At 36.2% G+C, this 72,089-nt stretch overlaps 3 protein-coding genes across 7 annotated transcripts in view; 1 reads left to right on the top strand and 2 right to left on the bottom strand.

The window, feature by feature from the left end:
- Positions 1 to 504, bottom strand: part of LOC140794523 (putative multidrug resistance protein) — a 12,483-nt gene extending 11,979 nt beyond the window's left edge. Inside the window, exon 1 of the mRNA XM_073146621.1 lies at positions 67 to 504. Within this exon, the coding sequence (XP_073002722.1) occupies positions 67 to 358 (292 nt within the window). The 5' untranslated portion in view covers positions 359 to 504. The remainder of the gene's footprint in view (positions 1 to 66) is intronic.
- A 13,298-nt stretch (positions 505 to 13,802) lies between these two features.
- Positions 13,803 to 18,636, top strand: LOC140794322 (uncharacterized). Of its 4 annotated transcripts, none has more exons than XM_073146319.1 (4): positions 13,803 to 14,109; positions 15,512 to 15,709; positions 17,148 to 17,239; positions 17,467 to 18,636. In XM_073146319.1, exons 2-4 carry the CDS (start codon positions 15,703 to 15,705, stop codon positions 18,205 to 18,207), a joined length of 840 nt encoding a protein of 279 aa, XP_073002420.1. In that variant the 5' UTR covers positions 13,803 to 14,109; positions 15,512 to 15,702; the 3' UTR covers positions 18,208 to 18,636. The 4 variants fall into 4 exon arrangements, with proteins under 4 accessions (XP_073002420.1, XP_073002423.1, XP_073002422.1 ...); XM_073146320.1 differs by having other exon boundaries at positions 13,812 to 13,894; XM_073146322.1 differs by lacking the exon at positions 15,512 to 15,709 and having other exon boundaries at positions 13,810 to 13,894.
- Positions 18,637 to 19,460: 824 nt separating this feature from the next.
- LOC140794188 (potassium transporter 8-like) lies at positions 19,461 to 33,690 on the bottom strand. 2 transcript variants are annotated; one of them, XM_073146103.1, is made up of 9 exons: positions 33,289 to 33,690; positions 32,683 to 33,208; positions 32,538 to 32,591; positions 28,688 to 28,948; positions 28,550 to 28,602; positions 23,267 to 23,390; positions 22,886 to 23,140; positions 20,337 to 20,743; positions 19,461 to 20,194 (listed from the first exon to the last, which is right to left on the bottom strand). In XM_073146103.1, exons 1-9 carry the CDS (start codon positions 33,340 to 33,342, stop codon positions 19,568 to 19,570), a joined length of 2,361 nt encoding a protein of 786 aa, XP_073002204.1. In that variant the 5' UTR covers positions 33,343 to 33,690; the 3' UTR covers positions 19,461 to 19,567. The 2 variants fall into 2 exon arrangements, with proteins under 2 accessions (XP_073002204.1, XP_073002203.1); XM_073146102.1 differs by having other exon boundaries at positions 32,683 to 33,205; positions 33,289 to 33,493.
- Between the last annotated feature and the right edge of the window lie 38,399 nt (positions 33,691 to 72,089).

The raw sequence follows: 72,089 nt of genomic DNA, 5'->3' as shown, positions 1-72,089 counted from the left end.
ATATTCTATAACAAGATTTAGAAGAACAAGCTAGCTCCGGATCGGAGTATTTAGTCAGTTAACTACCTAAGAAAGCCATCACCCACGACCCGCATGCCAAAAATACAAGATTCCTCGCGTTCTCATTAATTTTTCGAGTGAATTCGGAGAAGGCATCCGGGCCATCCCCGAGATCGTTCATGATCTTGCTGGTAATAAGAAGCATGACCGGCGTTGACAGGCCATCGCCCGCGGCGCCGATGAGACCGAGGACCATCAGTACATCATCGACGGCGTCGGCATGCATAAATATAGAGAAGAAAGATCTAGTTGCGGAGGAAGAAGAGGATGGACTCCGATTCTTCCTGCTGTTTTCCATCTCTTCTAGCTCTGAAAGGATCCAACTGCACCCTTTTAAGGACTTTATTTTTCAGTGCTAGCTTTTCCCTTCAGTTCCAAGCTTCGAAGGCAAGAAGGGGAGGGGCATGTGGGCCAAATGTATGCACGCAAAGAAAGGAGATTGGCAACCTGGCTAGGCTTCGTTAGGTAGTTAAGTAAGGCGTTATCATAAAGTATAATATTTAGCTCCGGGGAGAACGGGTACTGAGCTAGCAGTAGGATGGATGAAAAGCGATGGTGGAATGAACATGGGTTGGGCTTCCAGGTTGACTTTAAGTCAGTATGTGAAGCGTCATTAATGATGATTGTTGCTAGTCCTCGAGCCGTGAACAGATGTTTATGACGAGAGAAACTGTGGAGGGGCTATGATAGATATTATTAGTTGGGTAACTTCCGATTTGGTACTTTGGAATAGAGGTTTATCCCAGATAAATTTTCTTCTATCCTACAAATTTTTTGCCAAATAGGAGATAAAGAAATAAGATAAGAAAATGGGATAAATCTCATTTATCCAAATATCTTTATCTGAGCTTTTAATTTTTTTCTTTACTTTTTAGGAACGTCCTAAGATAGAATTCATGAAGGGTAAATTCAGATTACAAGCGAAGTTGAGAGAAGGGTTGGACCACTTCTTACAACACGATGTTCGTAAGCGAAAGAGGCGAACTTGTGGGCTGTGGTGTTGTTGCCCCTTCCCATAAAGTAAACTCTAACCAAGTGGTGGGAGGAGAGCTTTAGGGTGCATTCTTTGATCAAGCAGCAGCATTCCAATCAATACTATCGGAGAGCTCATTGACTACCAATACTAATTTCTGACAATTATTGAAAATCCAGCATCTATTAGCAATGAAGCAAGCTTTAACCTCATCAAGGGCCATCGGAAGATCCTAAGCTTCTCCATGGAGGGTGTTTAAACAGTGCTTTAGGAAGACTGCTTTCCCAAAGATTAAGTGGGAGGCATGTTCCCCAAAAACCTAAATCATCCGTCAAAGTAAAATTCTATGAGGTATCAACCCATCCAACCGAGTCACGTGGAGAAAGCATGACCTCGTAAGTTATAAATTCATGCAATTATGCAAACCATGAACTCAATTACCAGCTCCCCAGGGATCGAACGGCTCTGATTCGATTTCAGAGCTATTCGCTTCGTCAATGGATAGTTAGCTCTGAGGAGGGGATAAGCATCTAGCCTTCTCTAAAGCGTCGTGAGGCGCAGGGTCGACATTCCTAAAGGCTTAATCATTTTTGCACAGCCAAATGCCCTATCCAATGTTGAACCACAGGGAAAGCAGATCAGGGGAGAGGAAACTAGTAAGGGAATACATCCAATCCCCAAAGCTAGAACTGACTTGAAACTTTAGGCCAAGGTTGCAGTGGAAACAAGACACTCTAGCAAAGGGACAAAGCGTCATGATATGGTCCACTAACTCTAGGTCTTTCAGCAAAAAGGGCAAACAGGATCGGCTGTCGACGACGAAGCAGCTCCCTAACCGGGATAGCACCTGCCAGACATCTCCAAATGAACAGTCTGACCATCGACTGCGAGGTTTTATAGCCCCAGATTGCCTTCTATAACTGGACAGACTCGAAGAAAAGGGGCTTGTCCAAACGCCCTTATTGAGCGAGCAATATGCCTATATGGTAGGAAATATACTCGAACGCGACGGCATCCAGATTAAACGGTGATCTCTAGCGATAGAAGCACGACCGTTGTGTAAGTTGAAGATGTGATTTGTTGCCGCTTCTACGAACAAACTTTTGATTAGCTTGCGGTTCCAATAGTGACCAAGGAATAAGTCCTTCACTTTACATACTTCAGGATTTTCAAGATGGAAAGATGATCGGTGAGAGGCAACCAAGGGTCATTTAGCAAGCTAATAGAGGAACCATTCGGTTCAGCTAGTAGTCTCCATGTCAACTTAAGAACCTAAGCTTTTGCTAACAAACTCTGGCTTTCTAATGCGAAGACAACCGGTGGACAAACAAAGAAGTTCCCATTTTTTGAGATGTGGAGGACTTTGAGTTTCTTCTTCACCAAAAGTCTCTCGAAGATCTTGTTTTAGTAAGGGCTCATTTATTTTGAGTTCAGGGGTCCTGAACTTGGTAATTTGGTTCAACAACCAAACGCCAAATAAAGTTTCCTCTCCAATAAATAAATAATAAGTATAAATAATAAATATAAATTATAATTTTTTTTTAGATTGATTTCAATTTTATTGTTAACTTAAATCTAATGATTTCATGTCTATCTTCTCTTCTCTCTCCTCTCTTTCCTCTCTTTCCAAATATTTATATTTTATATTATAAAATATGTCATCGTGTAATGAAACACCTAGAAATTAAAAAAAAAACTATGGAAAAAAGTTAAATATTCATGGTTGGAAAAAATATCATGATTAAATATAAATTACTAATATGTTTAATGTTGGTTAGAAAAATAATTATATAAAATAGAATAACCAGTCGACTCAGGGTGTTTAAAAATTTTTTCTGTTCATAATTATTAATTTACTAGTGTAATATTATAATTATAAAATATTTTAGAGAAATTTGTATATAACACCTTACATTTTAACGAAATTATGGTATACACAATATATTCTCATTATTTATAAATTGAGCTATATAATTTAGCGAATATGTGCAAAAAAAATTACTCTCAATTAAATTTGAACTAACACCGTGAGAATATTCCATTAATTAGAGATAATTTTATTTTTACATGACTAAAATGCTCTCAATATAGGTTGGGTTTAGTTGAAATTGGTTGAGTTGAGTTGGGTTGGGTTGAGTTAGTATATGATGGGTAAATATAACTTGGCTGATGGTATTTTTATAATCTTCTTAATATAGTTAACTTAACTTAGAGGTTTAATTAAGTCTATCTAATAGATCTAATAGTAAGATATTTTTAGCACATATTCGCTAATTATAGGGCTCGATTTGTAAATAGTAAAAATACAGGTCCCATATGTAAATTTCTCAAAATTTTAATAAGGTGAACAAAGTTGGTTGGTTTGCGAGCTTAGAATCCAGCATAGGATAGGATGGTTTGTTGGCTTACAACAAGCCAACAAAGGTTGTTTTGCAGGCTCACGGAGGGAAGAGTCAAAATAAATTTACCATACACATCAACAGTTATGAATAAATATCATGTGAGTCTCTACTAGAAGTACTCTAACATTTGAGGGCTTATATGTCATAAGTTTCATGTTGTCTCCGATGAAGCAATGGCATTCCAAGATATCTCATGTCCAATAAGTAGCATCTTCTTGATCAACCATATCCTGTTGGAGAACTCGGTCGATCCCAAGTAAAAATTACAATCCTTTTATAGATCTAAAATTTTTGTCCCATTTATTATATGCGTTGATCATTTTTATGATTTCCCCATGCATTTATTTCTCAATTAAGATTTTGACATTTTATGATCTAAGATAGACGTGATCACCGGGCTGGCTGAGCCTACTCTGGGCCAATCGGGCTGGCCATTGTGTTCGCTAGCCCACCCGCAAGTGGATCGAGCTGGGCTAGAATAGTCTAGCCAGTTATCGCTCGTTGTCCCGTGAGAGATCGGGCTGGCCAGGGCGAGCTCTGCCTTAATATGGGGAGGGGATTTGGGGTCTCTATCCTCTAGGGCATTCGTATGGGCGCGAAGGTGTTCTAAAAGCAGTGACGAAGGTGCTCAGCGAGCCTCCAAGATCTAGAGGTCAAGGTCGTCGTGAATCAGCACCTCCTTGACCGACGACCTAGAGGAGAATGAAGCCATTGTTGCTGCTTGGTGGGCTAGTGGGCTAGTGGCTGGTGAGCGGTGGGCAGCACCTCCTTCATCAAGGGGCCTCCAGCGGCAAGCAAAGTCGTCTCCTTCTATAAGGTATGAGGGTCATGCAGACGTTCCTCATGGAGATGATGAGACCGGGAGAGATCGAGTTGGCAAATGACAAAATGAAGGGGCTTTAGGTGACGGTTCTTGATGAATTTGGTCGGAAATTCGAGATGGTGTTCAAGTACCTCAATTGCAATAGCAGCTACCACCTCATCGGTGAATGTGACATATTCATCGGATGAAATTGCATGAGGGCCGGTTGTTGTGATAGATTAAGTAACACTCGCAAGTGCACGAATCTATGGAGTAGATCGGCAAGCAAGGTATCGATCCCACGAGGACTTGTTTAAAAACTTGAAGTGTTTGAAAATCTTAAAAATAATTTTAACCTAGTTGGAAAATGGGTTTAAGAGATTTATGGAGAAAGAAAACCTTCTTATAAATTTCTTTTAATTAAGTGTGAGAAATAAAGTCTTGGAATCCACTTATAGATAACACATTTTTATTATAAATCTCTTCTTTTTCTGCGATTCACCAAGAAATCAATAACTAGTGGAGCGGAAGATTATCTTTGAATGAACAATTTAATTTTTATAAAAATTACGTATTTCCTTTATTTTTAGAAAATATGGAGTAATAATTTTAAATCATTAGATATATCTTTTTTAAGAAAAACAACTAATATCTAAATTCTAAACAACAAATTTAAAGTAGAAGAAAGAAGAACCTATTTAGTAATTAAGAACATATAAAAGATTTAGAATGTTAGGTTTTTAATTATTAGCAATTGTGTACAAAATATTCTAAGTGTATTTTTACATGTATATGAGCTTTATACAAGTCTAGAATATCTCTGGTTTGAAGAATTGCAAAATTATTGGAGAAAAGCTGTTGAGTTCACACCGCGTTCACAAACGCATTCGAACGCGGTGCGTTCACAAACGTGTTCGAACGCAGGTACTGCGTTCACATAGACCGAGAGCTGTGTTCACAAATGCGTTCGAACGTAACCTGAAGAATTCAAGCTGTCGTGTTCAAACGCACTCGGGCCCATTCGAACGCACCTGAGATTAAGTCATGCCGTTCGAACGCATCCGGGCCGCGTTCGAACGCACTGACAAAGTTTAAAAATCTTGGACTTTCGTGAGTACATATAAGACTTGAATTTGGCTCTATCTTGGAGATGATATATAAGGATTGTGATGCCCTATCTCTAGGGTGCTTGAAGAAATATTTTTGAAGGAGACTTCTTGAGGCTAGATCTGTTCTTCAACTAACAAGATTCTACTCATCTAAAAAAGTTAATCTTTCGTCTTAAGGGCTATCTAGACGAAAGATCAATCTCGAGGGTTATTGAGGTTGGACTTCAATCACGAGAAGCAGTGAATCGTGGGTTCTAGCGAGCAAGACTGAGAGAAACAAAGTCGTTTGGATCGACGAATTGTTTTGTGAGTCAGTCTTGTAACTGCTACTATTCTAGTGATTGGTTTTGATCCGAGTTTGGATCCATGGTTTTTTTCTATTTGGGTTTTTCCACGTTAAATCTTGGCGTTCATCTTTGCTTTCATTCTTAATATTTCTACGGACTTTTACTTAAGCGAACGAGTGATATCATTGCCTAGTATTTAGATACATACTTGTGTCTAGGAGTTTTTCAATTAGTATCAGAGCAGATTCTCTCACCCTTCGAGAGAGATTAGATAGGCATAGATTTTCATAGAGATGGACCATCATCTATTAGACCTCCTATCCTAGATGGATCAAATTATGGATATTGGAAAGCTAGGATGAGAGCTTACTTGAAATCTATAGATGAACGAGTATGGTTTGCCGTTGTGAACGGTTGGAATCCACCGATGTACATGGTGGATGATAAACTTGCTGATAAACCGATAGAGTCATGGGATAGGTCAGATTATAAAAAAGTCGGATGGAATAGCAAGTCAATAAGTGTAATTTTTAGTTGTGTTTTCTCGAAAGAATTTAGAAGAATTTCTATTTGTGAGATAGCAAAAGAAGCTTGGACGATCTTAGAAACTACTCAGGAAGGAACTATGGCTATAAAACTTTCTAAACTTCAGAGGTTGACTACTAGTTTTGAAACTCTATGTATGGAGAAAAATGAGATATTTGATGAGTTCTATGCAAAGCTGAGTGATATAGTCAACTCCAGTTTCAACCTAGGAGAGAAAATTCCTGAAAACAGAATTATCTGTAAGATCTTTAGGTCTTTTCCAAAAAGGTTTCAAGCGAAAGTTACAGCTATTGAGGAAAGTAAGGACATCGATTCTATGAAAGTTGAACAATTGATAGAAAATCTACAAACATTTGAGTCCAGTCTTTCAAAACTGAGGAAGTCCAAAGTGATTGCCCTATCCACAGTTGAATAAAATATAGAGGAGCCCGATGATGAAGGTGATTTAGATGTTGAGATGTTGGCTATGTTCGTCAAAAAGTTTAATACATTCTTTCAGAAGCCAAACAAGTTGAATGCTGAAAAACTTGAGAAAAGCAAAGCCTTTGTAAAAAAGAAGAATACTGTGAGTTCGAATACAGGTGTGAGCAACAACAGTGTCAAACAGAAAAATAAGAATTCTGAGAATAAAGTTCGATGTTTTGAATGTTCTAGTTTTGGACACATAGCATAAGAATGCCCTAATCGCCTTAAGAAGAAGGGTAAATGTAACAACCCAATCCCAAAAAAAAAAAATATTCATGGGCACGACGCGACCGGCCACACTGTGGCCGGCCTCGTGCCCATGCTCATACGGCTTGGTGGGGCGCCACGCGCCTGCGGCCGCTGCCGCAGCCAACCGGTTGCGACCAGCTAGTCGCGGTGGGCCCCGGCGCCGCCACTACTCCTCCTCCACCGCCTTCTCTCTCTCTCTCTGTCTCTCTCTCGGCCACCCTCTCTCTCTCTCTCTCTCGGCCACCCTCTCACTCTACTCTCTCTATCTATACCGGCACCTTCCCTGGAGCCGCCGCTGCCGCCAGTGAGATCTCTCACTCCCCCTTTCTTTCCTTCTCTCTCTCCCTCTCTCTCTCTCTCTTGCCCGAGGTTGGGATTGTCGGAGCCGAGCTGCCGGCGCCGGCCGCTGGCTGGCCAATAGCGGCCGGTGCCCTCCCCGCCGGCCCGGGTCCGCAACCTCCTCCCTCACTTCCTCTCTTTCTTCTCTTCCTCTTCTCTTCTTCTTCTTCTTCTTCTTCTTCTTCTTCTTCTTCTTCTTCTTCTTCTTCTTCTTCTTCTTTCTTTCTTTCTTTCTTTCTTTCTTTCTTTCTTTCTTTTTCTCCTTCTTCCTCAGCTCCTCCTCTTTCTTTCTGCACAGTGTTGGGCTCGGCCCAGACGATGGCGATGTAATTAATTTATTAATTAATTAGTTTATTTATGTTATTTATTTAGGTATTTTTCTTCTTAATTAATGCAAATAGATTATTTAGACATTAACTATTTTAATAATATTATATATCCTTCAATATAATTTTATTAATGATTAATTAGGTATAAATATAGGTAATACTTATATTTATTTATTTATTTACATATCTATTAGATTAATAGATAAATTTGTAAATTATAATTATTAGATTTATATTCTAATACCCTCATCATATATATTTTAAGTATTTCTATTAATTTTATGATTATTCTGCAACAAATAAAATACTAAGTTTATTTAGTTATTTATTTATTATTTTATTGAGTAAAGACTGCGTTGTCCCTAATTAATCAAGATAGTGTATGAATTATAAAATTAATTAAAATTAGACCACCTTTATACTTATTTAGCCTTTTATTTTATTTTATAATTATATATTTAGAAATACTCTTATATAAAAGGAAACATGCCTCTTCTCCTTATATTATAATTAACTTTTTATAATAATAAAGAATTATAATATTTGAATCGTATCTATATTATAGACCTAGTTATGTAATCAAAAATAAAGAAAAGTGATTCTAAATCTAATAAACCTTTATATTTTAACTGAATTAATTCTAATTAGATAAACGGCTAACATCATACTACTTAAATATTTCTGATCCTGAACCCCCTTATTTGAGACCCTGTGGACCTTGCTAACGCTGAGTGTCACTTGGTTACCTGACGGACGTGAAATGTGATTGATAGGATAGTTGATAGAAAGCGTGAGGATACCCGAGTGGGCGCGAGGGTTAGGGTGTGCTTGGAGATAATTGATCGCTCGACATAGTCGCGATCCTGTTGGCCTTATGTCTGAGGTCGTTAGTCTGTGTGCGCAGCAGACATTCGGACACATGCCGTTCGCCAGGGCATATGTGGCAAGTTATCCTCACGAGGTTTCTATCAACTATGTGGGTGCCCGGTCCGAATGGATGTTGATACCCTAGCGGGTGGCGGGGTATAGTTATATTAGAGATACTCTTGCGGGTGGCGGAGTATGCTCTAAGCCTTTGGATATGATGTTGAGACCGGGTACCGGGTATTGACTGTGCACAGTGGTATAGTATGATGATATTATACCGAGATATCGGTGATGATCGTGATGTTGAGAAACACATATGATTTCATTATCATTTGATTACCTGATTATCGAGTGGTCAATATTCATCATATATGATTGCATTTGATATCATAGCATTGTCATGGCCGGCATGCGTTATATATCATATTTGAGGGAGAGTTATGGTGATCATACGACGTGATGACCTCTTTATTCATGGTCGAGGATTATGTATTCTTATGAGTTATGACATGTTATCTACTTTTCATTTATGTAGTATTGAGGACACATTCATTTACTCATTCATGACATAATACTCTTTCTGATTCATATTATCCAGTATATGATTTACTCTCTATTTGGCATCACTGATTCGGGGTAAGGTCTATTCACTGAGTCTTTTGCTCATGACTCTCTTTATTTTTTTCTAATCCCCTCAGATATGTGGTACGTGATAACGACTTGAGAAGATAATCTAGAGCAATGATGAGGTAAGCTATAGATGCGAGATGGTATAGATGATAGTTTATATAGAAATTGAGTTGTACCAGTATCTGATACTTGTACTCTTTTGTATTAGCCGATGATTTGTATGATATAGGTCGAATCATAGTGTACTCTTGTATTAGTTATTTTAGTTGTATCTTGATGGTTTGTTGTGGCCTGTGTGGGTCCTGCCAGATTATGTAGCGGTCTAGTGTATATTATTGTGGACTTTGATATTTATATGTTAACACGTTTATTTGGTTAAGAGTATGATTTATTTGGTCATGAATTATGTGATCATGGATAGGTTAGCATGTTTTATTTGATGATGTCATAATTATATGTGCACGGGAGAGTATCTGGGTGTGACGGGCCCCGCCGAACCTGTCGCGTGCGCCGCGCGTGCCGTGTGGGCGCGTGGGCGTGCACGTGCCCGTGCCGGGCGGGGGTGTTACCGTAAAGCTATGAAAGTTACTTGGGATGACTCAAATGAATCTGATGATGATTCTGGAAAAGACGAAGAAAACTTTGTAGCTTTTGCCTCTTCTCTACTTAATATTGATTATGTTATTGATACTGATAGTACAGATGATCATGATATGTTACCAGCTGAGGAAGATGAATCTGAAATTCAAAAGGCATATAATGACCTATACTTGGAGTCGTTTAAACTCATGAAAAGCAATCTTAGACTACTTCAACGACTCAAGGTAATTGAACTAGAAAAATTCAATTTGAGGAGAAGTACAAATTGGAACCTAAACGTGTTGAAGACCTTTCTGAACGACAATGCAAAAAATAAAATGAAGGCTGATGAAATTGAACTAGAGCGACTGAATAAAGAAGTGACATTTCTAAAAGGGAAGAACAAACTTGACGAGATTCTAAAGGCTCAGATCTCTGAAAAAGACAAGTATGATGTTGGATACACTAGTAATTCAAATAATAATAAAACTGTCTTCGTTTCTGCAGGTATACAAAATGAAGAATATCTGAAATCATCAACCGCATTTACAAAGCAATCCTAGATGAATGCTTCTAAACTGAAGTTGAATCTACAAACTGGTGAATCTTCAACGGCACCAAAGGTAAATTTTAGTCACACTCATCGACAAAAGGTGAGTAGAAAAGGATTTGTTCCGACATGCTATCATTGCGGCATTCTAGGGCATATTCGATCTCATTACAAATTTTTGCAAAAACCTAGAGGTGCTTTCATTTATGGGATGAAAACAAAGGCCATATGGGTTAAGAAAAGTGATTTGAAATGTTATGTTGTGCATACAACCTTGAAAGCTTTAAATTCTAATTTGTAGTATTTACAGTGGCTGTTCAAGACATATATCGGGTGACAAGTCGTTATTTTCCAATCTTGAAAAACATGAAGGGGAAGTTGTGACATTCGGAGATGGTAATTCATCCAAGGTAATAGGTAAAGGAAAGGTAAGTTCTCCGGGGGTTCCTATTCTTGAAAATGTTATTTATGTTAAGGGCTTAAAAGCAAATCTTCTGAGCATCAGTTAATTTTGTGATGAAGATTATGAGGTAAAATTCTCCAAAAATGATTGTACTATTCTAGATTATGGTGGTAATGTTATATGTTATAGATCTAGAACATGTGATAATTGCTATGTTGTTAGAACGTCACATAAACTGAAATATAACAGTGCCTCTTTCGACATTGCAGATCTTAGGCATCAATGTCTTGGACATGTGAATCACAAAGATAATTGCAACGTACTAGAACCAGGACGAAGAAATAGGAAAGGAGCTTGATCTGGAAATTGAGAATCAGGATGATGACAGAGTTGAAATGAACAAAGATGACTACAATGTATCGGAACCATCTGCCAGAGTAAAATCAAATCATCCACTGTCACAAGTGATCGGAGACGTGAATGAATTAATTAAGACAAGATAACAAATCCAAAGTGAGGTATCATTTACTTGTTATACATCTTCTTTTGAACCTAAAAATGTGAAGGAAGCATTGTTAGACGATTCTTGGGCTAATGCTATGCATGAGGAATTAGAGCAATTTTCTAGGAATGATGTTTGGTATTTAGTTCGTAGACCTAAGAATGTGAACTTCATAAGAACAAAATAGATTTACAAAAATAAAAGTGATGAACATAGCAATATAGTTTGAAATAAAGCTAGACTCGTAGCACAGGGATATACTTAGGTTGAGGGTATAGATTTTGATGAGATATTTGCTCCTGTTGCTAGATTAGAGTCTATTCGTATACTGCTTGCTATTGCTTGTCACTTAAAATTTAAATTGTTTCAAATGGATGTTAAAAGTGCCTTCTTGAATGGTACTCTGAATGAAGATATTTATGTGGAACAACCTAAAGGGTTCGAAGATCAAAAATTTCCTTCTCATGTGTTTAAACTGAAAAAAGCATTCTACGGGCTAAAACAAGCTCCAAGAGCTTGGTATGAGAAGTTGACCACTTTTTTAGTGGATGTGGGGTTCATTCGAAGGGGAGTGGACAAGACATTGTTCATTAGACGATCGAACAAGAGTTTAGTTATGGTACAAATATATGTGGATGACATTGTCTTCGGGGCAACGAGTCAATCGTTAGCTAAGGAGTTTACAGATCTCATGCATAGTCATTTTGAGATGAGCATGATGGGTGAGTTGAAGTTCTTTTTGGGACTTCAAATTACTCAATTGGAAAGAATGATATTTATCGCTCAAACCAAGTATGCTAAGGATCTTGTGACTAAATTCGGTTTAGAAAATGCAAAACATGCTAGAACTCCTATGAGTACAACTATCAAACTAGGTAAGGATATTTCAGGAAAAAGTGTCGATCAGATACTATATAGGAGCATTATTGGTAGTCTTTTGTACTTAACTGCTAGTAGACCTGACATTGTATTTAGCGTCGGTGTGTGTGGTAGGTTTCAGTCTGAACCTAAGGAGACACATTTGTTTGCTGTGAAACGTTTCATAAAATATGTCGATGGTACAATTGACTTAGGTATCTGGTTTACTTATGACTCGGGAGCTATCATATCTGGATACACGGATTCTAATTGGGCAGGTTCATGTGATGATAGAAAAAGTACCTCACGTGGATGTTTTTATATTGGAAACAATCTAGTTGCTTGGCACAGTAAGAAACAAAACTCGATATCTTTATCTACTACGGAGGCTGAGTATATTGCAGCGGAAAGTTGTTGTTCTCAATTACTATGGATGAAATAGATAGTCAAAGATTATGGCATTGAATAAGATACTATGGTGCTTTATTGTGACAACATGAGTGCTATTAATATATCGAAAAATCCTGTTCAACACTCGCGTATAAAATATATTGATATCCGACATTATTTTATAGGCGAGTTAGTTGAAGACAAAACAATAACATTAGAACATGTTGAGACGGAGAAACAGTTGGGTGATCTATTTACAAAACCTTTGTATTTATAGAAATTTGAGTATCTTCGTACTTCTTTAGGGATTTGTGCTTTGGATTAATTTTTTTTATTTTGGTTTGCATGTTTTGGTTTGTGTGTTTCTTTTTTATTATTTCTTTTCGTTTTTTTTAGGTTTATTTACTCTGAACTTTTCTTTGGTTTTAGTTTCAGATTTGTCAAGAGTTTTTGTCATAAAAAAAATTTGATGCACTCCTAGATTCAATAATATACTCTTGACATATAAAGATGATTTTTCTCTTAATTATGAGTTATTATAGTCAATTTTGTCATCTTGTAGTATATTGTATCATTTCTGATTTATTCATTCTCTCGACTTCTATGATAATTAAACTAAATTTAATGCACTCATAACGTGTGTATATTATTGAGTGAGCATGATATTATGTTTTTTTTAAATAGCTCACTATTGACTTTGATTTGCACAGTTTGACCTCATGCTTAGTCATCACAAATGTGTTCATAAAAGATCAATGAAAATGGCTATGTGAAAGCCATCTTGTTTAGAGTCCAGTTTGACTCAGTACATTGCTTGCAAATTAAATAATTTTTTTTTTTGATATTTGTGAATATCTTCTTGCACATTGGTTGATATATACTTAAAGAAAATGACTACCTACTTATGTGTGAAAGCCATCATTGCATTTATATGGTTTATGTATAAAAAAAATACAGGAAAAAATCCTGTTTAGTTATGGAGAATAAGTCGAAAAGTGAAAATTTAAATACTAAGTCGATTTGACTACTGTGTTGTATCATTGATTAAATAGAAAAGTTTATTTAAGAAGAATGTTTCATGTTATATATGCTCACCTTGCATATGTATATTGTTATGATCAATCAAGATTAATTTAATTTTGAGTGATGCATTAGAATTGATTATAATATGCTTTTAATGATTTGATTCGATTGTCATATTCTATGTCTTGAATATATTTTGAATTTCTAGAAGTGCATCTCCAAAATTTTTTTTTGATTTTTTCTTAGATTTTTTAGTTTAAAAAATAAAATTCTGCTGAAATGTAAAATGCGAAAGTATATAGCATTCTAAGTAAAGCTACAATACTCCACTCTCTGATTGAGTGAGAGGTGTTCTATTTTAGTAAATAAATTTTGAAACAGGGCTAGATTGGTCAAAAACTCGGTTTTAACAAAAAAAAAAAAAACCCTTTCCAACTTTGTTTTCCCAATCGAGCCCTAATCACTGTTGAGCCCTCTCTTATCTTTCTCGAGCTCTTTCCTCTCTCCGGTGGCGAGCGGCGGACTGTGGATGTACGCCCCCTCTCTCAATCTCACTCACTCTTTCACTCTCTCTTTCTCACTCCCATTCTCACTCTCACGCTCTCTCGCGCCACCCACACAGGCTGCCACCGCCCCCTCTAGCTACACCCGCTCTTCCATCTCTCTATCTATCTATCTGCGCATACCACACCTGCAGTTCTCCTTGGGGTTTTTTACTGTTTGCCACCATTAGATTACTGCTATTGGTAATTTACTTTTTTGTAGTGTGTCAACTGTGATATGTGAAATTTTGAAGGTGGAGTAGAGTGTGGGCTGATTTTAACATTTTGTATCACGTGTTATGTGTTTCTGATTGTGAATCGCATATGCTTGTGAATATGTGCAATCTGCCAATATGCTTATTTGTTATTTGCTAATATTAGTAAAATATTATACATTATATGTAATTATTAATTGTTTATATATTGATAATGTTAGACCACGTATGCTTCTGAATGCCTGTATACCATGAGCCAGCACCTTTTAGAATATTGGAAGAATCTTCTCCTACTGAGCCTATTTCTCTTGGAAATTCTAAATTTGGGTTGCTGGAGGAGGAGGACAAGCTAATTGAAGTCAGAAGTTGAAACTTGTAATAAAAACTATTCCATAATTGAAGTTCTGCTTGAATCAAGGAATGATGATGATGTGTTGAGAAAGTTTGGAAGTTTGGAACTATATCTGATTGATAATGTTAGACCACGTATAGTATAGTCAGCATTTCTCTTACTCAGTACTTAATGCATATAGAAAAAAAAAATATCTTTGACAGTTTGGAAGTTTCAGAAGAACAATTATTGCCAAGTGATCTTTATTCTCTTAATCAAACTATGAAAGTAACGAGAAAGACTCAAACATTTATGATACCTTCAACTGACTACAATTTTGACTACCAATGCTTCACAATTATATTAGTATCAAGGTATCATTTTGTAGGAATACATCATCGGTTGTGGGCTTGTGAAGGGCATGACTGTGATGGCATCTTCTTTAGATTGCAGAAACTTGAGACAAGTTACCACAGATCAGAAGCGTTTGATGCAGGAGCATATAGACGCGTATTCTAAACTAGAAAGTTGTAACTTTGCCCTTTTGATGTCTTTATTGAGTCAAGTCTAGTTAGGATTGAGATTATTTGGGCTAATTTTCTATTTCCGTCGTTTATTTGGCCTATTTTTATCTATTTTATGTAGTTTCTATATTTGGGTCTATTATGGGCTCAATTTGAGGCCCTTTGGCTCAATAAGTTAGTATTGGTTAAGTTTTACTCATACCTATACGAGTAAGGTCTATCTTGACCTAATCAAATTAGGAATTTGAGTTTGTTTAGGGGCTTCTTATCTATCCTTAATTAAAAGATGGGATGGAGGTCTTTTCTAAGGATGATTACGGTTTTGAAATAAAGAAATAAAGAAAAGAGATGTTCTATGCATATAGTGTAGATTGGTGTGATGCCAAACCCTTCGGGTTGATTCCAACAACCCACAATGTGTTTAGCAGTTATCTTTTTCATCTAATTTATTGTTTTTTCAATTTTTTTTTCTTCTCTTTATCATTTCTGTAGTTATTCTCTTTCTCTCAATATTGTTTAATTTCTATGTTTCTTAGGTTCTTCACTGCTGAAGGAGTTTTTTTTGGGGGCTACTACAACAGCTTACCATCAGTACAAAGCACTGTACCATAATGTACTGTAGCAGTTCGTACTTCACACAAATATTTTTCCCCTCATGTTGGATCTTCTTGAATCCTTTGTTCTCCTATACCGTCCTACATTGGAAACCTCCTATATCTGATAAGAAATGAAAGGTAATAGTTGCCTTCAATTTGACTTATATTAATAGGAATCTCAGAATTATCTAAGAAGCAATGAAGAAGTGTCTGCGAAGTATCCAAAAAATTAATTTTATTTTTAAAAAAATGGATATTTTAAGAAAGTATCTGATACGTATTCTGAATAATTGGGTGAGTATTGTGGAAATATTTGTGTTTCCTAGACAGGAGGATAAAATTTCAGTGGAATTTTGGTCACAACTTAGAGTCTCCCTTCTTCACGTGCTTCTCCCTTTCTCTGTTTCAATTTCTCCTTTCTTCTCCCTCCTTTTTATTTTCTTTATATCACAGCGATCTTGGCCACATATGGCAGCTTAAAGGTGTCTCGAGCACCTCTACCACCTCTGGCAGAACAGAGATGTGGCAAATTTGCCAATTTCTGAAGCTTTTAGGATTTTCTGGTATTTAATAGAATTTTTCAGATCCTTTAAAATTTTTTTTAAAAAAATGACCAAAACCAAAAATACTGGAAATCCAATCTAAAGATCTAAAACTGACCGGAACTTCAAAATGTTGTTTTTCTAGGGACTGAAATGGAAACTTCAAACCATAACACTAACGTTTCACTGAATTTGATAGTTTTCTCGGTAAGCTTGCCCAATTGTTTCAGATTGGAAATGGTTGGATTTTCCTTCATTACTCAATTCACAAACCCACCTGTGTTTGCAGAATAATACCAGTTTTTGTTGCCTATTATTCCAAATTCTGCAGTTATGTGATTGCATTTATACCTAACACTGGAAGCAACATGAGTTTGACTAATTGTCATATGATGCCTGTCTACCTGATCTAATTTTTCTTCATTTAAGTCAAGTGACTTTAGTTAAGTCATTGCATAAGTCCATAATTGGTTTTTGTTTGTTCAAGTAGTGAAGTATAATCGTCAATCACAAGACTATCAGAATTTGTTCATTGGCTTTCATTTATTGATTTAAACTTTCATGTTTCAATGTGAATTTTGTATGCACTTATTCTATTGTTGTTTGTTGTCTATGTACTTTCACAGAAAGAATTGTTTCCATCATCTTAGCTTGTCATTAAGTCCCATGCAACATATTATCCCTTGTTAGTTAATTTGATTCAAAAAGGCATTTGCCTTCATGAGGCTCCAGCCACTATAGGATCTAGGAAGGTCTAGATGGTCGCACCTTACCATTATTCCCAGAAAAGGCTGTTTTTATGACTCAAGCTGAGGCCACTAAGATATATGGGACAAACCTTACCATTATGCTAAGTGAAGCCCCCTCTTAGCTCATCTGTTTCAATTTGAGAAGATTTTCTCTCTCGTCTTTGATTTAATTGATCTTTTGCATATCTTCAAGTGAATTAAGGAATAATTCTTACATTAGCTTTTATGTAATCACACAGTTTAAATAGTATCTGCTAAGGCTTATGAGAACTTGTTACTGGCCAGGTTTCTTGCTCTGGAACGCTGCTATGGATTACAGTGTTGATGTAGGATCCTTAAATTCTTCTGCAGAGCACAATGATTCTGGCAAGAGATCAGTATGCCACAAACAACTCTTTATTTTGCATCATCCTTACTGCCGATTATCAGATTTTTGCTAGTATATTGTTTTAGAGTCAGGGTTCTGATGAAGCTCTTTTGCCTTGCTGAATCACTGATATGTGAAAAAGGAACAACAGAAAATAATTGGTTATGGATACTTGGTTATCCATGTTTTTTTTTCTCAATTAACTAGTTTCTGAAATCAGTGCTGATATCTTGGTAGGTTACCTCCAAGATGTTATCTAAAATTGCACAGATCCGACTTGTCACCCTCCATCCAGACGTATATGAACCATGTGATGATTCATTTGCCCTGGTTGATGCACTCTTAGCTGATCGAGCAAATCTATTGCAGCAGCAGCCTAGGTTGTGCATGGAAGTTGGCTGTGGGAGCGGTTATGTTATCACATCTTTAGCAATCATGCTAAATCAGTTGGGCTCTGGAGTCCAGTACTTTGCAACTGACATTAACATGCATGCAGTGGAATCTACTCGTGCAACACTGGAAGCTCATGGTGTGCACTCGGAGATAGTCTCCACTGATATTGCATCAGCACTTGAGAAACGCCTCTCTAGTATGATTGATGTGGTGGTTGTAAATCCTCCTTATGTGCCAACCCCTGCGGAAGAGGTTGGTTGTGAAGGAATCACAGCTTCTTGGGCTGGAGGGGAGAATGGTCGTCAGGTGATTGACAGGATTCTTCCCATTGCGGATAAGCTGTTGTCAGAGAAAGGTTGGCTCTATATGGTCACCCTCATGGCCAATAATCCTTCACAGATTTGCCATCTGATGAGAGGAAAAGGATACGCATCACGTATAGTTTTGCAGAGGTCCACTGATGAAGAGAGCCTCCATGTTATTAAGTTCTGGCGAGATGGCGTTTCAGGGGTGGATAGGCCTCGAACTGGTACCTCAGGTTCGCAGTCTTGGTTCCCTCAGTTCCCTCTTGGATCTCGTTGGTGAAGCAACCTAAGTAAATGAGTTTGGGAATTGGGAAAACAACATAACTTGGTTTCATGACCTTGACATTGACAGTTACAACCCTTTGGTGACTGGTTCTTCTCTGATAAATTACAGAGGCCATTCACCTCTTCTATTTACCAGTCTGATTTGACATTTTATTTCTTCCTTTATTATATATCAAGTATTTAAGAGCTGGTATAATTACAGCTTTTTGATGCTTATAGTGTCTTGTAAGGCAATAATGCATGTGTACAAAGCATTCCTTACATGGTTGCCCAATGTATACAGGGAGCTCATTTCAGGATGCTCTTTAACTATCAGATGTCTCTAATGTGGTGTAATGTAGATGCTGTCTCAATATGAACAGAATCTTTCTCTGGATTGTCCACACTAAATCTTGAATTGAAGCTTACTACATTAAGTTGGTCATAGATTTTTGAGGAGAAAATATTGGTTGTGATGGGTTTGGTCTTGCTCTCAAGCTTGGTAATCTTGTAAGTTTTGATTTTTTTTTTTATCGTGAATTTTGGTTGGACTTGTAATTGGGATCCCATGGGCTAGTGCAATTTGTGGAATGTGCTATTGTGTTGTTTCCATAAGCTGAACCGAAAATAGTTGGTATGTGCTAGTAATTAACCCCGCACTTATGCTTTGGATTTTAGTTGTATGTGAGTTCCATTATTTAGTTTACTGTATTATTGCTAATGCAGCATTTTGACTTACCCTTGAAATAACTTTGTTCCAAAAATACACCAGTTAAAGATGATTTTAGATGTGACTAAAAACACAATTAGCCTAACCAGCCACCAAAGCTTATGAGCAACTTGAAAGGACAAGCTAACACTTATAAATTGCTCTCTCTCTCTCTCTCTCTCTCTCAACTGTTAGAAACAGCTTCACGTCATAATCAATCAAACAGAAAGTTTTGATTTCTAGATGCAACTGGTTCGTTTGGTTAACAGCAACATACTGTTAAAAACAGCTTCAGGTCATAATTAATCAAACAGAAAGTTTTGATTTCTAGATGCAACTGGTTCGTTTGGTTAACAGCAACATCTGCATATGGATAGCTTTCACCCGCAGCTGCATCCATGGTTAACACTCACTTCCAGCTTCATAAAAGGAACCACTTCCCAATTAAGAAGAGTGCTCAGAAGTCTCACTTTTCGTAACCAATCCCTAATAACTTAAATTTATATGAGTTCCAGACAATTGATCCTTCCTCCATGCTTGGATTTCTACACGGCCGCAACTGGATGAGAAAAATCATTTAGAAGTAAAACATAGATACACAACACAAATGTATATTAAACTGATTTACATAAGAACACAGAAATAATACAACGGGAAATTGTACAACTCAAACATGGTACACCATCCCGACCTCCAACGTAGATGCATGAGGGATGCTCACAGCATAAGCTGGACCTCTACTGTTCCTCCTCAAGAAATCATATCCAAAATCAATCACCAGCCTTCTCAGAAAACTTGATCCACTCTTTGCCCGCACATACGAGTGGCCGAGTATGAAGGCCATGCCGGCTTCTCTTGCCTCCATCAACTCTTGCAGTTCTTCCCTAACTCCGGCATTCAACTGGGGCCTCTCGGGCAATACAAACCTAACCTTCTTCCTTGGTGCAATAACAGGCGACAAGATCTCCCTAGAATCAGAAGGACCAGCTGCATCATCATTGTTGCCGTCATGCAAACGGATACCAGCTCCGATGACAGACATTCTTTCTTCATCCTTCTCAGATACTTCTAGTGCGCTATTGGTCTCAGAGACTCCAGAGCGAATGTACTCCGCTATGCTGCAAACAAGGTCTTTCTCAAACTCCAAGTCATCCTTATGAACATCATGGTACCCGTAGCGTACAATACACCTGTAGAGTCTGTACTCTTTAGGGCCAATTCTTCCTACAAGGAATCTTTCTTCAGGCCGCACAAATGGTACAGGAACTGACTTGATGCAGAGGAAGACAAGGACCTGATGCATCACAGCAGAAGGATTAAAATTGTTAAAATTATGAATAAACTCCATGGGGGGAGAAAATTGAAGTTCCAGGTGAAGTGCAATGACCAAGGAAAAGGAGAAAGAGATGTATTACACATGAAATTTTATAGCAGACCTGATGGAAAGCAGGAAGGTTGGTGACAAAGTGGGAGAAGATTGCTGGGATTCCAGATACCAGTTCAGTTTGTATGAGACCAATGCCTCGCACACGAACAATCCCAAGGTTAGGGCCAAGACTTAGGAGCCAATTGATGGAGACCTTATTTTGGACATCAAATTCATATTTCTTGATGGTACCGTAGTGCCAGACATACATGACGATCATGAAAAAGAAGGAAAGGACAATGGGGACCCAAGCTCCTTCTAAGAACTTTATGAGGGCAGCCGAGAAATAAAGTGCCTCAATTGTGCCAAAGAAGATGATGAAGCATACAGCTACAAGGATGCTCTTATGCCAGCACAAGACTATCACTAGGGACATCAAGCATGTTGTGACCAGCATGACAGTTATAACTGCCAAACCTGTGCCAAGGAAGAAGAAAAGCATTAAAACCTTTTATCATCAAGGACATTAGGGTTATCAAAATAAGGCTCGAGCTTGGCTTGAGAGTGAGCCAAGACGATTTTGATTTCTAAAATAGGCTTAAAATTAATTTCAAGCCAAGCTTGATCACGAGCCGACTTAGTCTAGTTCAGCTCAATAAGACTCAAAATAATAATTTAATATATAATAAGGATAATTTCACTTAGGCCCTTTTGAATTATCACTGTTTTTCACACACTCTTTGAACTTTTCATTATATACCCTTAAATTAAAAAATATATTCATATATACCCCCTTGAACTAAGAAAAGAAAATTATACGGACTTCTAAACTAAAAACATTTTAGATCAAAGGGTGTATGTGATAAGAAAAAGTTCATGGAGTGTATCTAAAAATTGGTGATAGTTCAGGAGATCTAAGTAAAATTATCCCTACATAATAATACATAATATATATATAACATGAACCATTAGATCAAAATCTAACCATTAATGTTTATGTTTCTTTAGTGTTATATTTTTATTACTTTACATTTCTGTAATGTTACATAATATATATGAGTAATATGAACCATCAACGATTAGATCAAAGATCTAATGATTTCTATTAGTTTATTTTCTGTAATGTTTATATTTTTATAGTTGAATTAGGCCTTATTTTAATTCAAGCTTAATTCAATTCAAACTTGATCAAGCTTGAAATTAGGTTTAAATTAATTCAGGCTTAAAATTGTTTATCGATCGGCTCGTTTAGGCTCGAGTTCTGCTCAAGCTCAAAATTGGCTTAATTGAAATAATTTCAATTCAAGCTTGATCCAATATGTAGGCTCAAAATTGAGCAAAGCTCGGCTTGATCAAGCTATAACGATTACACCCCTACAGGTAGTAAAGCATGCAGAGGAGGAAAAAGAAAAACAATGATTTCTCATTTTTCCACAATTAGAAATTGTGTTTATCTTTGTTTTAGAGATTAAAAAAGGGACTTTCCTAGCTTCCTCTAGAAGGTTAGTCTGTCATCTTAAGCAAATTCAACAGAAATTTGTAATTTTGCACTGTAGATTCCATTCAAGATTCCTACAGAAAGTACGTAATGGTAAAATGCAATAGTAAAATAGGCATGTAAATCATGTTCTTTCCTCTCATTGTACAACCAATGCATAGGCAGGCAGACAGCTGCTAAATTAACGGTCATTTTATCTGACTAGTGCTCACACCTATGCAAGAATCTGCCTAACAACCAAGGATTCCCTATTGATTGGAACACAGCAAGTATAGAACATGACAGATAAATTAATGCTTCAGAGGCACACTTAGAAATATTTCAAAATTTAAGAAAAATGTTCTAAGTTCTAACAGGTAAGAAATATGTGAAAGCACATAAAACTGGTATGCAGACAATTGACCAGTAATATGCATCTTCAATCATGGACAAACAACTTAATCAAAATGTAATGCCTCGAAAATCGACATATGATCTTAATATTGCACCAAACTGCAAGAACATATCAACTTCTTTCACTTGAATCACAACAAGTTAATAAGTAGATCTTCAAGCCAATGGATTTGTCAACAAATATAGTAAATAACTTTGTTCAAAGATTTACTGCATAAAATCAATCATTGACAAAGAAAAGCATCCTAGACACACGACTCCCTGACAAATGCTGGGTCTTGGGAGAGCAAAGATAGATGCAGCCTTACCCCATTGTAGAGAAGCTATTTCCATGACTGGAACCAACAAGCACGTGGTACATGGTGGCAACCCTCAATGTCATACAAGTGATGCCCTCTAAAAGATATGGCAAAGGCATCACTAAGAAGTTCGATAATATTCAATGCCATTAGTGACAATAATAGCAGATATCTTCTTTTTCATCATAAAAGATCGAGAATCTATTTGTCAAAAAGACTAGTTAAATTATGTTATTCTCAAGATTCATGTTAAGACTGCACAACTAAGAGCAGCATTTAGAAAATAGGTCCAAAAAGATTTTGAGATAACTTTCTTGTCAGAAACTTAGCATGATGGACTAGACAATTGCTGCAAAACGTGATGTGCATATAGATAACTGATAAGGAGGGATCACATATGTACAGAAGATCATATTTATTCTTTTATACCTGAAGCATTACCCAGACGCTTTGTGTCTCTGAAACCAATGGTTACAGCCAAGCACAATATCATTAAGATCCAATTGATCTCTGGGATGTAAATCTGCCCATGTACTTTAGAGGATGTGTGAACTATCTTCACCCTAGGAAAGCAGCCCAAAGCAGAGCATTGCTTGATGATTGAGAAGGTACCCGTGATGATAGCTTGGCTTCCCACAACAGCTGCAAGAATAGCTATTGCCAGAATAGGCCATCTGATTTGCGCTGACAGTGTTGAAATTGTAAATGTCAATATGATTCCATGGAAGCATTATGCATATCCAATGATATAATATCCAATAGAATTAGCATATAAGATTGGAAGAAGTAGCATTGTAACTAGTTAACTACCTGGTACGGATACATAGAATCCAATCCGGTAGTCACTTTCAATAACATGATGTCTAGATAGATACGCAGCTTGTCCCATGTATGCTAGGATCAACGAAGGATAAACCACAAAAGTAAAAGCAATCTGCATAGAGTAAAGGTTCATTAGAGAAAGCATCTTTGATGGCCCAACTGTTGACAGCTTAATTGATAACTAATGGATATATTATAAGCCAAAAAAAGGAAAATGAAAACAAATGGCCTAATAGTAGTTCAGCAATCTAGAATGATAGGTATGGACAAAGAACTATTCGAACTTTAAAGGAAGAAGGTACCCTTGCTAGTCTAATTGAATGAACCGGGCAAACTGACTTAAAAACAAAGTATGGATTGTTCCCTATCAACATGGACTATCATGAATTAAAAGATATCTTAAGCTGGTTCTTCTATAAATGGCGATTGACATTTGAACTTTTTAATTCTAACGAGCTTTCATTTTTGAAAGAGAATCCAAAGTTTGTTCTTTCCAGTAAAACAGAAACATTTTCAAAAAAATATCGCCTAGAATCAGGAAGAACACAATTTTAACAATTTGCATTGATGAGGACTTCGACATTGTACTGTCCAATTGTGAAAGTTCTCATCTTTCGCTTGCAAGGTCTATCAATTATCTTCTTTTAGGTAGCTAAGATGAAGGCCTCATGAGAGGCATTGAAAATGAGGAACATGCTACAACTAGCAACCAAGAGAAGTAGTAGTTGATACTGGCAACTCTAATATTGCTGTTACAAACCAGATCTAGATTGATCTGGATGTAAAAAAATTATGATATTTTGTTAGGAAAAAGCCTCAAAGTCACAGATCTAATAGTTTTGTTTCACCTAAATCGGAGGTTGAGGGGAAAAGTTAAAAATAAAACAATGAAGGAAGGTCAGAATGGAACAAAAGTGAAAATATCTGACGTTGCAGCAGTTGTCATAAGTGACGGATGGCCAAGGGTAGTGATGAACGACCATATAGTAAGTGGCTGCTGGAGGAAGATAGTGACTATGGCTTGAAAGATCGGATCTATTCTATGGTTATGATCTATTCTTTCGAAGATAAAAACAATTTAACGGCTACGATAAAACGATAAATGTGATAATAATAAATTGGCTAAACTCAATAATTTGTCAATGCTTGGATGCTTAAACAAAGTAGCCCAACCCCTATATATATAAAGGTTGGGTATAATGACTTTTACTAGGATTAGCCCTAAAAGCTTATACGATTCGAACTAGGATTTGTCTTAATAGCTTAAATGACTTAATTAAACTTATCTTAAAAGCTTACCTGACTTAACTAGATTTGCCTTAAGAGCCTACTTGACTTTAATTGGACTTGTCTTAAGGACTTACATGATTTAACTAGACTTATCTTAAGAGTTTACATCATGAATTAATTTAAAAATAAATAAACTCGATTCGTCGAGCTCAATATCCTCATAAAATGATCCGACCTATTCCGGTTCGCGTCATGGTACTAAATAGTTTTTTTTTTTAAAGTAGATTAATCATCTGTAGTAATTAGAAATAAATCTAAATTAATAGCCCAAAATTTCAATCAAGAAGAAGACATTGATTTTGATGAAAGTTTTGCACCGGTAACTAGACTTTAAGCAATTAGACTGTTACTTACATTCACACGTTTTAAAGATTTCACGTTACATCATATAGATATTAGTTTTCCTAAATAATTATATTTTGGAGGAAGTTTATATTGAATAACCTTTTAACTTTTAAATCATGAATTACCATTTGATGTTTTATTGTTTAAATTTATATTAATGATATTATATTTGGTGCTATTAAAGAAAGCTTGTGTAAAGAATTTGTAAAGTATATGCAAAATGCTTTGAGATGAACATTATGGAAGTGCTAAACTATTTTTGTGGATTAAAATCAAGTAACTAGAGGATAATATCTTTATTAACCAATTCAAATATATAAAAGATTTCAAAAGGTTTGGGATAGAAAATGTAAAACCAATTAAAACTCCAATGAGTACACCAACAAAGTTAGACAAAGATTTTCCTTAAAAAAAGAGTTAGACAAAGATGAAAAATGCTAAGCCAGTAGATGAAAGGAAATATCGGTTTTCAATATGCTAGAAAAGAAATTTCAGGGTATCAACTTGCAGTGCCATTTTGGCCAATATACTAGATACATTGAAATCAACACATTTAACGTCAAGACAAGAAGTCCTAAAAGTATCCTTGGAGAACATTATTGCAATTTCAATTGATCTTTTAATCAAGATGAGGAATAATTGCTAATGGCAAAGTGTAGGTGATGCACAGTTATATGGTATTTGTTATTTCTCATGCGATCTATATACTATGGGAACTGCAACGTTCTTTTTATTGGAGAACATACAAGTCTGCAGCTAAATTATTTCTGCATATGCTTTAATTATCATTGTGGAAATCTTTCTAAAAATAAGTTATGCCATGTTATTTAGGTTCATTTAATTGATAGAGTCCTGCAAACCTAGATCATCATCATCTTTCGCATCCAAACCCTTTGCAAAATAATATGCGGTTGGCTACAACAGAACAAATAGTTAAACGCTTCAGATGAACTGATAAATCCTTATAATCAATTGTTAACTTGATGTCAACACTCCAAAAGAGGCTTAGAATGAAAATCTGTAAAGCTAGCTGATACCTCCAAAGGTTCCACTAGACAGGCAAAGAAGCTAGATGAAAGTGAAAATGATAGCTTCTGATCTAGGATTATTCTTGTTGAAAGCACAAATAAATGAAAGAACCAAGACAATCTCCAGGTCTTCAACATCCTAACATAATTGGAAAGTCTAGAACCATGAGAATAATATTTACAAAATTACATTGATGAGCCAGTTTCATACCATGGTTCGAAGGATAAGTTGATCCCTATCCCAATCCCAATCAATTGACTGGGATAGGGTGGGATTGGCCGATCCTGATATGGATTTCGTCCTCTCTTTCACAATTTCTCTCTCTCTCTCTTTTCCTATCTCTCTCTTTCTCTCCCTACCAATAGCTATTACTTCTTTGACGCAGAAATACAGCTCTGGAAAACTCCATCAACAAAGATCCAACTCTGACCACCTCGGTTATGTGATTTTTTTATTTTATATTTTTCTCTCTTTTCTCTTATTCCTTCACTATAGTTTTTTTCTTTTCTCTCTCCTTTACTATAGTAGAATTTTTTTTCTTTTCGTTTCTTCCACTCTCTTTCTCTCCTTCGTTGCGGCAATTTTGAGTAAGTATTTCTTTTTAGATTTTAGGCGTCATATGTTTGTAATTATTATTTTCTTACTTTTGTCATTTTTTAAATAATATTTAGAATTTTATGTAATTAAAAATAGTTCGACATCCAAGCGACCGACCTAGCCGATAGATCAACGTATCATTTTCCTGGGAGGCCAATCCCAATCCCCATTTTTCAAAGCTTGTTTCACATATTAGAATTTTGTCCTTTTTAAAGAACAAGAACTAAAATATTTAAAAGGAGAAACATTTCATAGGTGTTAACTCACCAAATATTCTAGCCCTTGTTTGCTTTGAAATCAGGGGGAGTCCCTAAACTTGGTCAGGGACTCCTAGCCAAGTTTAGTAACCAAACAACTTTTTATCTTTTTATCCCTAACCAAGTTCACTTCCCAATAAATAAAATAAAACTAAAATATAAATTCTAATATAAATTTAAATTAATTCTAATTTTATCCTTGACATAATTTTAATCTATTACTTTCATGTCTTATCAATGTTCTCTTTTGTCTCCTCTCTCTTCCAATGCATAATCTTTTATTATAAAATAGCTCCTTTTTCGCCATGGCTTACAAAAAATATGACCTTGGAAAATATATTTATACACAATGGTGAAAAAAATTAAAAATATATTATTTAATATTACTAAAACATGAGTTTAAATTGGCTAACTTGCATTTTATTTTATAAATTTAATAATAATATTTTGGTATTAGTTACATGACACATACTCAATTTCCCTAAAAAAATAAATATCTTTTGCTTTTACATGTCATATCAAAGTAACAATTACACCCTTATTTCAAATCTTCTCTCATCTACCACTAATTTCCCTTTTTTTTTTAACAGATTTACTAAATCCAAAATAAATTATAGAGTAGGTGGGGGCTTGTGAGGTTTAAGCAATCTAATAATCCAATCTAATACGGGTAGCCGATACATATTGTTTTTTCAAATGGCTGATCTCAAACCCGATACCGAGTTTTAGAGCCGTGCTTTTAACACCCCAATAATTCACTTTCTTATTTTTAATAGTTTGCAATATGAACTTCTTAAAGAAACAAAAAAATACTATTAAAATAATATTATTAAAAAATATTAAAAAATATTAAAAAAATTATAGCATGTGCTTATAACCAAAACAAAGGAATATAAAAAAAAGTAATCTATATATATTATTATTTTAAAAAATATTAACATTACGTTATTTAAAAAATAATAATATTAATATGTAAGCTCGCAAATAGGTTTACATGTTGCATGTAAGCCCATTTGCAAGCATGTATTCATGAGCTCGCAAATAGATTTACATGCATGTAAGCCCATTTGTGGGCATGTACATGTAAACTCGCAAATAGATTTACATGTAGCATGTAAGCCCATTTGCGAGCATGTGCATGTAAACTCGCAAATAGGCTTACATGTAGCATGTAAGCCCATTTGAAGACATGTATATGTAAACCCGCAAATCAGTAATTAAAAAACCTTTAATTGATTAAAAAAATAATAAATTTGAATTTTATCATGAAACTCAGAAGTGTATTTTGGTCCATTAATTTTATATATCATTTATTTTCCTCCAAAATTAATATTTTTATTATTTTTTCATATCATATCAAAAGTAATAATTATACTCTAGCCTAGTTCACAACCAAATATTATATTTTTTAGCCTAGTTCAAGATACCTAAATCAAGATTAAAAAATGGGGCTAGCTAATTATGTTTGGTGCTTAGCCTCGAACCAAACATAGCCCTAAAGTCTAAAAGCGTAAGCTATTAAAAAACAATAATTTGTATCCTTTATATTTCAACAGTAGGAAATTTAGCTTCAGGAATCCAAGTTGACATTTCCAACTCAGCTGAAACTTCTGGCTAATTATAGCATACATAACAATAGTTTGAGTTTCAGTTGAAAAGTCTTATAAATATCGACCCATGCAAACCACGCTGACCAGCACGACAATCTATGGTCAAAATCAAGATATTATGATCTAGGTCCATTATTTCTTACCTTTATTGACAACTGAGAGAAATGCCCCAGGTCTGCAAACATAGCTTCAGAACCTGAAAGAAGAAATAACTGTATTAGCTTATTATGTTCAGAAGAAAGAGACAGATAATTAATTACAGAATATAACTATATAGGTACCTGTTATACATAATAGGATTCCCCCTAAGGACATCCAACCTCCTCTTTGGGTTTTCCTCAAAAACTTGTACATGTAATATGGAGATAGCGCTTGATAAACATGTGGATTCCAGTGGAAAATATTGTAAACACCAATCATGCTAATGCATAGAAGCCATGTTACAACAATTGGAGCAAATAGGAATCCAACACGATGTGTCCCGTAATGTTGCAGAGCGAACAAAGAAATTAGTATGAGACAAGCAACAGGAACCTCAACATCTGCAGTTTGATGTTGGAAAACTATCAGAAATCACAACAGTTTATGTAATATTACTTGCAGAATATCAGAAGGCAAGTAACATTATAGTAGATGGAAAGAATAAGATGAATGAGAGATAATTTAAACAGCAACATAAAGCTACATATAATTGATGTTAGCACAGTAAGTAAAGTCAGACCATTCTGTCCTACAAACAAAGACATTTGAAACTTAAGTTTATTTACTGTAGTAGTTAGAGTAACTATATTAGACAATATCACCTCTAAGAGAAAATAATGTTAATTTAATTATGCTGCTCTGATCTTTACAATATTAGATGAGTTGCATTCAGTTCCTATTGAACTAGAGTGCTCATGCTCAGTATCCCCAAATGAAAAAAAATTTGATATCCTCATATTTGTTGTATGATTTTGTTCTTTTAAAGTACTTGGACAGAAACATAGTTAATCAGATTTCAGTTGGTAGATATAATCAGATACGCAAATGGGATCACAAGAAGACTTTACTGAGTAAGATAAAGACACCAGATTGAAAGTAATGTTACATTTACGTGAACATTAAGCTGGATGGGAAATGAAACAGCACTGCAAGAGACAAACTAAAAGCTATATTCTCTGTAAAGAATGGCTCATACATCCATATATAACCCATTCACAAGCAAATGGGGTAAAGATATCTCTTACAGGGTCTCCTTTTGTGAAAGTAAGATTTCTAGGTAGTAGTATACATTTTGTATTTTCAGAAAATGGAAACCTGAAAAGATGTGAACCGGCATTGGTAAGAAAGAAAATGGACAAAGAGATCAAACGATATTGTAACCTACATTTGTGATATTTTCACTTTATTAGCTGAAGTTTGAATCTAAATGCAATCCTTGTAAACACAGACTTCTCTATCATCTCAGAAGTTCCTCTTTTATCAGAAAGAGATCAAACGAACCAATATAGGCTGATTGCATACACAAAGATTATAATCCTGGTTTTCCATATGCTTTTGTGATGACATCATATTTCTTTCTTTCTATAAGAAATAAGAGTTGACCAACTCATGAAGGAAATCCCAATGTAATTTTTGCCTTACAAAAGAGAAGGGAATCAAAAATGTTCTACCATCCATTCTTACATCTGGCAAAATTTCAAGATGTAAAGGCTGTAATACAAGAGAGGGTCACAAAACAATAACTGTTTCAATCCACTAAGTGAGACCTCCTACGTCCACAAATGGTTCAACCAGAAAAGAGAAAAAAAGAACACCAAGATCAATCTTACTTCAGGATTGCTATACCACCTCCTATGATTTTACTAAGGTTATTCTTTACTAACCTTTGAATTATGACTAAATATTACCTTGCATCTTAAAGCGTAAAAGTGTAAACTTGTCCCTGAACTATCCATGAGAGATTTTTATATCTTACATCTTAGTCTTCCATGAGAGATTTTTGACAAACTTGTCCCTGAACTATCCAGTCTTACATCTTACATCTGACAAAATCTTCCACGAGAGATTTTTGACAAAATATAGTAATATACTGCGAGGGAAACTAAGAACTTGCACTATCATGTTACATCATTGGAGCAAGTTGTTACCTTTTAGATAACTTAAAGGGAAAATCATACATATGTATTCTTTATCAATTGCGATACTAGGCCATAGTTCAAGGGCCGAAAATATATTTTAGCCATTTATTCATTCTAGAAGTTTGAAATGTAAAAGCAGTTAATATGCACTAAGCTACTAATATGGGATGAATAAGTTATTTTGTTAAAGAACAATCAAAGTTTCCATTATGGGGAGCAAAAGGAGAGCCTATGTTTGGGCTACATTTGAAAAGCTATATGACAAAAATACAGGGGCAGGTGAAGTTTTTGCCATTGTGCAAGTCATCAAGGTACTTAATGAGAAATGTGTTCGTCCATACAGCACAAGTGCATCATAGTAACAAATTTGCTTCAGCAGATATAATGAGGAAAGAATCTCAAGAATAGTCATGGAAATCTAGTTGACTTGAAAACAACCATCATTATAGATAATCACATATAGGTTCATTCCAACAGTGTTGAAGCTGCAATCCTTGAGAAATTTAATGTAAGAAAGCACCTAGGAACCAGTGGAGCTAATTTCCAATTTTGAAAGAAGTGAGGCACATTAAATAAGTTTCTCGCTCTAAGCTTACACCAAGTGATGATGTTGGCAGTATGGCTAGTGTTGCAAAACCTCCCCTAGTAACTTATCTCCATCAAAGATTAAAAACTTTCAGATGACTCATTCCCCTCCTATTTACTTGAAATTCTGCAAGTTTCAGAATCAAATCTACACCATATTGTTAGAATACAAAAAAAAAAATTACCGTTTTTACAGCTTGAGCTTTTAGAGAAGATGATTAGTTAACATGGTATCACAATAGGATGTCTTGAGTTCAAATCTGGTCAGGTCTATTTGTCATTAGAAATATAAAACCTCCATCCATTTAATCCAAATTCATCTTTGACCTATAAAAATGTCTATAGCCTAGAAATGAGGTGGACAATTAAAGTACAAAAGAATAAAAATCATTGTGCTCTAATAGCTTAAATTTTTAAAGTAATTAATGAGTTAATATGACATCAGAGCAAGAGGCTCAAAGTTCAAATCCCTCTAGGCCTATCTATTACTTGAAAGTATAAAACCTTCTTCTATTTCATTCAAATCTATTTTTGGGCCTATTAAAATTGATCCCAGAATTGAGGGAGTATGTTAGAGAATTAAAAAAAAAATGAAATGACTTTTCTCTAACAGCTTAAGTCTCGTTCCTCTTGCATATCTTTTGACATGTGATATAAAATAGTAAATTATGTTTATTAGGATATCCATATCATTGCCTAGAGAAACAACTTCAGTAGTTCAATGACCTAACCTACCACAAACATTAATATGTTTCACCTGTTGTAATTATTCCCATGCACAAATCTACTTGCCACAAGTTAATCCAAGTAATATTGTGCTTTCTTATAGCTTAATGAGATCAAGGCTAATGTTCGGCAATTAACCGGTTCTTCTTAATGAATTAATTCCCAACCATTCTTGTGCATCAACCATCATTTTCCTAGCTCATATCTTTTATCTTGCTACACCCTGCCAAGGGGAAAGCTGGAAAGGAAGCCAAAAAGCCAAAGATCCCGCTGTACTCTGATATCCTACGTCATCTTAGCAGATCATTTTCATACATTGGCTGCTAAACTGTTGCCCTTATACTCTCCTTTCCTCGATAAACAAATCAGGATATTCCCTCAGATAAGTTTAAAAATAGGTCTCCAAGTATAGAGTGCAAAGAAGAAAAGCATTATGCAGTATGTCCAAGTCAGTCAAAACCTCCCTCTTGCTTTATGATACCAAAAGAAACGAAAAAAATTCATGTTAATTAATATTAGCCAACTAATCCCAACTAAAACAAAAATAGAGTAACAGTGTATGATGGAGAGGGAATCCAAATCATACATTCTACCCAGCTGATTCTCCTGGAAAATGTTGTCAAATTAACATATAGTATATAACTACACAATCAGAGTTCCAAAGATCGGATTTGATTATTAAAATTTATAATTTCCTTACACTTATGCTGCTCCTTTGACATCGAAAGCTCAAGTCCAGAGACCGCCGAGAACACTGCCAAACAAATAATAATTTTGATTAGCAGACAGAAGACAACCTAGGACCAAAAACCATCCCAAGAATTGAAAGCAGAGGAGAAGACAACCAGAAATAGCCGGGGTGAGCACGCCATCCCCAATCACCATGCAAGTCCCAATCAATGCAAGGATCAGTAAGACTCTCTGCAACACCTGGTGCTTCTCCAGCATCCTCCTCACCTTTGTCGCCGCCGTGACTCTTGCCAGAGGGCCACCCACCCCGCTCGAGGGACAAGTAGCACTGTAATCATCGTTTTTCTTATATGAGGATATTTCCTCATCGGCGAGTTGCACATTAGGCAGGAAGCCGACGCGGGCGTGGCGGCAGAGCAGGGAGTAGAGCGCAAAGGTTCCGCCTTCTCCATTATCGTCGGCCCGGAGGACAATAAAGACGTATTTGAGTAAGGGGACAAGGGTGAGGGTCCAAAACACAAAGGAGAGGACTCCATAGATCTCCTCGTTGGTCTCCGAGTGCTGTATGTCCCCTGCGAAGGTGTTCTTGTACACATACAGCGGCGAGGTGCTCAGGTCCCCATAAACTACCCCCAGGCTCTGGTAAGCTAGAGTTAACACCATCCTCCATGATTCCCGCTGCTACTTAATTGCTGAGCCAAATCAAAGGAAAGCATAGAAACAGAACCAGAACAGGCAAAAAGAAGGAAAACCCAATTCACCTTTGTGGGATTGGAGTAAGCTCCGGCCTCAAGATCCATGGTTGGAGGGCTCATAATCTCACAAAACCCATGTCCTCTTTTGAGCTCTGGAGAAGTCTCAAGTGAGTAAAGAGCCTCCCAACTTGAGAACTGCGAGTATCTCTGGAGAAGCCCAAATGGACTTCTTTTAAGGATTCTGGCTGGGCAGGTGTGATTTTGGAGATGGGTGGTCAAAATGGCGATGGGAGGATCATCCAGGGAGATGTCTATATGAAGAAGAAAGTGAAGAGAAAGAGAGTGGAAGTGGACTAGAATATTGTGGAGAGAGAGAGAGAGAGAGAGAGAGAGAGAGAGAGAAGGAAAGAGGAGTTGGTTAAGACTTGGTAGATGAAGCTGCTGCTATTCTAAATTTCCTCTCTTCCTATCTTGGTCATGTGGAAAAAGAGAGTAATAGTAATAGTTTACAGTAATTTCAGTTACGTTCAAAGAAAATGAAAGGAACGGCCTTTTCAGAAGTTCCTGCAGTAGGGTAGGTGGGGGTTGATGGTTGCTTTGGTGGCAATTTGAGGGGAGTGTGTGTGGCATCTAGTAAGAAGAGAAAGGAAAAGGTGAGGAAATAAAGAACGGAGATGTTACTTTTCTGGTAGTGAGGGGTTTGCCACTTTTACTCACAAGTGGGCATGCTGCTTATCTTCTTATCTTCATTTCATATTATTATCTTTTAAGCAAGAAATTGTCATGTTCTTCTTCAGTGTGAAGAGACTATTTGACTGAAATTGGTGTGTGAATGTGTGATAGATATGCCTTCATATTATTAGCAACTTTTTTGTTCATTTTGGACAAAAATGGGCTAGGCCCAGTTAAATTTATTAGATGAGGACAAATAGACTATATGAGGGGATACTTTATGGGGGAATGAAGGCATCCACCTCCTCCAGATCTAAGAAAGGGAGATCCGGACGCCTATGAAAGTTCTTGCCTCTCTATGGGACACCTAACAATTTCACTCCTCCCACCGTAGCCATCAGAGAAAGCCCATAAGGTGATCGAATGCTTTTGTGAGCTTCCCTTGATAGCGTCCTACTCTAATCCAACCAGAATCCTAGACAAAAACTAGGGAGTTAAGGGCCCCGATAGACTTGATCAAACGGCCCAACCCGCTCGTGCCCGGCCCGGTTTGGACTAGGCTAAGCCCAGCCCGGACCCGATTTAGGCCCAAACTAAGCCCGAACTACCCATGGGCGGCACGGGCCAGCCCTTTGCCTGACCGGCTAGCCCAATCTTTCACGGGCCCGACAGGCAGTAACGGATTAGACTAGTCAAGCCTGGCCCGAACCCGGTCTGGCCCGAGTGATTGGTGGGTCGGACCGTGAACAGATACTAAAACTTGGTTGGCCTGAAAAGTGTGGCCTGACTCGCTCGATAATTATGTCTAGGCCCCGATGACTGGAAGAAAGGAGTTTCAGAATTAAACAACAAATCAGGCAAATGAGCAATAGTTGGTGAATGGCATCCAAATCCCCATCGCAAAAATGGCATTGACCAAACTATGGAAGTCCTTCCCGGCAAGGCGGTCCCCTATGTAGATCATGTTAAGGCAAGCTAGCCAAAGGAACATTTTGACCTTCAATGGGAGGGTGGTTTACTAGAGGCTATTTGCCCAGTTCGTTGAAGTAACTCCAAAGAATAGTAACCCTACGAGAGAGCTAGTAGTAAAGATCTCAAAATGGGATAATTTCCATAGAACATAGTCGTCCTTCGTGAGTTACAGAGAAAGGGAGGTGAGAAAATAGAAGAGAGAGTCCTACTCCGTTGTCGCCTTAGAATCCCCCAAAATTTTAGATTGTTTGAGAGACTACTACGGTGAGGAGAGAAAAGCTAAAGGAAGTTGATCGCTCAACGTGCCTACTAGAGTCCACCTCTATATCTTGAAGTTGATCTAGCGCCTATGCCCCCTATAACAATCAATCCCTAAAAAATTATTTGCATATGAGGTCGGTTACAGACCGCTAAGCTACTATTGCTAGTAAGGCCTCTCCCTCCTCTCTTCTCTCCTCTCATTCTTTCTCATCTCTCAAGCTTAGGTTCATTGGAATCGTCAGCAAGAGGTCGGTGGCTAGCTGCCAAACACACACACACATGTCGACTCGGCTCTCCTACCTTCCCTTCTTCCTTATCCCTGCTTTGTTTCTTCTTCATCATCATCATTCTTTTTCCTCACTGCTACAATAGTGGTGGGCTAGGCCTAGCACTGTAGCTTTAAGATTTTTCATTTTCTTCTATTTATTTATTGCATTTTAGCTTCTTTAGTTAATGGAAATTAGATTTTTATACTGTGAAGTATTTTAAAAAAATACACTCACTAACATGATTATTAACTAGACATATAAGTATAATTGTTAATTATGGTTAGTTACGTACAACTACACCGCCTAAACTATACTAGATTTCATGGTCATTCCCTCATTACAATGTCCCCTCTAAACTTCAATTTATTTCAATTGCACCTTTCCATTAGTCTAATTGTTTGCTTTATGAATAGACATCATACATAGCATACATGGCATTCATGTTAGATGAGGAATGACCGAAATGCCCTCATTTGGAGGGAAAGATATTAATTTCATTTTGCCCCAACTAAAAGATAGAGTAATGTCCATTTCCTCAAGATCTGTGCGTTGAGCAGCAAGAGTGCTAATGATAGCGGCATGGAGTGGGCAAGGTCATGCATGGTGGAGGCGATTGGGATCGGACAATAGAGGCGATAGGGATCGAGTTGTCGTGCGAAGAAAGGAGGCGACAGATGCAACCTATTAGGCTTCTTGCCACCGCCGGTTGCTTTTTAGAGCTGAGCAATCCACGTCTAGCTCAATGCCAGCCGAAAAGAGGTGTAGCATGCAATCCAAAGTGCCGAGCCACAATCCACGGTGGCCTCCACCTCAAGATCATCGTGCAACAGCAAATTATGGATGCTCGCTCAGCGGTGGATATCGCAATCGTTAGGCTGAGAGTCCTCCCATGCACTTCCATGATCGCGCTTGAAGACGGAGAAGAGAGAGAGAGAGAGAGAGAGAGAGAGAGAGAGAGAGAGAGAGAGAGAGAGAGAGAGAGAGAGGAGCATTGGGGGGATATCGCAATCGTCAGGCTGAGAGTCCTCCCACGCACTTCCATGATCGCGCTTGAAGATAGAGGAGAGAGAGAGAGGAGGAACATTGTGGGGCGAGGGGGGGGGGGGGAGGGAGAAAGGAGGTTATGTAATTTGCTATTCTGTCACTAGTATTTGGCATTTTATTTAGATCCAAAATTTATGGGTGACATTGTTGTAATGAAAACAGTTTCAAGTGGTTACTGTGAAAACCAAGTATAATTCAAAGGGTGTAGCTATAAATAACCATATTAATTACTTATAATCAAATTCATATCTATATTCATGTTCATATATACATATATATTATGTGTGCGAGTATTTTTAGCATCTTATTTGTTATATACTATTTTGTATAAAATGAAATACATTACATATTTATTTTTATAAGATTGGATAATGACAATTTAATGTATATTTAATGATTAGTCAACCAAGAGTAAGAATAACAAATTAATTATAATTAGATATTGTTGATATGAACCAAGTTAGATCGGATCATATCAGGGGACATTGGACTCGATCGATAAGTTTAGTTATCTTAATTATTATGTTTATGTGATTTAGTCAAGTCTTATTAGGTTAGAATTTTATGTAATTAGCTAAATTCAACTTTGTGCAGTTTTGGAAATATTTTTTAGAAGATATTCTTCCAGTATTATAATATTATTATAAAATCACTTGGATAAGATCAACAAACTCTTGATCTACAACTTTGGTATTCAATATTTCTTTAGATTTGGACTTTATCTATGGCGAAACGAAAGACTAATCCGAGATAGATAAGGAAAACTGGTTTAGTTAAGTTATTTATGACTGTTTAGATTTAATCTCTATAAATAGGGCCTTATGACTTATATATTATGTATGCATGAATGAAAAATTAATTGGGTTTTGTCCTTGCATCCTAGTATCTCTCATCTCAACCTAGCCGCTAGCCTCAATCTCCTTCCTCCCTCATTACCAACCAACACTGCCTCTCTTGTCGGAAAGGTATCGTTTTGCTTTTAATCTCTCTCGTCTGTCGATCCCCCTAGTAATGTAGGGCAGGCATACTTCTCCCCCTTCTTGTTCTCTGAAATATCAATCTACCTAACCACCACCACTATTATCCACCATCGACACCATCTCCATTATCAATCTACAAATCGATCCACACCTACCACCAACACCACTATCAGCTTACTAACCAGATTTAGTTCTTATTTGGTGAGGGTCTAAATATAAAAGTTAGAAGATTTGGAAGTTACAAAGCTATTCCAACTAGTTTCGTAATTTTTCACATTCTAGAGAATATTTGACGAATATTCTTACTCGAATGCGCAAAATAGCTCGCAATTCGAACCTACCCAAAGTTAGTTCATATCAAAATTGTGTGTACTTATATTTTTATTTATATTATATATAATTAGCCTTTTATATTTTTATTTAAAAAGAGATTAACCATTATGTACTTACTCTATAATTAGCAAACTAGAGTTCTTAATAAATAAAAATAATTTGTAATAATAGCATATTAATGTTATTATAATTAAATATATGATATAAATCTTATCATTTAATGAAAGTAAAAGTAGTTATTTTAAACCTAATAAATCATCATATTTTACATAGATGAATTCTAATTGGATAAATGCTAATATCATACTACCTAAATATTTTTAGGTCACAAACTCCTTATTTGAGACTCTACTAGTAATGAATTGATGTTTGATTAATGGATGTCAGGAATACGTGTGAATAATCTTATCCTTATATGACTTTCTCAAATTATGGTATACTATATATTTATATGTACACATTTTATTTTGACTTTCAACATTATTATATGATCCTATATAATGATTAAGATGAGCATATTTTTTATCATTCATTATTAGGTTGATATTGGACATGAGTACATAGAAGATATAGAATTTATTAGAGATGAATATATTATTCATATTTTATTTACCGAGTTAATATCTCTTGTATGGGTACATGTGTCAGTTATATGATTGGAGAATATATTGCATTATATTTTCTTTGACTTTTTTTTACCACTTAATTCTAAAAATACATAATTTTTTATAGTTTTGGATAAATGCATATCATCTATCATTTAGAAGAAAATCAGAAAATCTCATTAATAGGATAGTTGATAGAAAGCTTAAGAATACTCGAATGGGTGCCAAGATTAGAGTGTGCCTAGAGGGACATTGATTGTGAGAGATAAATCTTATGGCCCACATTTGACGTCAGTTTTTTGTGTACACAGCAGACATTTGGACATATCACAATGTCGTTTGCTAGGACATATGAAGTGAGTTATCTTTATGTAATTTTTATATATAAGCTAAATAGGTACTTGGTCTCTATAGATGTTTATATACCCTTAGTAAATGGCAGAATATGATTATGACTAAGATACCATTAGCGGATAGTAAAGTATGATTTGAGCCTTCGGGCAGGATTGCGAGACCAGGTACCAGATGTAGGTCATGCGCAATGATCTAATATGATTCTGCTATTCAATGTTGACATTAATGATTGAGATATTAATAAATTCATTGATTAATAAATTTATTGATTTTATTATCTCATATATATGATTATCGAGTGATTGTCATGTATCATATATAGTTGTATTTGAAATTGTCATAGCGTGACCATGATCGATACGCTTCATATATTAATATATTTGAGGAATTTATAGTATGATTGTGTCACTAGAGATAGAGATGTCATTGAAGATATATATATATATATATATATACTCATTTATGACATAAGACTTATTAACTATTTATATATTATTAAGGATACATTTATATATTTACTCATGATATGATGCTGGTTTCTAATTTATGTTACTTGGTACATAAATTAGAGGTAAAGTACATTATTAATTTGAGGTAAAGTTTATTCACTAAGGCCATGTTCACATCTAGAATAGGGAGGAATAGGAATAGCTAAACCTAATTTGTTATTCCTAAAATGATAGTTATATTCTAAGAATAGCTATTCCTATGTTTACCTGTATTCTGGAATAATGGTGTAATAATTATTTTTGATATAATATAAAGTTAATAAAATAATAGAAAAAATTACTATAATACCCTTCAATTTGATTTAAAATAGATTGATGGGATAGAAGGAGATAAGCTTATAATATTATAGTATGCAATGCATGCATGAAATATTACATTATTGTGCTTTACGCATCTACGAGTGCATATTACTATAGTGTGAGTGTATATATGCAATGTGTGCTGGTACGTATGTAATGCATTATCTTTTGGTAAGCAATATTAATTATTATCATGCTTTACTTATATACTAGTGCTTATTACTATGTTAGGAGTATCTATGCATTGTATGCTGATACATATGTAATGCATTACTTTTTGACAAGCAATATCAATCATTATCATGTTTTACTTATCTACTCGCATCTATTACCATGGTGAGAGCATATCTATGTATTGTGTGCTGATATGTATATAATGCATTATATTTTGACAAGCAATATCAATTATTGTCATGCTTTACCTATCTACCAATGCCCATTACTATAGTGGGTGCGTACCTATGCATTGTGTGCTAGTATGTATGTAATGCATTACATTTTGGCAACCAAATATCAATCATTACCATGCTTTACCTATATACTAGCACACATTACTATAATGGGAGCGTACATATGTATTGTGTACTGGTACGTATGTAATGCTTTAAAATATTAGTTTATTTATATTAGTCTTTTGTTACATTTAATCCTACATATTTTTTAGTCAAAAATAATATGTTATATTTTAAATATTATTATATTTAATGTTAAAAATATTAAAATTTTATTTTACATGGAACATATATTTTTTAATAATCTTTGCAAAATGAGATTATTAATAATATTAAAATATTTAAACTTTCATATGTTTTATTTTAGCTTAAAACATGATATTATTAATAATATTATATTATTTTTTAAAAATACATAGTTTAAATAGTAAATATATTATTTTGTCTATGAGTTAATATTTTATTAGATAAAATATTAGTTTATTAATATTATATTTTTTATGTTATTAGTACATATAAAAATAATTTTAATAATAATAATTTATAAAATAATTATTATATCAATTAAATACTATATTATTAATATTTATATTTACAAAAAGTAATATTTAATAATAGTAATACTTTTTAAAATGTGTTTATTTTTATGAAATATTAAATTATTGATATTTATGTTGTTTAAATTAAATTTTATTTATTTAGTATAAAATAAAAAATATATATATGATAAGAGAGGAAAGAGAGTAGAGAGGAGTGATAAATTATGATAGGATGTTCATTAGATGTTTAAAAGAGAGAAAAGAGGAGTAATGAATTATGATAAGATTTGAAAGGGATAAAAGATAAATAATAAATTATAATAAAATTTTTAAGAGATGTAGTTAAATTAAAGGTAAATTAGTAATTGGGTTAGTGAGTGATTCAAGATATAATTTTGATAAATAGTATTTATATTTTGAAATATGGCTATTATGGTATTTAGCTGTTATTCTGGAATAAGAAGTTGTATTCTGGAATAAGAATTTTTGTTATTCCCGAAGTGAACGGAGGCTAAGCTTTAGCTCATCACTTATTCTTTCTAAACATTACATATGTGGTACTTAAAATAGAAAGAATCCACCTCTGGTTCCACCATCGGCAGGGATAGGTGGCAGGATTTGTTGAAGTTGGTGGACAGACTAGTCACTAGCTCAAATAACACCATTACATATTTGAGGATCGAGATGGAGTTTTCACTTGCCTAGGAGAAGAGAAAAGTATCGTCGGCAATATGAAAGATATGGGTTTCAGTTTTCATCTGAGTTAGCAACTTACTTTGATAAAATGATTTTGGTACCCTTAGCAAAAGGGGAAATTTCATATATTTAGAACTAAAACCGTTAACTCCAATAGTAATTTATATATTTATATGTCTTCAACGACGAATATCAAAAATCACTCACCGAATTAGATGCACATGAATTAAAATCTCATCTTTAACAGACTCTAATAGATATATTATACATGTAGAAATAACCTACTTTGATAAATAAGTTTATAACTAACCTATTTAAGTGCATTTTTTGTGCTTAAACCAACTTAAGACCAAAAACTCATACTTCGTGTAATAATGCATTATTCAGATACCATTTAAATTAACAATTTTATTGGAGATATTTCACTCTTATGAGTTATACAAGCAAGCGCAATCTTAGTTAATGCATTGTAGTAATCTTTAGAGCCACTAACATAATAATAGTAAGTTCTGAAAAGCCACGAGTTAAGTTCCTTGACCTTGCGCAACCATAACTAACTTTTTGTATTCTATTCTCAGCTCAATTTAGTGTCCTATTCTTTTAAGCAAGAAACACTAATTTGATAAGAGAAGTCCAACCTTCCACGTCTCTTATTATGCCTATTATGTTTAGGTTTACCAAGTATTTAAATTTACACCTTAAATTTTTAATATTTACAAATCACACTCTATATTTTACTAAAATTTTTTAAAAATATACTATCATTAGATTTATTAGCTAAATTTAATCAAGCTCGGAGATTAAATTATCTACGCTAAAAATTATTTTAAATATATTTTACCTAACCTAAACTTTATCTTCAAACCAATAAACTAATCTCCATCATAACCTAAAACATAATAATTATTAAATAATAAAACTAGAATGGTAGAACCCGGGACTAGAAATCGATACATGAGTTCTATCTAATTAATTTAATTTGAAAGAACTAAAATATAATTTGAATATGATGTACCTTTCTTCTTTTTAATTTTTGAGATTTTGACAGAAAAAATAGGAGTGGCATTATGCCCTATAAGAAAAAGAAGAGGAGAATTTTAGACAAATTTTTGAACTAGACGGAACATTATCATTTTTTATTATCTACTCAGATGGTATTACTGTTTAAATTAACCTAAACTGTGTTTTCTACAAATATTTAGTAAAACACAGGTGCATTTTGTAAAGATTAAAAATATTGAATGTAGGTCACAAATATGTGAAAAGATAGGGTGTTAAATGTAAATTTCTTTTTCTTTTTTCAATTACAAATGTGAGTTGAGAAAGCTATCATTATCATAAGATATGTCTTAGCTGAGCGATGAAGGGATGAATAAAAGAAATGAGTTTAGAAAACGAAAGAAGACATTATACTATAAATTCGTAAGAATGTTCTAGAAGAGAATAAAATTATGCTCCATACGTTTAATTTCCTGGCAGTTCATTTAAGTAGCTACTGCTGTTCAAAATTGATTGTCACATCTACAGAAATCTTAACAGGACTTGTGCCTTTTTTTCAACAACATAAAAATGTATATAGAAATCTCCATGATTCTTACCTTTTTTAATGATCAAATGAGTAGATAGAAGATAAAACATGTCAGCACAAAAGTACTTAGTGTTTGTGAGCTGGGCCCAACTTTGTAGCCTTTGCATGCCCAACTTTAATTATAGCCTTTGCAGACTAAAACATTTTTAGTTTAACCTTCTAGATAGAGTTACATTATCAAGTTACTTACTAATAATGTCGAATTAGCCGATCCTATATTATAGTCAAACTTAAATTCCAATACTAATTTGATTACTGAATCCTAATCCTTTTCAAATACGGACACCATCGATCGAGCGTATTTCGAGACCGGTGGTGAACCGACTATCAAACCAATTTAATTTTGTTATTAAATTAGATAAACAATTGATCCACTAAAAACTAACAAACCCGCAGTTGAACCAGTTGGGTCAAGTACTTTTGTAAGCAACCCAACTTTTTCTTGGCGAACTAGTTGGGTCAAGTACTTTTGTAAAATTACTCAATTATCTTTAATATATAATTATTCTATTCTATATTCTAATGGTATTTTAGTTAAAATTTTGAAAATATTTAGTTTATAATATATATGTGGTATGAAATTAGTTTTTTTTTGCACATATTCCCTTAAAAAGACACTTATTTGCTTATATGTCCTTCTAAAATTAATATAATATATATATATATATATTGCTCAAAATATACAGTTTTTGCATGTATATATTTTAAAAATCCTTATTCTTTATATGAATATTTTTTTAGCGTAAACTACCATTAAAATTTGAACAATTTAAATATAAAAAGATAAAAATATCTTTATTTTAGTTTTCAAGTATTTCTCTAAGTTAATGATATTTTTACTTTTCCTTTTCTATTAAATGACTTTACTTGAAAAGTAACCATGAGGAAATTTATATAAATAACTAAAGGTAAATCATAAGACCCAACCTACCCATACCTGGCCCGACTCAGCCCCGCCCAAGTTCGAATTGCCAATTGGTAGCACGGGCCAGCCCGACTTGATAGCTTGCCCATCGGCTCAACCTAGAAACCCAGCTTGAAGTTCAACAAGGAAGCCCGACCTAGCCAGGAAACTATAGCCTACAACCCACAAATCCACGGCCACAACCATAGCCCACAAGCTTACAAGTTTGATTTACCAAATAAAAATAAACTAAGGGTAGATAGATAGAGAAATAAAAGGAAAAAATAAATAATATAGAAGAGAAGAATCCTCTCCTTCTTTTTCTTTCCATGGCTAATCATTAGTGACTCACCTCTTCAATGTCACATGTCACCCTTGGCCTCGATTAGAGCTATGTCTTCATCTTCTCCGCCACCAACGATGATGTGATGGAGACAATGAGGCAAAAGGATCCACTAGAGGAAGGGGAGATGATCTGTGAGGCAGAGGAGGCAGAGGAGGCAGAGGAGATGGGTTCACCATTAGTAGTGGGGAAGAGTCCATAGACGTCACTAAGGGCGATGATGGTGGTGGGGAGGAGGCCGGTGATTTTGCTAAAGAAGGTAGAGAGGAGATTGGAGGTGGAAGTGAGGCCGTGAGGGTGATAGGGTTACTAGCGATGGTGAAGAAAAGATTGGAGGTGGAGGTGAGGGTCATGGGGTTACTGACGGTGGAGATCGACGAATGTGGTAGACTAGGTGGTAATGCTGGTGGCAGAGGTGATGTTGTCAATGACCTCTACAGCCACCTCAAGTTGATGCTGGTGATGTCATCGGAGTTGGAGACTATGAGGAAAGAAAGGAGCGGTGCTGTAGTTCTTTGCTTGCTAAATTTCTATGTGACACGTTTTACTTATTAGGGTGTGGTGGCATGTGTAGAGGGTGAGATAATGAGCTTGTTGTGATATAGAGTTTCAAGCTCGATAACCATTCACTAATTAAGCCTGGCTCGGCTCGGCCCGACCAACTCGAGCTTACTCTCTCACACGCTGGTGGGCAATAATGAACTAGAGTATTCTAGCCTGGCTTGAACTTGGCTCGTCTCGACACACTTGCGGGCGGGCTGGCAAACATAGTGTTTAGCTCAGTTGGCTTGATGGGCCCAGCCACGCCCTTTTGATAATCACCTCTATAAATAACATATATTTTGTGAGATATGCATACAAGTATATTACTTTTGTAGATATTTTTTATTTTAAGAATTATTTAAAACTATCTATATATTATTTAAATATTTTTTAACAAACAACAATCCGATGAGATGAACCACCAATTGAACCAATAATTCAAGTGACGGGTCTCTCTGATTGGGTCAATGTCCCATCTGATTCTGATAATTATGGAACAAGGTGACCATACATAATCCTAGATGTTTCATTGAGATTCAAAGTAGTATAAAACTTGTTACTTCACAAAGACTAGACGGAGGAGTAGGTTCTAAACGTCTGTTACAAGCCACTTATGGTTGAAATATATAAATTCCCTATAATCCTGCGGGCGGTGTTTCCTAAATTTGACCCAGTCCTAGAGATATATATCGAATTGGCATCTAGACCACTCTTATCTAGGTAAGGCTCAAGAAATATATTGTGACCAACGCCTCAGATAGCGACCCGAAGAATAAGACATACTTGGTTTAGGTACCAAAGCAACCAAATAAAATTAGTTTATCTCCTTAAAACACAAGGCCATATTTAAGAGACGTCCTTGATTCTTTCATTAAGAAGTCGTGAGTTCCTAGATACTTCATAGGCGCGGAAACAATCCTAAGGATAAAAAGAATAAGCTCCGACACAATCCCATATCAATTTATACAATAAAAAGAATAATTTGCTAAAAAGGGAAACAAATCCTCCACTCAATCCCAGTATCTATTCATATCTAGCTAGCCTGCAAGATAAGCTCAGACTCGTACTATAATGTAACACCCAAACCCTAAATACGTGCATGGCACGAGCCCATACGGCACGTGCGTAGCACCTGACCATTTGATAGGATACTAACAATCAAATAAACCTATATCAATATCATAATATCCACAATATCTAAACCTAGAATAACTCAAGTCTAACTGTCAACAACATACAGATAACCCTACCTGAGCCCCACACAGGCCACAACACATCATTAAGTTTCACAACTACATATTCATAACAGAGATATATGCATAATTATACAAATACAAAGTCACCTGCTAAAATATAAGACAAGGATACAGATACACTTTGGAGGAAGTCTACTGATACATTAGATAAAATAACTCATTTGGCATATAACACTAATCACACTCTACTCCTCACTCACTAGCAAGACCTCTAAAGGAGAATCCTGCTCCTCTTGTTCACCTGGGTTTTTGGGAAAGGATAAAACAAAGAAAGTCATGAGCTAAAGACTCAGTGAATAGACCTTACCCCGAATCAGTGATGCCAAACAGAGAGTAAATCAAGTACTGGATAATATAAATCAGAAAGAGTATCATGTCATTAATGAGTAAATGAATGTGTCCTCAATAATACATAAATGAAATATATAGAACATGTCATAACTGATAAGCATACATAATCCTCGACAATGAATAAACAGGTCACCACGTCATATGATCATCATAACTCTCTCTCAAATATGATATATGATGCATGCCGACCATGACAATGTTATGATATCAAATGCAATCATATATGATGTATATTGACCACTCGATAATCAGGTATATCAGATAATAATGAAATCATATGCATTTCTTAACATCATGATCATCACCGACATCCCGGTATAATATCATCATACTAGACCACTGTGCACAGTCAACACCCGGTACCCGGTCTCAACATTATGCCCGAAGGCTCCGAGCATACTCTGCCATCGGCAAAGAGTATCTCAAATATAACCATATCCTGCCATCCGCTAAGGGTATCAACATCCATCCAGATCGGGCACCCCACATAGTTGATAGAAACCTCGTGAGGATAACTCGCCACATATGCCCTGGCGAACGGCATGTGTCCGATTGTCTGTGCGCACAGACTCAACTGACCTCGGACATGGGCCACGAGATATCGCATATCAGCGACCATAATCATAACTCCAAGCACCCCTAACCCTGGCGCCTACTCGGGTATCCGCACGCTTTCTATCAACTATCCTATAAATCACATTTCATGTTTTTCTTCTAAATGATAGATCATATACATATATCCAGTATGATAACAAGTCAATGCATAACAGGAATTTAGGTGGAATAGGAATCAAGAGAAAATGATGTAATGTAGTCTCCAACTGTATCGTCAACACATGCATACTCATGCTAATCTATTACATGCATACTCATGCTACAGATCAACTCGGTAAATAATCATAACAGTAGAATCATCTCTAATCATCTCTATATATATATCACCATTGTACTCATATTCCAAATCAGCATAATCGAATGCATGATAAAATATGCTCGACTATAATCATCTCTATATAAAATCATATAATCATGCTGGAGGCCAAAACATGCATGTACATAAATATATAATATAACCTAATTTGAGAAAGGCGTCTAACAGATAAGACTACTCACCACCACTACAAATACCTAACAACCACTTGTTCACGTTGCTACGATAACGATCAAACCTCGATAGTTAAGTCCACGAGGTCTTGAACAGGGGGGTCGGGAGCTGAAATTATTTATAACAAATATGTTAGTCTTTCTATTAATTAAAATTAACTCGACAAAAAGATTTCTTGTTGTAATTATGTATTCTTCATTTATATAATTGTTTTGCTATTTATTAACCATAATTATGTTATCTAATAGTGTATTTAAAGCATAATTATCTACCTATTATTCTCCTTGATAATTAAGAAAATAAGAATTAAGTTACTACAAATAATTACGTAAGAATATACGTACATAACCCTAATAATTACTATTACCTACCTAGGATAATAATAGTAATTTATATTGCAGGTGTTTTGCTAAACATGGTATAATTAGAATTATTTACTAACTATGATATAATTATATTTAATTTGTATAACCTAAATACATTAAATTAACTAAGCTAGATTAATTGTGCATATATATATATATAAATATAATTATATATAGTGCTGGGCTCAGCCCAGCACCCCTTGTAGGGTGCAGCCAGGGAGAGAAGGGAAGAAGGAGGAGGAGAGGAAGAAGAAAGAGAAGAAGAAGAAGAAGAAGGAGAAGAAGAAGAAGAAGGAGAAGAAGAAGAAGAAAGAAGAAGAAGAAGAAAGAAGAAGAAGAAGAAGAAGAAGAAGAAGAAGAAGGTTGGGCCATGGGGGAGGGATGCGACCGCTGGTGGCCACTAAGCGGCCGGCCTCTCGCCGACGGCTCAATCCTCCGACGGTCCGAGAGAAAGCCGACAAAGAGAGAAAGAGAGATAGAGAGAGAGGTAGAGAGAGAGAGAGATAAAGAGAGAAAGAGAGAAAGAGAGAAAGAGAAGGAGGGAAGCTCACCGGCATTAGTGGAGGTGGCGGCGGCAACGGGTAGAGTGAGAGAGAAGGGGTGTTTGAGAGAGAAAGAGAGGGAGATGAAAATGAATCCGAGAGAGAGAGAGAAAGAGAGAGAGAAAGAGAGAAAGAAAGAGAGAGAGAGAGAGAGAAGCGGTGGGGAGGGGGCTGCGGCGGCGGTGGCGGCAGGGGCCCACCGCGCCAGCTGGCTCGGGCAGATTAGTCGGGCCGACGCTTAGGGCGCGTGGCGCCCTTCTCTGCTGCCACTGCATGGCACGAGCTGTCGTGCTATGCAGTGCAGTTTTTTTTTTTTTTTTTTAACTTGGGCTTGGGTTATTACGCGTAATATATCTAAAGCTTGCTTTCTAAGGAATAAATACTCCCAAATTGAAGCCATTATTCTCCACTATGTTTTCAGGAGGACAACCATTTCACAAAAATAATTGCAAAGATAAATATATGAAGACAGTCGGGAAAATTTATTTTTTTGTCCCCTGTGCACAGAGATCCCTTCACAACTTCAATTATTGGTTTTTAGGTAGATTAAGGATTTGGAAGGATGCAGTAGCAATTAAAAGAGTATACAACTATGTGAAAGAAAGTACCACTAATGGAGTGAGTATGACGTGAACTTGTCTCCAACCATACACCTTTTAGTGAAAAATAAAGTGAGATGCAGGTTTCTTCTTGTATTATAAAATAAAAAAGTAAGCTGATGATCATAGTGCCTTCGGTACGTTTAATTTCTTTCCGTCACTAAAATGGCAAAAGCTTGTTTAGTAGCTGGAATGCACAAGAGAGATTAGTCTGTCAGAAAACAATAAATAACACATACATTTAATAAGAAAGAAATTGTGGACCTTATAGTCGAGTTTCCCCTGTTCAGGTAAAAATATTTTAATTTACCTAGTAATATACTATATAAAAAAGAGAGTCTCTTGGTAAAAATATCTTATTTTACTAACCGAATACTATTTCTTTGTTGGAGGAATAAAAGGAGCTAACACCTATATTCAAATAACATGTTTTTATAAAGAATTGTGTTATGGTAAACACTTTTACTTAAGAATAACAAATTAGATTTCGCTATTCCTATTCCTCCCTATTCTAGATGTGAACAAGGCATGTTAAATGTACATGGCAATTACTTCCTATTTTTTCGGTTGCAATAATGTAGAATATAGAACTTTGACATATCAACATGCAATAGTATAATGAGAGATTCGGACATGAGATATTGTTCTTGTTGGCTGGCCAGAGAATTTAATATTAGAATTAGAGATAGTCAGTCATCTTTTCATGCGTGCAGACCTGTAGTGAACTCAGGATGGGTACTCTTATATCAAATATTAATTAAACCATTTATAATCAATGCATATTTATAATTGGGATATTTTCAAATAACACCCTATAACCCCCACATTTAGTGATTTTGTGATTACCTCTATTTTTGAGCTATTTGTGCTTTTCTGCCTATAACTTATATCTCACCTTGTGTTAACTTAAATGAACCATATGTAACAAAACATCTAAATAGAAATATTTTTATTAGGAACACTAAGTTTATCTTTTAAAATACTCAATATTCTCCTCTTTCCTTCCTTTTTTTTTTCTTTTTATTAACTTCTAAAATATCCTTAGCTATAGTACCCTGTTTTTTTTTAAAAGAGAAATGGACTACAACTCTTTCTTCCCTAGCTTTATTAGGGTTTGCTCTCCTTAGCTTGCTAAGGATTTTCCATGCACCTCTTGTTACTCAAATCTCATTATTTACCTCTCGGTATTCCTTTCTAGCTTCCTCTTTTCCCTCTCTTCCCTATCTCTACTCTCTAGTCCTTTTCCCTTTGGTTATCTCACCTTCTCCTCCCCTACCTCTATTCTCCCATTATCTTCACACCAGTTACTTTGTCTCTCTCCCTCCCATCTCCATTAGGTAATGAGGTGCAGTGATGAAGATATATTATAGAAGTTCTCAGCCCTACTACAAGTGAAAGAAATGGAGGAATCCATCCCACTTGTGGAGGATAATGTGCTTCCGAATAGGAATCCTAACCTTTGCTTGGTTGGGAAGCTTATCTCTACTAGAGGTTTCAACTCAATGGACCTCAAGAATGTGCTTAGCCGGGTGGAACATGGAAGGCTCGGTGGAGTTCATTGATATTGGCAAGAATTCTTTCCTAATAGCTATAGAAACAAAGAAAGATAGATGGAAAGTGTGGTATTGCTCTTCTTAGTCTTCTAATAGAGATTTGTTTAACATAGCTCAGTTCTTGCCAAATACATCGACAAAGAGCTGGCTGTTTGATTGGTGTGACTTTTTGGTCTAATTTCATGGGTTGCTGTTGGATTACTGCCTACTTTCACTACACAAAAGCTAGTGGTTTGTGTGGGAAAAGAGGAGATGCGGGAAGGCCTTGATGCTGCTCGTTAGTCCAATATCATCAGGGCCAGGATCTCCATTGATATCATCAAACTTTGGTTAGCTCTCTCTCAATTACACTTCTAAACGGTAAGTCCAAGGAACTTACTATTCGCTACGAAAGGCTACCAAGGTTCTACTCATTCTATGCCTGTATTGGACATGAGTACACTGAATGCATGCACAGGGGAGGATTGGAGAAAAAAGTTAAAATGGAATATCCTACGAATATCCAGCCACATCTACTAGAGCTTCTAAAACCAAAGTTCTCCAACCTAAATTGCTTAAACCACTCACTGGGATTCATCATTAAGGGAGGAGAAAGCACACTAATGAGCCATTTTCACTCCTTCAACTCCCCATTGGAGGAACAGATCCCAATAATGGCACCTCTAGTGGATGTGCCGCCTAAACAGATAAGCAAGTACTTGGTTGTACCTTACGTGTCGACTACAAAGGGTGATAGTGGCAGCATTAAGGTGGCTCCCAAGGCAGGAGGCATGGATCCTGGTGATCAAGCCGAAAGGGCTAAGGGACCTATCACATCAGAGGTTATGAATGCTGGGCTTCCCCCCTCCCACTCCGATAAGATGCCTCAACAAGGTGACAATTCAGCTTGGGTCATTGTCTGCATTAAAGAAGCGGTGTGTCCAGCACACGCCCTTAGCATTGGCAGCAACTAATTGGGTGTTACGAAACTACCAAGCAATATTGTCCCATTTGACTTGACGTATAAAAATCCATGCAAAAGATGCTTGTCGCTCTAGGGATCATACTGAGCTAATATTGAAGAACAGAGTCTGGTATCCATTCCAATACAAATCTCTCTTGGAACTGAAATGACCATCCCAACTGAAGCGGTCTCCTCTTCTTGGTCCAGCCAGGAGACCATCACACATACTAGTTTGTTTAGTTAGGGCTCAGAGAATAGCTTCTACTCCACTAGGAAGCGCAAGGCGCTAAGCACTCTCTCTTCTCAGGCGGAGCACTATCTGAACACACTCAAGCTGAAGGAGTCGGTCCTCCAATACCAAACAATGCCATGGCGAGGCTGAACCTGCCACGGGGGACCTGATGAATGTTTAGTATGGAACTGTTGAGGTCAGATGTGGAGGCCCATCGATAGTCTGGAACTTAAGAAACATCCTCCACAGTACCAAGGTGAAAATTGCATTTTTGTCGGAGACTAAATGTAGTTTGGCAAAAGCAAACAACATTATCTCCCTCATCCCTCTCAAAAGCTCTCATATTGTGGCTGCATAAGGTTTTTTCGATAGTCTATGGCTTCTTTGGGATGATGAAATCAAGGTTGATAGTAACGCCATTTTTGCCCACATCCATGGTCTAACTAAGAATCTAGATTGGCTTTTTGTTGGCGTCTATGACAACCCTCATCATTCTAATCATTCATCTCTTTGGGGTAGGATTGATCAGTACATGGAAAACTCAAAGCTCCCTCTCCACTGCATGGGTGATTTTAATAGAATAGCAAATGATACTGAGAAGGTGGGGGGCTTGCACTCTCAGACTGGTAGAAATAACAACTTTGTCGATTAGATCGGTAACTTTGGCCTCATGGATCTTAGCTTCTTCGGGCTAGCCTATACCTTATCTAATCGAAGGATGGATAGCTGCCTGATCAGGGAGAGGTTGGATAGGGTGTTGGCCTCCTCGAAGTGGTGCTCGCTTTTCTATTTAGCCAAGGTCTTCCACCTTCTGACAATCTCGAGCGACCATAACCCTCTGCTTTTGAGCACTTTCTCCACTCCCAACCATGGCAAGGGGAGGTTTTGGATGGAGAACTAGTGGCTCACCATAGAATCATTTTCACCTTTTTGCAAGGAGGCACGAGCCTCCACCTACATCCCCAACAGACCTCTTTCCATCAACCGAGCCAAACTTATAGGGAGGGTTAGAAGATGGCTTAGAACTCAATGTTCTTCTCCAAAAGAACATATACATGACCTTGAAAAAGCTATACTGCATATTCAATCTAATGCTCAAAATGATGAAGACTAGGAGACCTTCTAGCAGCATCAATGAGCAAGCGTAAGATGGCTAACATGGGGAGATCAAAATAATAGATTTTTCCATTCAATGTCTACTGCCCACAAGAGGAAAAACCAAATAGACAGCCTCAGGCTGGAGAACAGAGAATGGACCACCTACCCCATGAGGATCAGAGCGATCTTTCTGGATCATTTTAGGAAGATCTTCACCACTTCTCACCCTCCATCATTGCTTGCCCATCCCATCTTTGCTAGAATCAAGTGGCCTAAGATTGATAAGGAAGCCGTTGATGGCCTCTTTGCCATTCTTTCAAAGGAGGAGATTGGATCTACTCTTAAGAGCCTTGCTCCTGACCGAAGCTCGAGTCCAAACGGACTAAATGCTAAATTTTTCCAATATTTTTGGGTTGAGCTGAGGCCGGCCATTTATGAGGCGGTGAGATCATTCTTCACCACCAAAAGAATGGATAGGGCTTTGAATAGATCCAACATTGTCCTCATCCCAATGGAGGCTCCAACGGTGGTTGGCAATTGGCCTGTCAGCTTGTGTAATGTTGTGTACAAAGTAATCTCTAAGATTCTACCCGCTAGACTATAACCACTGCTTAATCCTCTAATTTCATGCGCCCAAAATGCCTTCATAAATTGTAGGCAAATCATCGACAACTAGGTTCTTGCACAGGAAGTGATAAACTACCTTGAGCGTTCCCACGGGAAGGTAGGATCCTTTATGATCAAGGCTAATCTCTCTAAAGCCTTTGACCATATGGAAGGGAGCTATATATGCAACTCACTCAAAATCTTTGGCTTCCTAAATGAGTTTATAGAACTGATCAAGGCGTGCTTATTGACGGAAACAATGACGATGGAGGTAATTGGCATCATGGATGGCTACTTCTCTCCAACTAGAAGTATTAGGCAATGATGCCCGCTTTCACCCTACTTATTCATCATAGGTTCAAATGTTCTATCCTTGCTCTTGGAAGATGTAGAAAGAAAGAAAAGAAGTACCAAAGGCGAAGGGCATGATGTTGTACAACTATGAATAATGCTAAGATCAGAAGAATAAAGATTGCAAGAGGAGCTCCACCTATCTCGCACTTGATGTTTGCGAATGACTACTTGATTTTTGGAAAATTCTAATGTGAGGAGGCAACTAATTTGAAGGCATGCTTGGAAATCTATTGCACCTAGTCGGGTCAGGCCATTAGTATGGAGAAGTCTGCAATTCTCTTGACAATAGCCAGCAAAAGGAGTTAGATACTTTGTTTACTCAAAGTCAAAAGCCTAGACAAGAATGACACATAGTTGGGCAACCCTATGTTGCTACCCAGGTCAGAGATCAAAACTCTCAACTTTGTGATAAACAAGTTCAAAAAGAAGCTTGAAGGGTGGAGGGCTAGATAGCTCTCACACGCGGGTAGACTGGTGCTAATTAAGACGGTGCTTAACTCCATTCCTATTTACTACATGGCAGTTGTTATCTTCCCAAAATCTGTTGCAACTAAGCTAACAAGCCTTATTAGGGATTTCTAGTGGGTGATGGATGGCAGCAAAGGCAAGGTCTATTTGAAAGGGTGGGAATTTGTGTTACAGACCATATTTGGAACGATCCGCTCGTAGGATGATTATGAAAATTTAGATAGAAGTAGCCTTTGAGTTAGGGTTCTAATAGCTCTAGTTTTACCTAAATCAGAGGTCGGGATGAAAAGATAAAAATAAAATAGTAGAGATAGGTCAGGGAGGGCAGAACGGTAATTCTGACGTTGTGGTGGTCGTCGAAGGGTAATGGATGGCTAAGGATGGTGGTGGACAGCCGTGTAGTAGGGTGGCTGCTGGAGGTAGAAGGTGGCTAGGGTTTGGATGCTTGAAGGGGATCTACGGTTATTATCTACTCCTATGAAGATAAAAAAAATCCAACGGTTAATGTAAAAAGATAAGGACGAGAATAATAACTGGCTAAACTCAGATTTCTCTCAATTCAATGCTCCTTATAAACTCATGTCCAACCCTATTTATAGGAGTAAAATCCCTAATAGATCGGATCCACATGCAGATTATTTGATTTATTTGAAATTCAAAATAGAAAGATAAAGTTAAATAACTAATTTGACTCGACTCGACTTAACCTATGTGGTCGGATCATAACAATCCAACACGCTTCCGACACCTTGTCCTCAAGTTGACTAGTCTCTCACGCCCTTGTACTCATATAACTTGTCGTGCCAATCAGTGGATTCGGGTTCATCTTCTTCGAGTCTGCTTAGGAACATGACGTGGGCTGGCTGGCTCTTGCATTTATGACCGGGGGTAAATCGGTCATCACAGTAAAAATACAAACCTTTTCTTCCACACTCTTTCAAGTCGTTGGGTACAAAGCGGCGCGTAATCATCTGTCGGATAGGCTGAGCTGTTGGTGTAGTTTGAGTCAGGACAGATGCCGTCTCTAGTGGGCCGTGGGCTTGGGCCGCCTTTCTTCTCTCCTCCTTGTAGATCTGGTTCAATTGATCCAATTTGGGCTCCATCAGAACAGCTAAGGAGAAGGCCTCTTCAGAAGTAGTGGGCCTCAAAGCCTTGACCTTAGCCTGAATGTCAAGCCTAAGCCCACTAATGAAGGTATTCTTTAGGGCCGAGTTAGACCAGTTAGTGACTTAGTTGCATATCCGCTCGAACTCCTCCCGGTAAGCTCGAACTGTTGTTGACTGAGTCAGCTTAGTCAACATGGCCTGAAAGTCTTCATACTAGGTCAAACCAAATCGAGCACAAATCGCATCCGCAAAGTCCTACCAAGACTCAAATGGTCGAGTCCACTCAGCCGAATTGCCATGCCCTCCAAGTCAAATAAGGCTAGCTGGACCTTCTAGTGGTCGAGCGTGCCATGGTACGTGAAAAACTGCTCCGCTAGATATGTCCAATCTAGCGGGTCTTCTCCAAATTTTTTTTGAAAATCAAGCTTGACGGTCTGAGCTTAGATCCCAAAATATGGTCTATCATCACGGGCGAAGTGACCTCGGGGTCAAGGCTGGTCTTGTGGGTCATAGGCCCACGGGTTTGGCTAATGTCGCCCCTGGGCTGCACGCGGGTTCGGCTCAGTTTGACGATGAACGACGTGGGCCCATCGGTTCATTCCACCATTCATCCTCGGGCTCATACTCGTGCTCAGGTTTTTGTTCATGGGTTCCAAACTAGTTCGCATGAGGTGGTCGAACTGGTTCGCAAAAATTTGGCCTACCTGCAAAATCGTGCGCTTCATCTCCTTCATTCCAATAATCTAACCCTAGGGCTGAATTTGGAATTTGGCCTAGGGGTGCCGCCACAGGGTGCATGGGGGGCAATGGTTGCTGGACTCGATCGGGGATCACCAACAGTCGACCCCTGGTTGGTCCTCGCGGTGGTGGAGGGCCAAATTCGAGCTCGGGCTCAAGCTAATACAGCGATGGTCCTGGTGTGTTGTCGGTCAGTCCACCGACCCCGGCGATTGTGGAAGGGACCAGTGGCCCCACTACAATGGAGCAGTGGTGGCTGTGGCTGTCGGGTTTGGCCACCCGATAGTCGCTGACGACTGGGGTGGCCACCAATGGCCGGCAGTCGGCCATTGGAAGCCAGCCGTGGCCGCCGGTGGCTGTGGGAGCGTCGGACCTACAGCCACCAGCCGCGGATTTGCTACAACATGGACCGCCGCGGCTGGCGATCTTCCAGCCAGTGCCGGTGCAAAAGGTAGGCTGGGCTCAGGTGCGGGGGCCTAGTGGAAGAGACCGGTCATAGTGCTAGGGGCCGTGAGCGTCTGGACAGTCGTCGGTGGGGAAGATGATCTTGTGGACATTGTTGTGGGTGATTCTGGTGTGGCAGCGGCATCTAGGAAGGTCTATAGGGTCGGAGGAGTCCCCACCGCGGCCGGAGGAGGGGTTGAGACCGCGATTTGGGCCAGCTCATCCCCTCCCTCACGGGTTGATAATGGTGGCTGCGTTTGGTTTTGTCCTATTGTGGCCGGCGGTGCTGACGGCGCAAGGTGGCCGTGCTGAGTCAGGAGGGCTATCGCCAAGGCTTGAATAGCTTTGTCCATCCTCTCCATAGATCTAGTGATCTCGTTAGAAAAATCTTTAAAAATCGCCTTCGCCCACGTCGGCGGCTCGTCGTCAACTATTGGTGGTGGCGGCGGGGCCACTAGATAAACTCCCACAGGAATGAAGATGAGATCCTGGTCCTCCATGGTCGATCCCTCCTTGTTGGTCTTGGATTGCGTGTTTACCATCTTCTGAGGAACGTCAACTCAGATACCAATGTTACAAACCATACCTGGAATGATCTACCCATAGGTTGATTATGAAGATTGAGGTAGAGGTAGCCTCGTGAATTAGGGTTCTAATGGCTCTAGTTTCACCTAAATCGGAGATCAAGATGAAAAGATAAAAATAAAATAGTGGAGATAAGTCAGGGAGGGTAGAATTGTAATTTTTAATGTTGTGGCAGTTGTCAGAGAGTGGTGGACGGCCAAGGGTGGTGGTAGACGGCCATGTAGTAGGGTGGCTGCTAGAGGTAGAATGTAGCTAGGGTTTGGATGCTTGAAGGGGATCTACGGTTATTATCTACTCCTATGAAGATAAAGACAATCCAATAATTAATGTAAAAATGTAAAGACGAGAATAATAATTGGCTAAACTCAGATTTCTCTCAATTCAATGCTCCTTATCAACTCATATCCACCCCTATTTATAGGAGTAAAATCCCTAACAGATCGTCCACATGTGGATTATCCGATTTATTTGAAATTCAAAACAAAAAGATAAAGCTAAATAACTAATTTGACTCGGCTCGACTTAACTCGACTTAACCCATGTGGTCGGATCGTAACAATTTGTAAGCCTCTCAATCTCAATGGGCTCAGGGTTAGAAAACTTCTACAGGTGAACCAAGCTCTGGTGGCAAAGCTAGCATGGAGGATGCTCACTAATCTTGTTGCGGTGTGGGCCAGGACACTAAAAGCAAAGTATTTCGCCAATAGTTCCTTGTGGTCTGCTAGGAAGAAGCAGCAGGCCTCGTTAACCTAGAGATCATTACTCCAAGTCAAGGAATGGCGTAGGGAAGGAGTCCACTAGGTAGTTGGCAGCGGAGCTTTGGTTTCCATCAAAGATGACCCTTGGATTCCGCAATTCGATCTCTCCGATCTTCAACTTCCAAACGAGATGACAAAGGTGACCATCTTCTCTTTAGAGGCGACTGGACTTGGAATCTAGTGAGCTCAATATTCCCAAAGGATATGACAGCCACTGTTTTCAATACTAGATTCAGTCAGGCCTCTATTAGCATACCAGATAAGCTCGTTTGGAAACACACCCCTATTGGAGCATTTATGCAAACTCTTCCTATAAAGAACTATGTTTAGCAAAAGGGGCCTCTTCTTCCAACTACGAAGCAAGCCGAAAACTCTCACGGGTGGTTTCGTGCAAAAACTATGCCATCCCAAGAGTAAGGACATTTCTTTGGTGCTGGCTCGTAGGGGCGATCCCTGTACTAGTGGTCCTGGGTAGACATATCCTGTCGATAGACACCACTTGCCCAATTTGTAAGGTGGAGAAGGAAACTACGGAGCATATACTTTTGGGATGCAATGCGGCTAGGGTAATATGGTTTCTCGTCTACCTTGGGTCTTCGGATAGACAATTGTCCACAAAGAATGGACACATGCTGCTTGCTGTAAGCGAGCTTCTCTCATGTGATCTTCTCACATATGCTTTCAACCTAATGTGGGGGCTTTGGAAGGCTAGGAATAGGGTGGCCTTCAAGAAGGAATAAATCAATCCAAGGAATGTTCTGAATGAAGCTGAGAGACTCACAAGGCCAACTAGTGCAGATGAACTTAGTGCTTGTCGCTCTGATGGATGAGAATGTCGAGGTTCCCTCAAGAGGAGATATAGTTTGTTTGGTGGACGTTGCCTGGAATAGGGGTCTCATAGGTGGAGTGGGGGTGGCGCTATGCAAGTTTCCAACTAAGTTCAACTTAGGCAAGTATCTTTTCCTGGAACACTGTGATAGTCCCCTTGTTGAGGAAGCTTTAGCCATTCTTAAAGGGTTGAAGGAGATTGGCAAGATGGAGAGTACCGGTTCATGCTAGGTCTTTAGTGATTCGCAGAAGGTGGTCAATGTAATGAAAGGCGGCAAGGATGGAGATCAATTAGAATATCATGACTATTATTTAGGAATGTTTTAGGTGGATAGGAATGTTATCATGTGTTAAGGTGTGTTTTACAAATAGGGTCAATAATACGTTAGCCCATGTGTTAGCTTGTCTAGCAAATCAATCAAAGCCGTGTAAGATCTGGACTGGTCCATCTGGGAATTGAAAATGTAATCTTGTCTATGAATGAACTACTCAGCAAACGGACTTTTCTTAAAACAAAAAGAGAAAATGGAGACTGAGCCTTAATTTTCTCAAAGGTATTTTGGTAAACCTGGTCATTATGGGTTAGGTTAGAAAGTGTCTTAGGGGTATTTTGATAGCTTCATTTGTATAATTAAATAAGCCATAGTCTAAGATATTTAAAGTAATAGTAGGATGTGATATGAAAGTTATAAACAAAAGTAAAGGCTAAATTACAAGTAGCTCAAATGCAGGGCGTTAATAACAAAACCCCTATGTTGTAGGGTGTTATCTAAAAATTTCCTTTAATAATTAGAAGTTGATAACATGTCAACGTTTATATGCCACGCAAACCTTGTCATCGTCAAGCAATCCTTATCCTGCATTACATGAGCACAAAAAATTTGTTTGATTGAGATGAGCATATTATAATGCACTGATTCGGTCAGAGGCTCAACCAATGGTTCGTCTTTCTTGCATTATTAGTAATTATTATTATTAAATTGTGATTCGATTTGCTCAATTGTGTTTCGGCAGGCACTCCGATAACAGCGATAGTGTTAATAGTAACAAAGGTTTTTGGACATTACATCTTATATCATCGAAAACCTTCGTGCCTTTAGTTATTTGCAAATTGGAAAAAATATCTTAAATAACAAATGCCCTAAGAGATGGATCAATCATATGGTAATATACTTATAGGTACCCCTTTTGTGGCCCAAAGCCCATAAGAAGTTTGTTACTTATATACCATACTAACATTTCTTAAATATCCAATATGGTACTAAACTCACTTTTCTTTATTTTCCATTGCCATGATACCCACTTTAGAGCCAATTTTCATTCACTTCTCTTCATAGATTTGACTAAGTGAATATTTGACAATAAAGTACACTTTGAGCTAAATTAATTCCACCATTAAACCATCATTAATAATGTGTGGGCCCCACTTAAAACTTAGCTCAAAGTTAATAAAAATTCATGTCAAATACATGAAATTACCAACAATACCTAGCCACTTAGATTTTAAAAATCTAACTCTCTTAAGTACTAGTTCGATCCTTTAGCAAGCGTTGGACCAATGACTCTCAATCCAGATAGCTCAGGGCATAATGTGTAGATACACCCTTACAAGTTTAATAACTCAGATCAACTGAACTACAAAGTCAGATTTATTATTATAAGCACTTCTTATATTTCATATAAAATGTTACAAAAGATGTGGATAAGAATGAATTTTCTAGTTGAGTTTTCAAAAAGGGTTTGGTTTGTTCAGTCTCAAGTAGATGTAGTTCTTCTGTATGTATACAACGTGTAGAAGTGTGTGTCATTTAGCTAATTTTATTAGAATTATTAAAATGTGGTGAGTCTTTTGCATTAAAAGCTCGAAATTGTATGATCACATACAGTTCTTAAGCAAAACATCAAGTTGACACCATCTTTAACTTAAAACGTTTTGGGGGGAAATATATGAAAATCAGCAGTACATGCACCAAGATAGCATATAGAAGTGAAGTAATATGGAAAAATAAATAAAAGGACGAAAGAAAAATAAAAAAATAAAAATCTGCTCATGCCGAAAACAAACAAACATGCAATATGAAGTGTTTCCACCATCCCCCCAACTAAAATCAACGTTGTCCTCAATTTTCAAAAAATAAAACATCAGAATGAGGATAAATACGAAAGTGATAGATTGTTCCGGACCAAATCTAGATCGATCCGAACATAATAAAATTATAAAAATTCAGGTAGTTGTAGCATCACGAGATAGGGTTCTAATGGGTCTATTTTTTCAATCAAATGTATGGATTAGAAGATATAATTAAAATAGTAGAGATAGAATTTGGGTTACTATCTTAGATCTACTACTAAAAAACTAAAAATAATTTAACGTCTGATAAAAATGGTAAGAAAATAACTAAACTCAATTAATTCTCGATGCTTAGATACTTGAATGCTTAAAGCTCAACCCCTCTATATATAGAGATTGGGTACAATGAGTCCTACTCGGACTTAGCCTTAAAGACTTATACGACTTGAACTAGGATTTGCCTTAGAGGTTTACATGACTTAATTGAACTATCTTAATGTCTTACATAACTTAATTAGACTTATCTTAAGGGCTTACATAAGAGATAAATATAAATCAATTAAAAGATAAATAGATTCAATTCATCGAGCCTAATGTTCTCATGATTTAATTCGATCAGATCCGAATAGTATCATAGATGTTACCTTCATGCATAAAAGGCCAGCATAAAATTCAAATTACCTTACAAAAAAGTTAGTAACTACAAAAAAGGAAACATATATACGTTTGTACAAATTTGTCTTCTTAATCAATCATGATACATAGGCTTGGCCAGATCATGCTTCTCAACTTCAACCTCTAACATGTTTTCAAAAAATGGTTTAAGGCGGGCGTCCATTCACTTTAAAAATAGAACCATCTTGAGGATTTGTGAGTTCTATTGCCATGCTTTCTGCCACCGCCTCTCTCTCTATCTATCTCTCCCTCTCCTTCTCTCTCTCCCTCTCAAATGCTCTCTCTCTCTCTCTTTCGGTCTCTCTCTCACTCTCCTCCTCTCTCTCAAACACTATTTCTCTTTCTCTTTACTACTGCCGCCGCCGCCTCCACTAACGTTGGTGAGCCTCTTTCCTCCTCCTCCTCCTCTCTCTCTCTCTCTCTATCTCCTCCTTTCTCTCTCGGATTTGCCGCAACCGAGCCGCCGGCGAGAGACCAGCTACTGGCTGGCCAGCAGCAGCCGAGCCCCTCCCCGCTAGCCCAGCTCCTCCTCCCCTTCCTTCCTTTCTTCTTCTCTTCTTCTTCTTATTCCTCCTCCTTTCTTCTTTTTCCTTTCTACTTCTTCCTTTCTTCTTCTCCTCCCACCTCAATTGTTGTCTCCTAACTACAACAGTGCAGGGCTTGGCCCAGCACTGTAGCAGACAGTGCTAGACCAAGTCCACCAGCACTGTGTCATGGGTTTTATTTTAGCTTTATTTTCTTTTCCTTTCTAACTAAGAATTTTATGTAGCTAATGCAATTAGTTTAAATAGAAAATTAATTATATTGATATATATATATATAGTAATATAATTATTAGCTAATTATAATTAGTAGAATTAATAGTTTATTATATTATAGACACCTAATTGTATTATTTACATATAATATTACTTGCATATAATAGATTAATACTTAGCTTCATTAATTATAGTCATTAGATTTATAAATATACTCTTCATTATATATATATATATAATGTATTTCTAGCACCTTATTGATATAGATACTATTTTGTATAAAAATAAAATAATAGACTTTGATAATTATTTTTATATGACCGGATAATAATTATTTTACCTGTATTTAGTGATTATTAAAGTAAAGAGTAAGAACCGAAAAGATTAACTATAATTAGGTTTTATCTATACTTATATTTTTATAATTATATATATATAAGCCTCTTATTATTATTTTATAATTATATACTTAGACTACTTTTATATAAAAAGAACAAACCTTTATTCTTATTCCATAGATAGCCTTTTATAATAATAGCATATTTATATTACCATAATTATATCTATTATTAAATCTAGATATTTAATAAAATATAAAAAAGAGGAATTCTAAACCTAATAAATCATCATATTTTATATAAATTAATTCTAATTGGATAAACGGCTAACATTCTACTACTTAAATATTTTCAGATCCCGAACATTTTATTTGAGACCCCGTGGACCTTGCTAGCGATGAGTTATCACTCAGTTGATTGACGGATGTGAGGGATACATGGTTTACATATTCTGATCAAGAGTGAGTAGTTTTATCCCCTAGACGTCTTTCTCAAATTAAGATATATTATATAATTATGTATATGCATGTTTTGGCCTCCAGCATGATTATATGACTTTATCTAGAGATGACTTCAGTCGAGCATATTTTTTCATGCATCTGATTAAACTGATCTAGGATATGAGTATGATAATGATAAATAGAGATGATTGTACTATTATAATTTTATGTTTATTTGATCTGTAGCATGAGTATGATTAGTAGTAGTATGCATGTGTTGACCATAGGGTTGGAGACTATATTGCATTACTTTTCTCTTGATTTCTGTTCCACTTAAATTCCTGTTTTGCATTGATTTATTATCATACTAGATATATGCATATGATCTGTCATTTAGAAGAAAATTATTAAATATGATTAATAGTATAGTTGATAAAAAGCGTGAGGATACCCGAGTGGGCGCGAGGGTTAGGACGTGCTTGGTGGATTATTGATCGTCGACATAGTTGCGATCCTGTTGGCCTTACGTCTAAGGTCATTAGTCTGTGTGCGCAGCAGACATTCAGACACATGCTATTCGCCAAGGCATATGTGGCGAGTTATCCTCATGAGGTTTCTATCAGTTAGAAGGGTGCCCGGTTTGGATGGATATTGATACCCTAACGGGTGGCAAGATATGGTTATATTTGAGATACTCCTTGTGGGTGGCAGAGTATGCTATGAGCTTTCAGACATGATGTTGAGACTGGATACCGGGTGTTGACTATGCATAGTGGTCTAGTATGATGATGACATTGATGACTGAGATGTTGAGAAATGCATATGATTTTATTATCCTCTGATTACCTAATTATCGAGTTGTCAATATACATCATATATGATTGCATTTGATATCATAGTGTGGTCATGGTCGGCATGCATCATGTGTCATATTTGAGAGAGAGTTATGATGATAGTATGACATAGAGATTTATTTATTATCAAAGGTTATATACTTTTATCAGTTATGACATATTATCTATCTTTTATTTATATATTATTATTAAGCACACATTCATAAACACATTCATGGCATGATGTTCTTTCTGATTCATATTATCTAGTACTTGATTGACTCTATGTTTGGCTTTACTGATTCGGAGTAAGGTCTTTTCACTGAGCCTTTTGCTCATAACTCTCTTTATTTTTTTTCTAACCCCCTCAGATATGTGATACATGATAGCAACTTGAGATATCTTGAGGAGATATTTTAGAGCGATAATGAGGTGAGCTATATATGCGAGATGGTATAGATGATAAATTATATAGAATTTGAGTTGTACCAGTATTTGATATTTGTACTCCTTTGTATTAGATAATGATTTGTATAATACATATCGAATCATAGTATTTTTTTATTAGTTGTTTTAGTTGTACCTGGATAGTTTGTTGTGGACTGTGTGGGTCATGTCCGATTATGTAGTTGTATAGTATATATTATTGCAAACTTTAATATTCATATGTTACCAGATTTATTTGATTAATAGTATGATTTATTTGGTGATGGATTATATAAGCATGGATATGTTAGCAGGTTTTATTTAATGATGCCATAATTATATGTGCATAGGAGTGTATTTGTATGTGACGGGCCCTGCCCGATCTGTCGCGTGAGCCGCACGTGCCATGTGGGCACGTGGGCGTGCACGTGACCGTGCCGGACAGGGGCGTTATAGCAAACGTATAAGCAATTGTGAAAATATTTACCTCCATCACTTATAATTGCACGAAGCATTCCAAAACATGAGAAAATATTCTCCTGTAAAAACTTTAGGACCACACGATGATCATTGGTTTTGCATGGCATTGCCTCAACCCACTTGGACACATAGTCCACGGCCAATAAAATGTACAAATTTTCGTTGGACATAGGAAAAGGTCTCATAAAATAAATGCCCCAACAATCTAATAATTCTACAACTAAGATTGGGTTAAGAGGCATCATGTTTCTTTTAGATATAGCACCTAAATTTTGATAATTTGTACAGGTTTTTACAGAAATTATTTGTATTTAAACAATGTGGGCCAATAAAAACTAGATTGTAAAATTTTAAAAGTCATTTTCCTTGCTGAAAAATGACCACCACATGCTTCGGAATGGCAAAAATTAATGACACTAGTAAATTCATGATCTGGAATGCACCTACGAATTTGAGGCAGTGACCTGTGACAAAAAAGTTTGTTATATCAGGGCAATTTGCACCAAAAAGCCCATCAATCACCAAATTGGCACCAATAGGCCCCTAGTTATCCAATTGCAATTTTGAGCCCTTTTGATCAATTTAGACTAATTTACCCTTTCTTTAACTCAACCCAACCATTTAATCTAATCCCTCTAATTAATTAAATCTTTAACCGCTCAAATCTCTTCCTTTTGTTCTTCTATTAGTTTTTTTCTCCTCACACATCAAATTGGGTTTTCTCTCCTCACCATCAACCCCAACTTTCTCTCTCACACATCAAGCCCATCTTCCTCTTCTTCATCTTCTTCCTCTGCTTCCTCTTCTTCCTCTCTACTTTCTTCATTGTCCTTCCATTCTCATGCATCAAACCCTAATGCACGCATCGATCATAATATTTCGCCTTAAAGTTGCTTACATCAAACCCCAAAGCAGGCATCCAACTCTTCTTTATTCAATTCTTGCTCCCTTCTTGTCTTCTTCACTATTTTTACTATTTTTGGTTGATCTTATGGCTCCTCGGAGGTTATTTTAGGTAATGAGTGTTTTGAGTAGTATGAAATACTTATTTTTCTCTATATTTTTGAATTATTTTGTTTATCATTGTTTGTTCTTGCTTATTTATTTTCTCTTATGTTTAATTTTGATTATTTTAGTCAATTGTTATTTGATATCAATAATTCTGCAACTGTATAAAGTAACCAATTGTGCATCTTCATTAGTTCCTCTCATCCTTAAATTTATAAAGTTCTCTATGAATTATACATGTCAATTTTAGACTAAACTGAAGCTAAAATTTGGGGCCTTAGAAGCAATAAAATTATATAGTAAAGACTAGAGGCTTCTTCAACCCATAAATAGTAGTAAGGAACTCTAAAGTACCATGGTTTCAGCATTTCCCTCTAAGTTGGTATAGTTGTAGCTCAAGTTTCATATGAAATTTAACCAAAATATCATTCTATCCAAATTATCATAATTGAATCCTAGTCAAAATAAGGTGTGCATTACAAAAGGAAAAGCTCTTATAGTAAATGCAATTCATGGTGACCTAGAAATCAGTTTGTACATGAATTAATTTCAAACATGAATGAATCTCTTATCAGACCAAATATCTCTATTTTTTAATTGACTAGTGATATTTTATCTTCCTTTAAGACAATCTCTTCTAAGTTTACTAATGTTCATTATTTTGGGTTGGAATTTATTTTAAAATGTTTTCTATTTTTAGAACAATTCTGCTGGACTTACTTCATAAGTTTGTAATTTGTTCTGCAAGCTATGTTCTACCTGTAATGGCAATAACTTATTTAGCTATTAATTGTACAATAAATTTTGTTCTAGATACACATATGTTGTACACTAGACTAATATGAATGTGCACCTTTTGCAGATAATCCTGAAATTAGTACAATTCACATAAAATCTAAGCGAGCAATATAAAATCCTAAGCAACATAAAAGTCTAAAAATTTTGGCAAATATGAGTAAGAAGAAAAAATTAGAAGATGAGCAAAATGAATACACTATACATTTATACTCTAGATGCTACACTCGTGTCGTCATAGAAGCTACACAAAAATTTGTGAGAGAGCCACATAATAATATCATGATGCATACGCTCGTGTAGCAAGATTGGTAGAATTTTCTCGCGTTGATGCCAACATGCCATTGGTGCAAGAGTTAGTCTCTTGTTGGCCACACGAGAGCCACTTTAAGATTGAGCATCTCGCACTACCATTAACAAAGGAGGATGTAGCAGTTATGATTAATATGCCGATTGTTGGTCTTCCTATTGAGATATATTACAATGGAAATGAACTATTTCCTAAATTCTGTTATGAAGCATTTGGATGAAGATAATCAGAAATTAGATTGTTCTATCATTCTCAGGGTGTTGGAGAAACTATCACCTAGTAATGTGGAGAGTGATGTTGAAGATTTTGTTTGCTCTTTTATACTTTTCATATTCAATAGCATACTTTTTCAAAGAAGTAACTACACATGCCCACCAAGCCTTACACATTATTTGGAAGATATTGAAAGCCTTTCAAAGTATTCATGGACATCTGCTGTTCATGACTTCTTAATATAGTCTAGGGTTGAGACACATAAGAGAGTAAAAGAGATGAAGAAGAAAAGGGAAGGAAAAGTATGTTATTTAAATGGTGTCGTCGTCTTGCTCACTTGTTGGTTTTATGAGCATGTTGACTTTGTGAAGCCATCAAACCCAAACGTTTTCCTCGGTTGTTCAAGTGGGTATAAAATAAGGTGTTGCATCGATCCACAATAAAAAAAAGTACCTATAGAGAATAAGGCCAAGCTTGGTAATGTTTAATATTTATTTTTCTCAATTTTATATAGATATTTTCAACCTTGACTAATCTTAATTTCTTTTTCATAAATGCTTTCCCATAGTTAAAAAGACACTGAAATATGCACAAGAAGAGATGCATTTACTTGTGGATGAGCATGGTGCATCGAATGAAATGAAGAAACTAGTGGTTAGTGATTATTCTGAATAGTAGTCGGAAGACATGGAATGCGAAGAGGTGGCTTCAGAAGGGAGTAAAGATAGACCTGATCAAACGGCCTAGCCCGGCCCGACCCAGCCTGGCCCGAAAGCCCGCCCATTTGGCCTACCCATTATGCTACAGTGAAAACCAACGGGAAATTTTATAAACTGTACCATTTTATAATTTTTTACCCCACCTCTCCCATCATATATCAGCAACATGTACTGTTTAATATTTTTAATATACTTTTTTTTAAAAGAGAGAAGAATAGAAATATTTTTTTTAAAAATATGTAACAGTAAAAAATATTCTAAAAATAGCTAAAAATTTCTAAAAATGAGCAAAATAGGACCTCCACTTTTTTTTTTACCATTTTACCTTTTTAACAGAAATAAACAACTAGTTTATAGGGGTACTTTGGTAATTTTAACTTTTCTAAATTAATCACACATTCTTAAATTCTCTAATCTCTCAATTTCTTTCTAAATTAAAGGTTTCAGGATTTTTTTTCTTCAAATTAGCAAATTCTCTCCAATATGGATTCATTTGAAGATCATATAGAATTGCAAGTGGAAGGCAAAGATTCAATTAATCCTACACCCGCATCTCAACCTCAACTTGATTTGAAAAATCTGGGTTCGGCTTCGTCATCAGGCAGTTATAAGAGATTAAAGTTTGAGGTTTAAAAGTATTTCAAAAAGATTAAAATGAAAGATGACCAAGGTAATATTATAGATTGTAGAGCTAAATGTCTTCAATGTAATCATGATTTCCTGCATTAACTAAGAATGACACTACTCACCTATGAAGCATATTAAAGACAAGGATAAAAAAGGTCAACTTAATATTGGTCAAATGTTGCTTAATTAAGGTAGTTTCCGAAATATTTCTAATTTTCAATGGAATTATTAAAATACTTGTAAATAAATAGTTAAATATATTATTCGTAGAAATAAACCTTTTACTATGGGTGATGATCCGGAACTTGAAAGTTATTTACAAAGAGGTTTTAATCTGACTTTTAAAAAAATTTCTCATCATACAATTAGAAGAGATATTTTAAAATATTTTGCGGAAGAAAAGAAAAATTAATTTCAGATTTTAAGAAATTAAAATCTAGAATTTTTTTTAGTAGTGATATTGGGATTTCATGTCAATGTTGGTCTTTTATGTGTATAACCGTACATTTTATTGATGATAATTAGAAAACACAAAAATAAATAATTTCTTTTCGAAAGCTTGATGAGAGTCATACCGGTGAATATCTTTCTTGTAATATTATTCAAGAGTTAACAAGTTATAATATCCAAAATAAGGTTTTTCTCTCACTCTTGATAATGCATCTAATAATGATTTCATAATTTTTAATCTTCGATATTTTCTTCCTTTACTTTTTAATGGTGAATTATTACATAATAGATACTTGTGTCATATTATAAATTTAATTGTACAAAGTGGTCTAAACGAAATTGCTGAGCTAATTCAGAAAATTAGAGAAATTATACATCATATCATTTTTAATGATAAAAGAGCTAGAACATTTGCAAATATGTGTAAAAGGTATGGATTAAAAGCTAAAAAACTTTAATTAGATGTACAACATAGATGGAACTCTACTTATGAAATGTTAGAATTAGTACTTGAATATCAAAAAGTTATAATTGCTTATGTTTCTTTAGATATTAATAATGAACTAGAATGTCCTACTGATTTAGAATAGAAAAATACAGAAAAAATAAAAGATTTTTTAAAAATATTTTTTGATGCTACTAATATATTGTCAAGCTCTTATTCTCCTATAATTACAATAGCTGGTATACAACTTGTTAATATTGTTCAACTTTTTATTACTTTTAAAAATGATCGGATTTTACATAATATTTTACAAAAAAATTGAAACTAAATATGCTAAATATTTTGAATATTTTCCTTTACTTATTAGGTGTTGGCATTTTATTAGAACCTCAACTTAAAGAGACCGGCCTTTTTGATATTTTTAATGGTTTATACGAAGATAAAACAAGATGACTATTAAAAGTTATTTTGAACAAGATGACTATTAAACAAGATGATTATTAAAAGATGGTTTATATGAAAATAAAGATTACTATTATTAGTTATTTTGAAAGGCTTTTTAATAATTATTTTATTATATATGATTCTTTTTCCTCTTCACCTTCTGTTATTCCTCTGTAATACTAAGAAGTCATTACTTCCCCCGACTTAAAATGAGAACTTTTTCATCAATGTCAAGGGGAATCACTGAGCTTCAAACATATTACAATCATTTTATAAGTGAGGATGAAATAGATACTTTAGCATGTTGGAAAGCAAATGAGACAAGATTTCTAATTGTTACTGCTATGGCCTGTGATATATTAACCATACCTATGTCTATTGTACCTTCGGAATATGCTTTAAATCATGTTTAAGAAAAGAAACAATTGAAACGCTAATGTGCCTATAAGATTGGTATGCTGTCGAATCTAGATCACAAGTGGACGACCATTTTGGAATAGAAAATATTAGATTTGAGTTTTTAAATCTCAATGACTAATGTAATTTTATTTTATTTTTTATAATTAACAGATAGATTATGCTAATGATAGATAAGTGGGTACGTGCCAATCTAATTTTTTAAGTTTTTAAATCCTCCTATTTTTTGTATAACTATTTGTTTAATTATAAAAATATCTTTTCTTTCATTGATCTACTCACAAAAAATGTAATTCTTTTTTTTTTTTGCTAAGAGTCGTTGATCTATTCAAGTCACTCAGATGATCAGACCACAACCTTCAATCTTCATCCATCCGACGGTCTAGAATCACTAATCTTCTAATATATATACCAAGTCACTCAGATCGCATTAGGCATTTAGGGTATGGCGCAGAGGCGCAGAGTCGCATAGGAGGAGGGATGGAAGGATCAAGATCTTTGGCCTCCTCCTCATCACTGTCGGATATCTGAACTAGTACTCTTCTAGCTCTAGATCCAATGGTGGAAGAGGGATCAAGATCCCAATTCTATGGCTCCAGCCTCGGATGGGCTTCATGGGCCGAAACTCAACCCGATTCCGCGACCTCGATGACGACTCTCTGATTTATATCAATGGCTAGATGCCTGGAATTCATATTGGCTTCTCTCCTCCGGATCCAAGGATTGGGTCTCTGAGATGCTTCACCGAGGTCGAGAGATGGGCATGACCGTGTCCCGCACTTGGGCATTCAGCGATAGTGGGCCTAATGCTCTCTAGATCTCCCCTGGCTGCTTCGATGAGCACATCTTCGAGGGATGCATTTGATTCGTTCTTCTCGTATTTGGTTTTTGGAGTGAAATTGGTGATGGGTTTTGCTTTATTTTGAGTTGTGTCGTGGTTTGGTACGATGAAGTTGAGAACTTGGACAGGATTACTCATTGTGAATTGACTTTTGGACTAGAATTATTTGTCTTTCTCTTTCTTGCTAAAAGGTAAATCAATAATGAGTTTTGCGTTATTTTAATGTTCACGTCTTGTTTTGTTATAAAGTAAAGTTGATTTTCATCTGAAATCCTCTGCTGGCAATTTTTATTCAATACATTAAAATGCTTTAAGTTTTCAGTGGAAGAGATCTCTAATTGCTTTGAGTCGAAATTGCTGGTTATGATAGAAAGAGTGTATTTTCCTTCTAAATAAAAATATTAACCGAATTTAAATATTCATCTAAAACTTTGGTGCTTCACTGTTCGCCTTTGGTTTTAATGTTGTTATAATGCCAAGACTTTCTCAATTAGTACTGCTGTTGGGTTGCCAACTTGCATCATTAAATAGAAAGGAATACAGTATGAGACTATGAGTTGTAAGTTTGTTATTGACTTTTTCTATGGCAACTAAAGTTTTACTTGGATTAATGGTTTCTGTGGAATATATGGATAGTCAACATTGGTTAGTATGAGTGGAATGTTAATAGTTTTAAGTTAGAATTTGGTTGTATGCTGGATTGATGACTATTTATATTAGTAAAATGTAGTGAAGCAGGGAGAAAGAGAAGTCAGGAGAGAGAAAACAGAAGATAAAAATTGTGTGATTTTCTTTTAGTTGTGAGAACTTTAGATAAAAATTGTTTGAGCCTTCCCTGTAATTATATGTTGCTAATAGTTTTATAGGAATCTATGGTAGAAACTATGCTTAAATATTGAATTATTCAAATCGGTTGTATAATGTTATCTTTTTGTCTATAATACCCACCTATTAAGTTCAACCCAGCCCGACCCGGCCCGGCTAGCCCACTCTCTCATGGGCTGATGGGTGGTAATGGGCTAGATTATTCTAGCTCGACCTGGCCAGATTCACTTATGGGCGGGCCGGCGAACATAAGTGAATGGCTCGATAGGGCCAGCTTGAACCCGACCCGACCCACGCGATGATCACCTCTAAGTGAAGAGAAAGAGCAGAAGAAGAGGAGTGTGAAAAAAATGGTATATAATAAGTGTGTTTTTAGTTATATGCAATTCTTATTATATGCTAACAAATATTTTTATCCATTTTAAAATGTAGGATAAGTCAAAAAATGTGGGGGAGT

The sequence above is a fragment of the Typha latifolia genome, chromosome 8 (assembly GCF_019914945.1).
Source record: "Typha latifolia isolate L0001 chromosome 8, TyphaL0001v2, whole genome shotgun sequence".
NCBI classification, from domain to species: Eukaryota; Viridiplantae; Streptophyta; class Magnoliopsida; order Poales; family Typhaceae; genus Typha; species Typha latifolia.
Note: the sequence above shows the minus strand (reverse complement) of the source record. Positions and strands in the feature narration are given on the sequence as shown.

Bases quoted from the DNA above. Each gene is read 5' to 3' on its own strand.
- LOC140794322 (XM_073146319.1), top strand. The intron at 17,240-17,466 runs GTATGCCACAAA...ATATCTTGGTAG, and splicing joins ATGATTCTGGCAAGAGATCA to GTTACCTCCAAGATGTTATC.
- LOC140794188 (XM_073146103.1), bottom strand. From the start codon at position 33,342: ATGAGCCCTCCAACCATGGATCTTGAGGCCGGAGCTTACTCCAATCCC. The intron at 32,592-32,682 runs GTTGTCTTCTCC...TTTGTTTGGCAG, and splicing joins GCTCACCCCGGCTATTTCTG to TGTTCTCGGCGGTCTCTGGA. The intron at 20,744-22,885 runs GTATAAAAGAAT...TCCTTGGCACAG, and splicing joins GCGTCTGGGTAATGCTTCAG to GTTTGGCAGTTATAACTGTC.